General features: G+C 32.4%; 1 protein-coding gene across 1 annotated transcript; it reads left to right on the top strand.

The window, feature by feature from the left end:
• Positions 1-28,408: 28,408 nt before the first annotated feature.
• On the top strand, positions 28,409-42,665 carry LOC132753042 (uncharacterized; the record flags this gene model as incomplete). Its single annotated transcript, XM_060743452.1, has 2 exons — positions 28,409-28,520; positions 42,069-42,665. Coding segments are annotated over 2 exons (709 nt in total), but the record flags the coding sequence as incomplete, so codon positions are not given.
• Between the last annotated feature and the right edge of the window lie 13,325 nt (positions 42,666-55,990).

The following is a 55,990-nucleotide window of genomic DNA, read 5'->3' as shown; positions in this document are numbered from 1 at the left end:
CTTTTATACACCCAGACCACCGCACTACCATGTGTCGACTAGGCTCTATAACTTTGTACGGGTTTAAGCAAAAACTTGATTTTGATTGTCAGTTCCAAAGTCAAAGCAAGGCAAACCCATTAAATTGATTCATCAGAATTACACAAATAAATTGTCATTTAATATTTCAATGCACTTGATGGCATTTGAATTTTGGAGTAACTAACTCTTAAGTTTTTTTTCATTTTATGGTAAGAAATTTTAAAAATTAATTTCATTCATATTTCCAAGTCTCTGGAAAACATTTTTTAAACCCTGCTAAATTTTGAGAAATCCTGCTTTAAATGAAAAATATTTTTATTGCAATTTCAATCCCAATATTTTTTTTTGGTTTTAACTCCAAATTTAAGCTTTTTTGGGTCATTATACCAGTTTTCCTGGATAACTAACCAGAATTACATTTTTTCCAAAAGCAGCGCTGACTACAAAACTCGCTATTTTTTCTAAATCAGCGGTGAGAAACAAATTACCATTACACTCAGTGTCGGAGGTCACTTGTCAACTGAGAACTTTGCTTGCCGAGATCGGAACAGCAACCTCTGGATTGCAAGTCTGATACTCTCATTGTTGAGCTACAGGGTTATAGGAGCGATGAATCGTCATCCAAATAATATAGTTTGGCAGCTAAAGATAGCATCATTTTATCAGTTATAATTTTTTATAAGGTAAAAAATACCAACATTTTTCAATTATTAATATTATGTGCAAGTTTTAAAACTTTATAGTCCTTTCCAAGTCTCTTTAATTTACATTAAATATAAACATCATATTGAATGCATGAAGTGAAGAACTATTTGTTAACTGCTGAGAAATTTGCATTTTGTATTTTGATCCATCCAATTTGAATTCATTCTTTATTAAATGGGAATAAATGAGACAGAGTGTATAATCATTAAGTTTATGCTAAAACATATCAGGATTCTTATTCAGAATAAACATTTTCTATTTAAAGTGTGCAAGATCAATTTTTTATCCTTATTCAATAGCTTTTTGGTGACACCTGAGGAAGAAAGGTTTTTGAAGAGATTTTATTTTCATATAGAAAATCGGAGCTTTTAACCTTTATATGTTTTTGTTGTGTTTTCAACCTTCACTACTAGGGGTGGGTTGGAGGAGAGTATAGATTTACCCTTGTGAAGCTATCATTCTGTGAAAGATTGACAAAACATTGGAATGTGTGGGCCTTTATGTCCATAGTAATGGTTTTATCATGAAATGGGATTTGTCCTGCTGTTAAACATTTTTGTTTTTAATGGTCCTGTTGCATGTATGTCAACTTTCTGGGCATTAACAGACCAAAAAGTATACTCAGGCCGGCCTGTTACTTTCATGTTGTGCGTTAGTACACCTCACTAAAAACATTTGACTGTCCAGTTATTCTTTATAGACATGGAAATTTCCTGTTATGATAATAGAGTGAATGGAATGCACGTAATCAGACTCAAAACAGGAAGTGTCTATTTACCAATATTAGTTTTATATAAAACTAAACACTTGTATAAGTATTCCGCCGTAGCTCAATCCTATTATTTCATCCTTTAGTGATCAATTTTGTTTATGAAAACCTGTATGATAAGCAGTAACCCAAATAACAATGTTGAAACTTGTCACAATGTTTCAGTATTTGTATTTTAATATTAATAAGTAATAATTTTCATGAATAATAGCTAATTTAAAAGTACGTTGTATGCAGCTGTTACCAGGCCTGTAATCTATAATGATTTCTCATCCAATGAAAATTATTGGATATTATTGTTATTATTGAAACATTTGAACAAGTTTTATTCCATCATGAAATATTGTTATATTGGCTGAATTTCACCATTCATGGTTGTATTAGCTACTGATCGGTATGTGTTATGATAAATTTGTCAATATTTGCATACATTGAAAGTTACGAGGGGTGTGTAGAAAGTTGGAAAAAGAAATGAAATAGTTGATTTCTATATTTTCTTTGCCATCAGTAACTGCTGTAAGGAATTTGATCACTTATTTTATAGAAATTTCTATTTTATTTTGATAAAATGCCATTTTTTTGCCAAATTATTCTTAATGAACAAAAAACTTGGTTATTGCTACATTATACGAATATGGTTAAAACTGCTTTATGTTATCTTCTGTCTAATGATAGAAAGTATTTCAATTCTAAACTGATCATTTACGTTTGACTTAAACTTTCCATGTGTTGTTGTTCAAAACTTGAGTTAGGCATCTTTTACTGACAATTACAGAGATTCATTGTATCTTATGAAGAAAAGGTTTTAACTATTTACAGACTGGCCAGGTTAACTGATAAATGACTTGTATTTAGCAAATAAGTTGAAGTACAATATAAACTTTAGTTAAAAATTATTTTAAATATTTAAAGTTTGTAAGCTGTAAGATAAACTTGAAGGTCATGTGAAATCCATAAGGTGCATTTTCTGTTCCAGATATTACCCAATAAGTAATAGAAAGAGCACCGAAACATGAGGCTATCTGATTACTACGAGGGGGCATAGCCCCCTGAGCATAAATCAGATTGCCGAGTGTTTTGATGTTCTTTCTCTTTTGTATCATAGTCAAACAAAAAACACCATTCCCTGTTTGTCACAATAAGAAACCCCCAGAAAAAAATAACCAAGAACGAGCATCTGAAATATATGATATTTCTGTCGCTTGCCCCTTTTCTGCCGTCACAATAAGTAAAACCCCAACAAAAACGAGCCAAAATCAATGGGCATGCACTTGAGTGCAGGTTTAACTAATACCTGCCACTCCAGTTTAACCACTGTACAATTTAACTCTGACACATTTTCACAACAAAAAAGATCCCCAGAAGCTAGTATGATACAATATATATATACATGTACAATATAAATTACTATTATAAATGTAGCGCCAATTTATGATATTTAAATTTTAAGGACACAGTAGCAAAATAATCATTTTTCAACTTTTATAAGACAATGTTACAATTGTATATTGGGCTAATTCTTAAACATGGTAAAAATTATCCCTTTTTTGGTTTCTAATAGGTAATTTTCCCTTAAGTCATGTTATCAAGTTAAAATTTTTGGCTTAGAAAAAAACACAGGAAACAAAAGATTTTGGACTGTGAAATTTTAAATAAAGGTTTTTAAATTTGGGTTTTTCAAACAAAATCTTCAGCTTGTCATGAATCTTTTTTTATCATTATGTAAAAAGGTTTTCTCATTTTTAAGAAATTTTTGTTTCATTGTTTTTTAGATAAATGAATTAATTATTATTATTATTGTTTTGTTTAAATGCGGCATAAAAAAAACTGTCAAAATTCTGGGTTTTTTTTCTGTGAAATTTATAGACATCAAAAATACAAATGAAAAAATCTTTTTCTATCAGCTTTTTTACCATATAAAAAATTTGGGCTCGGTTTACTTTACCCATTTTACACATAACCCAACAAAAGTCTCTGGTTCATCAAGTTTTTACCAAGAACACACATTATGCTTAAGGGACTAGGAATTTATGGCTAATCCCATTTGATTAGTGATATAAAAAAGAAAAACCAGTAAATAATGTTGAGGAAATGAAAGTCACCAAACAATGAGAAGACTGCCAGGAGGATGTCCTTGCTAAGGATTAGCAAAGGCAATCCAGGGGCCATTTGCAATGGTCGAGCCCATATGGAGATCTCAAGGTCCTCAGCACCTTAACCCTATGGGTTCCAGGATCTTCAACAGCAATAATTAAAAGTCTCTGATTCTGAAGTGCTTAAACCTCTGTTCCAAATTGAAAAAAAGCTTATTCTTTCAAATAAAGGAACAATATACAGATCTGTGCTTCTACATAAATATGGAATTAATCTTTTTAAAAACAATATGCAGGTCTGGAAATGAAGCTTTCAATCCAAATTATTAGTAATTTGCCTCTACATTGCATGGGATATGAAACTTTTAAAATAATACAATTTTGTTTTACTCTAACATTACATGGACCATAAGCCTTTCAATAATAACAACTCAGTAGAGACATTTCCCCATGGTAAACATTTTCTTGTTGAATTCTAAAATTTTTGAATAACCTTCCACTCTCAATTACTTAATTTGATTAAGCTGCTATAAGTTTTAATTAGTAAAATAATTATTAAGTTATTCAGTTAAAAACATGTTACAAAGTTCACTAGCCTTTTGATAAGCCCTAATAGTTTATAATGTTGAGGAAAAATGTTAAAAGTTGGCCTATATTAAAAGACTAATGACAAGTTGGGGCCTTTGTTAATTTGCATGCGACTTGTCAATGGTTTTTCATGAAAACCACATGTACTTTCAAGTTGTGAAATCATGCACCTTTCTAATCATACTGTAATTGTAATTATACTTTCTAATGACACTAACATTCTCATGTTGGTTTGATAGTGAATACCATTACATCATGTTTAATTATTTTTATTTCATGTACAAACTTAATGAAAGGAAGCTAAGCTTGAATTTTAGATGAATTTTGTATCAGTTTTGAGTCAGATTTTTTCTGTAAAATCCTTATTGTTGCTTTATGTCCCTTATAAACTGTTTAAACTCTGATGGCTGATTATTAGAATAATGTAAGCCTTGATTACTGTGTTGAAACCAAGTGATAATAAATATGTAATAAATGTAATCTTCTCCAGAAGCTAAACACATTATTAATTATTAAACATAACATATCAAACACTTTTACTATTTTAAGTTCTGTTGACTTAATTTAACTAAATTCTCATTTAATCTTTTCTATGAATAGTTTATTACTAGATAAATCTGTAGCACAGATGACCACTATGTCCATTAGTCAGATGTCCAGTAGACTTCAGGTATAATATGTCTTCATTAATGTAACGATTTATTGACTTGTGAACATAATTAATGGGCAGTGAAACCAACCTTAGACTCAATCATATATCAACTATCTAATAACCTAAATATTTTGTCTATGACCTGAATTAGTGAACTAAGGCTGGATTTCATAGATCAAGTTGTCAAATATCTGTACATTCACTGTTAAAGTTGCTGAATTTCTGAAATGGCCTTGTCCAGTGTCCATTTTTGGGAAACTGTCCATTATCAATTTTGGGGATATCAACATGAAAATTTTGAAGTTGGTGAGAGTCTGCTTCTTTAATGGTAGCAAAGGCTTAAAAAATGATGTGACTAAATTTGATGGTGCAATCGCTGATTGAAGTTTACACACCATAATTGTGAAATTTAAGTAATGTCATAACTTCCATTTAGGTAAATAAATCCATTTACATATTTGAAACTACAAAAGGTGTTACACCATGTTATTACTGTGGAAGTTCACTGGTTCAAAGTTTATTTTATAGTATCATATATGTAATAGTAAATAAATACAGAAAAATAATTATGATAACTTTTTTTGTTTTGAAAGTTTAAAGAAATTGCAAAATCTATGGTCCATATCCTGAACCTTTTTTCCCCTAAATTTTATAGGTGTGTTAGGTTGTGTACTATATGATGAAATATACATGTATGTATGTACATTTAATGGTAATATATGCTACAATTAATGCGTATGTGATCTTATTTACTATAAGGGGCTGTTACATGACTGGAAGTCAGTGTGAAAGTGTTACTTTTTATGCAAGCTATGAAAGGAAGTGATTACTTGTAATACAATGACTGCATGAATACAGAGGCGAGAAAAAGAGTGGTTTTTAAGTATTTTAGATCTGACGATAAAAGTAATACATATTTACTTAGTTTGGTCCAAAAATGACATGCTTACAAAAACACTTGCCTGAATGTAAATGTTCTAACCTTGATTGTACTTGTTATTTTTTTCATCCCCTGGTACCATGTAGTTATAAAACTTAAAGTAAAGATCATAGGAGAGGACTCCAGGGGCATGCCCTCCACTCTGTTTGCAAGTCTTTTTAAAATTATAGCCCTTTATTAGTCCCTAAACGGTTTAAAACCGGAGGGGAACTTTAGGTTTTACCCTCCGTCCGTCTGTCTGTCCGTCCCTGTCAGTCAGTCCGTCCACAAAACTGGATCCCGCGATAACGCAAAAAGTACTGAATATTTTTTTGAAACTTTGATATATGGATAGATGGCAGTATGGAGATTATGCACGTCTTTTTTTTTTCTTCCTATGTTGAAATTCTGGTTGCTATGGCAACAAATAGTCCTGAAAAATATGGCAAATTTAACACATTTAAACTGGATCCAGTGATAACTCAAAAAGTACTAAAAATATATTTTTGAAACTTGAAATATGGGTAAGATGGCAGTCTTGGAGGTTATGCACATCTTTTTTCTTTCTTCTATAACTTAAAAATTAAATGGTTGCTATGGCAACAAATAGCCTGAATTTCAAGATTTCTGATTTAAATTTTTCAGAGCTTTTTTCAATATAAGTCTTTATTTCTTAAGGTGTTTACTTCAAACTTTAAATATAAGTTTTCTCTGGTCATCATACACCACATCATATGTGACAAGGTTACAACTCTAGCACAAAAATTATCAGTATTACCTCCCTTGAACTTAGAATTTTTATGAAAAAAAAATGTTGTCTTTTTAAATAACTTCTTTATTTCCTAATGTATCTACTTCAAACTTCATATATATGTTTTTTTATTATCACTCAACATTTTGAGAAGGTTAAAATACTCTTTAGCAAGACTATTTCCAGGATTATGTCCCCCTTGAACTTAGATTTTTTTCGAGAAATTGGGGTATTTTTCACTCAACTTCTTTATTTCCCTTATAGGATTTACTTAAAAATCCCATCAGTAATGAATTGCGAAGTTGTATAAACATTATTTCCTTAACTAGGCAGGGAACTTAACACATTACTGTGATATAGACAAGACTTAGAACTCAAAGATTTATGTTCATATCATGTCATTCATTCACTGGTAAAATTGAATGGCCAATGGCCCATCTGACTAAGAATGTTGCTTGGGATCTAACCGGTAGGGGACTTATGGATTACTTGCAATACTATGATAATTGCTTGTTGTTGATGTTATTATCTCTGTTATCATACAGCATACAGTATTAGTGTATTTTTAGATTAAGAATGAAGAGATCCTTAAATGATAACGACACAACTCAACTACTGAAGTAAATAGGAATTATGTTTTTCATGCAACCTTTAAATGGAAACTAGTGAAATTCGAACCTGTTTTTCTTTGCCTAACTTTTCAGACTTAAATAATGGGCAATGATATTTTCAGTTACTTTATAAACAAGGAATCTTTTTTTACTAAATCAATGCCAGTAGCTCAGCATGTAAATCAATCAACAACTAGAACAAAGTGGAAGTATAACATATAAAACAGGGTCATCTATTTGTATTGCTATCCTGAAACAATAGGTTTTTTTCTCTGTGGTGTTTTATTTTCTCATTGAATACTATGAAAGGCAATTGATTTTGGAGGGGAAAAGTTTTATATTGATTTTGTCTCTTGTTGTTATATCAATAATGGTGAATGGTGTATCTATCATTGTTTAATAACCATTCCTGCCACTTCATTGATGATGTAATACATACATATAGCCAAATCACTTTTTACTATGGGCAAATTACTGTAGACATTTTAGGTAATGGTTGTTCAAGGTTTGGCTATTACAGAAGCTGCCAGTGCAATTATTGTCATTTGAAATATACCAATGAGAAAGATTGCAGAAATAAAGCAAATAGATATTTTGTAGTATTCAGAAAAAACTTGGAAACTGGCAACAGTGCCTGACATTCCGGCTGAAAATAAATGGCCAAATGAAATAAACTGCCAGTTGACTTTTAAATGTTATATTCCATATCAAGTAGAAAAGTATGTGAGTTTATTGAGAGAAAATCGATTTTGAAATATCAGTATGGAGTCAACAATCAAAGGTTGCTTCTCATTGCATTTGCAGAACAAATGAGAGAAAAGTCCTATAATGGCTTGCCTTTTTTTGTAGTCTGCAGTGGTTCATACAATGGAATTCAATCGCTCTGCTAAACAATAAAAACAAAATGAATTTGCTGTTAGAATAAATGTCTTTAGATTTTTTAGGCAAATGAATTTTCCTCAGTATAATGTGTATTAGATTTAAAGACCAAACAAAAAGTTCAAAATACAGTTTGTATTATTATAGGCGTTATATTTTTTTGATATGAAATAAATGTTTATAATACTTTATGATATTTTAGTAAATAGACAAATTTGTTTGTAACGTAAATGAATGTTTTAGGTGTAACATAGATGTTTATTTGAGATATGTTGCTTTTTTATAGTTTCACCACATATTTTGTAAGAAAATTAATATCAACAAGGCGTTTATAGTTGATGTAAATGTGTACTTGCAACAGGCTTTAGATACAGAAATCAAAATGTTCTGTTCATTTAGCTGTGAGGAAATAATTATATGTAATCATGTAGGAAACTCACAGGTCTGGTAACAGCTTTTTCAAAGAACTTTATGACTCATTTCCTGAGATGAAGTTCAACCTTGGCATAAATATTTTCATATTATAGGAAAAATCTGCCAAGTTGAATTATATGTAATGCTCTGTTAATGCCCTCAAGAATCAGGGAATTCAGTTAATAAGCAAAAGCTTTAAAAACAATGATTTTTTTTTTCAAGTCGTTCAGGTGGTTGTAGTGGAAGTTTTCTTTCTGACATAACAATTATAAGTTTTTTTTTATTATATATTGTTATATTACAGTTATATTATTATTTCTTATTGCTATTTAATCATGTATTCTAAAATTTCACACCAGCAGGTATGACTTTCATACGTAAGGGGATCTTTTCGATAATGATATGTTTATGTTGATTGTAATCATGTTCATGAAAAAATCTGATTCTGCCAGGTACATATTGGCTTAAAAGTTGTATTTAGTTATTTAAGAATCTCAGCCTTAATGAAATGTATGTCTGATACAAATTTATCTATTTGTAAACCATTTAAAATTGCATGTTAAAAATGTTAATTTTTTTAGTTTACTATGAAATTAAAAAGAAAAAAGAAGCAGCCCAACAGAATAAGTTTGAATATAAAGTCAAAACTATTTTATTTTAAGTTTAAATTGAAGTCTATAATTTTACTCTTCATATAATTCTGTTTGTCATATTGCCACCCAGAAACAGAAACAATTTGATACTTTATAATAACAAAGTCACACTTTTATATTATATATTTACTTTATCAAGTACATGTAAGGTAGGTAAATGTTAGATATTACAATGTATAAAGTCAATTATTAAAGAAAATTTACATAAAATTTTATTTGCATTTAATGGGCATGTACATTGGTTTTAATAATTAATAGCAAACTGTAACCTTGAACAGATGGACAGTGGCCAAAATTCAGGTCACATTTAGTGTTTATGTGAAATATTTATCAAAGATGTCATGGTAAAAATTGTTTGTCACAGGAAAAATGTCTCCTTTGTTATTATGTAGTAGCTGGTATTTCTGTCCTAACACTGGAGACCATGAGATGACCTTAAAATCGTACACAGCAGATTACCAGATACCCAATGTTAATAACCTAATATAACATAATATAAACAAAGGTTTACTTGTAGCTCACAGATAGGGTACAAGTTTAATATTTGACTGGTTTGGTTTATACAATATTTAATTCTTCTTCCATATTTTCAAAAGCAACAAATTACAATACATAACTTACAACCAGGATTGACTAGGAAGCTCAAAGCTTATATGAAACTTTCTCTCTTGTTTGACTGGATTGACCATTTGACTTGTTTGACCACGGTGGTGCATGTGTTTGTAGTTTTCACTCCGGATCAAGGCAGTAAGCCACATTGAATTTACCAGAGAACAGTTCAGCCCCCGCATCCTTCCTAGGCAGGCTGTCGAGCAGTTTACCAGTACTAGTTGCCTTCACTTTCACAGTAGAAAGGATTCCATGATCAATCACAACGAAAGTGAATCGCGCCGTCCGGGAATCGAACCCGGATCGCCAGATTCACATTTACCTATTGAGCTAACCGGACGGCTTTGGTTTGACCATTTGACTGGTTTGACCTTTATAGTAAAGGTTTGTGTGGAAGTTATAGTTTTTATGTTGTTGACAGCAGACATAATTGTACAACTGTCATAATGATTAAAGTGTATTTGCTACCTGCAGTCTCCAACAATATTGTTTTAGTTTTGAAAAAGAATAAGTCCAAAATACCTGTATGAAAGAAATATGTGGTATTTTTTCTAAAAGAGCAAATGGCGCATGAACGAAAACAACAATATTTAACTTTTCTTAAATTTTATAGTAATACTTCATCAGAATTGTAGCTTTATACCCATGGTCAATAATTTCAAGCTAGCTGTTAATGTATATAGTAGTTCTAATAACCAGAATATTGTCATGAAAAAATACATTTATAGCATCTATAAGATGGCTGGAATTCAGAAATGTCCAGACATTATTTTAAATATTTCCTGGTTTGTCTTCAGAACAACACAAAAAGATCATGCAATATTCAGATTTGCTTAAGGTTTGTATAAGAGAATAAATTGGATTTATTCCTGCATGTTCTGGCATTTATCTTGTACTATATAAACATTATTTGATGTAAATATTGTTTCATTCTTAATTTAGCAAAAATTTCTGATACAATTCAGAAAAATAGTCTTTATTTGGCCGAAATTCAGACATAAAAATTACAGATATAACTTTATATTGTTAACTTTGCAAATATTCAGATCTAAATTTAAGCAGCCAGTGTTTATACATTATGTATTTGGCAGAATTTCCTATAAAATGAACAGAAAATCTTCCTGAATAACCCATGAATATTATTTTTGAATAATTCATTTCAAACAGGCAATTAATGGTCTTGAAATGGCCCGAACTTGCAGTCATGTGATTATTCTTGATAAGCTCATGAACAGGGCTTTTGGCATCCAAGAATTATTTTCCCAGAACTGTTCATGAACCTATCTTGAATTTTTGTTGGGTCATCCATTCCTTGAATAGTTCATGAACTTTGCTTTCATGCATAGATCAAGAACTGTTTTCAACAGATTTTTAATGTCTCATTTGGGCTTCATCTTCTACATAATCATTAATGGGATGGCTTGGTGTTCTACATAAGGGGGGATCAAGAGGTACTATTGAATTACCTTTCCCTATACGTTCATGAACTTGTTGAGGACTGATATTGATGATGATGATGATGATGATGATGATGATGATGATGATGATTATCTCAGACCTCTTCAGAAAGAACAGAGCTATAAACTATAAGAGCAATTCTAGCAAGATATTTTTGAATGCCAAAATTAACAGACTTTAAAATCAATCAGTCATTGAACATGTTAAAGTTTATATTCATCACACTGCATGCCACTCTATCTATTCTTATGAATAAAAGTGTTTGACTGTGCAATATTATAAGTGATTTTGATCAATACTTTTGATAAATACAGCATTTAGGATTTTTTTAATTATTTTAGTATATAATTAAGTAGTCAATTACATTCTTGAGCCTTTAGGTTAAGTAATGACATCTCCGTGCATGCATATTCAACATAGTTGAGGGCGTGGTAAAGTGGTCAGTAATGCTGATGTCATACACATAGATATCATTTGCAAACTGTAAGGATGACTGCAGTAACAGCTTACTAGATTCAGCTGGGCAAAGAAGTCGTAAAACATAAGTAATAAAATTTACCAAACAAAAACTGTAGAGAAAGGTTACTCAAGAAACAGTTACATGTAATATTTTTGCAAGTAATCATGGGAAATTTTAAGTCCAATTCATGTATAATAGACAATTCAATAAAAACATTTTAAAGAAAATTTAGAGGTGTTTTATTTGCTCCGGGCCATGAACAGTTTATGAATATTGTAGTGTTTAAGAACTGTGATCAATTGAAGAAGTTCATGAACTTACTTTTAGAACTGATAAGGCCTAGTATTTATGAATAATTCATAAGTTGAATCTTGAAATGTTTCATGACTTCATAAACTTCATTTTATAGGGGTTTAATCCTATTATCATATTAATTGAAGCATAATTAAGCAAACATTCAGGCATGTTACAGAACATTCAGGCATGTATTACATTGGAGTGTTGTTTTTTTTTCATTCCAATTCCAAATTGAAAAATTGTCTTAAATTCTTGCCAGATTGTTTTTTGGATGATAGCCATTTCTTTACATTGATTTTGCTCTCTGCATTCAATCTGCTTTACAGCATACTCCTTGAAGAGGGTGTCATTTTTGTAAAGACTGGGAATGAATAATATATTGCTCTGCAAAAACTTTTTTTTGAAGAAATTTACACTTATAATGTCTGTGAGAAGAGATTAGTCATTAAAGACATACCACTAACAACTTTTTCTCATATTATCAGTTAAATTAATGGATAGAAACTTCAGTATATGATAATTTATATATACATTACAGATACAAGATATGAAAAAAAGTTCTGAAAATGCTCTTCTTAATATGCATGGCAGTTTGTGATGTAGACTTCAAGTATTAACAATACGGATGGCAATGTGTATAACTTATATAATATGAACTGGCTCCACTATTATATTAGTTACCAAAATTGAAACTTTCAGTCGAAAGAAAGTATCACTTTATTTTTCCTTCCATAAAATGATTAAAGTAAAATAAAATACTTTAGAATTTATGAGATATCTCCCTTATAGAAACATTAAAACTATTTAATCAAATCATCAACAGTTTGACTCTTATAATACATGAGCCGCGTCACGACAAAATCAACATAGTGCGTTTGCGACCAGCATCGATCCAGACCAGCCTACGCATCTGCGCAGTCTCAGATCAGGATCCATGCTTTTCGCTTAGAGTAGAGAAAATAACAGCAAATGGACTATGTTGGTTTTGTCATGATGCGGCTCATATGTTGTTTTTTTTAGCTGATAATAACATTTAATTACAGAACGGTGTGTTTCCAAAACTTATCAACATAAACAGCTTAGAGCATAATATCAGATAAAGTAATTAATTTTACTGGGCAAATCAATGTTGTTGTTTTTTCCAAAGACTTACGGTACATATGTCATGTCTGTGTATCAACATAGAAAACAAAGTGGATAAGACTGTGAGGTGTCGCTTTGTACTGGGCAGACATGAAAGGTAGATAAATAGATAATGTAACCCTGAGTACTCAACAAGTATTAAAATAGTTACTTGTTGCAATCATCCCTATCATATTAACAATCATTTATCTGAGGTAAGATTATCAGATAGTTGCTATTTGTTTTATTATAAACATCAGCAGCAGCTCAGTTAATTCTTGCTCCTGATGATGCTTTATTAAGTCATTGTGATATTTGCTCAGTACACACATTGACCATGCAACAAGTCAAGATTTGATAGAATCCATGTGATCATAAGCAGTCAGTGTTATGGGAGACAGTGACTGTAATGTTCACAAGGAGAATTGTAGTGTTTATGAGGGGCAGTGACACTAACTGCAATATTCATGAGTAGTATAGTAAGTTTTTATGAGGGACAGTGACTGTAATATTGATAAGTAGTTCTGAAGTGTTTATGGGGGACAGTGACTGTAATATTGATAAGGAGTTCTGAAGTGTTTATGGGGGACAGTGACTGTAATATTGATAAGGAGTTCTGAAGTGTTTATGGGGGACAGTGACTGTAATATTGATAAGGAGTTCTGAAGTGTTTATGGGGGACAGTGACTGTAATATTGATAAGGAGTTCTGAAGTGTTTATGGGGACAGTGACTGTAATATTGATAAGTAGTTCTGAAGTGTTTTATGGGGGACAGTGACTGTAATATTGATAAGGAGTTCTGAAGTGTTTATGGGGGACAGTGACTGTAATATTGATAAGGAGTTCTGAAGTGTTTATGGGGGACAATGACTGTAATTTTGATAAGGAGTTCTGAAGTGTTTATGAGGACAGTGACTGTAATATTGATAAGGAGTTCTGAAGTGTTTATGGGGGACAGTGACTGTAATATTGATAAGGAGTTCTGAAGTGTTTTATGGGGGACAATGACTGTAATATTGATAAGGAGTTCTGAAGTGTTTATGGGAGACAGTGACTGTAATATTGATAAGGAGTTCTGAAGTGTTTATGGGGGACAGTGACTGTAATATTGATAAGGAGTTCTTAAGTGTTTATGAGGGACAGTGACTGTAATATTCACAAGGAGAACTGTAGTGTTTATATGGAGGATAGTGAATGTAAATATACAAAAAATGTGTTGGTGCCAAGTTTCAGAAGTTTTCCTCTTGGTACTGTATCACTGGTCTTTAAACATTTTACACACAAACACTTTAGAATATTTGTTGGTTTATTACAGGATATCTTCTATCCAATTTTGAACATAAGAACATTTTATGAAGTAAAATCCATTATGGAATAAGAAGCTGGAATGATATAGGCTTGTATGACATTAATTTTGATAAGCTTAGATTGGATATTTCCATATCCAGGCACTGAAAATGTCTTCATTTTATTCCAAGTTTGAATATTGTTTTGCTATAATGGTGGAATAAATTGACTATATTTTGTTTAATGTGAGCTTAAATATGTTTTGTTTTCATAAATGCATTTTTAGCTTTAGAGGTCAAGGCTTATAAGTGATAGCAACTTTGATTATTAACTTTTTATTATATTGATTTTTGCATCAATGACATAAAAAATTGTAAATAGTTGAAGGTGATTTCTTATTTGTCAATTCATTATTGACTAGATTCATAAATAACAAGATCTATGAAAGAATCATTGCATGCAAAAACACACAGTCAAGCCTTAAATATTTATTAAGACTTTAAGCTGATACCTGGAATATTTTGAAAAATTGCATGTCTTATATAGTACCTTGTATTGACAGTACTGTACTATAAGCATTATGAAATGTTTAGCATGGCACTTCTCATGTCATGCCTCAGCACATTATTACTGTATATGAGGCTGATCCTGTTAATAATAGTTTAATCAAAATTGTCCCAGTTTATACATTTGCATAAACATTATACTGTCCTACTATTGTAGTATATTCAAGATTCAGTGTTGTGGCAATTAAGCGTCACATTTTTGTTAATCTTTATATGTGCAAGTTGATTATCTCCAAAAACTACTGACTTGAATGAGTTGAAAATTAACAGCTAAATGTTCTCTTTGCTTATGTAACATGAAGGACTTAGGTCCCAAAATTCAGTTTCCTTTTCATAATATAAAGAGTTGTGCCCCTTTTCTTACAGTCAGCTACTGGGAATAGTTAAGTGCGCAGTCATAAGGACAGCTATTGTTTGTAATGTTATAGGCTTGGCCAGTTGTTTGCCAGTCTGCTATATCTGACATTCCAATATGATACTGTAATTTATTGTCTTTCTCTTGTGTACAAGTACATTGTAAAATCTTACATTATTAGATTTTTTCAGTCAATAAGTTGGTCTGCTTTCTCCCATTCTACAGATGAAAAAAATAATCCCCAGGACAGAATTTGTGTCATAAGATTGATTTTAAAGATCACCAGATCTATCATTCTTAGACTTGTTAGCTAGAAGGGTGCCATTAGAAAATTGTCAAGTTTTATACCCCAACAAAGAGAGGGATGGTTATCATTAATGTTACTTCACTGTAAAATTAAATTCTCCTCATGTGTGTATACAATAAATGTGGTGCCAAACTTCCTGAGCAGATCAGTGGAAGAAAATCATACTTTATTGAATTATAAATATGAATTTGAAAGAAAACCTCTTGCTGTAAAAATGATTGTATTTCAAGTTAAGATAAACTAAAATTATTATACCCCCGCACAACAAAGTTGTAAGGGGGGTATACTGGAATCAGCTTGTCCGTCCGTCCGGCTGTCCGGCCGTCGTCCGTCGTTTTTTTCTTGTCCGCCCAATAACTTAAGATTCCTTTGACCCTTAGTCTTCATATTTGGCATGGAGGTTAGTCATGTTTAGTAGATGACCCCTATTGATTTTGAGGTCACTAGGTCAAAGGTCAAGGTCACAGGGGCCTTGACTTCAAAAAGCTTGTCCGCCCAATAACTTAATATTCCTTTGACCTACAGTCTTCATATTTGGCATGGAGGTTAGTCATGATTAGTAGATGACCCCTATTGATTTTGATGTCACCAGATCAAAGGTCAAGGTCACAGGGGCCTTGACTTCAAAAAGCTTGTCTGCCCAATAACTTAAGATTCCTTTGACCTACAGTCGTCATATTTGGCATGGAGGTTAGTCATGATTAGTAGATGACCCCTATTGATTTTGAGGTCACCAGGTCAAAGGTCAAGGTCACAGGGGCCTTGACTTCAAAAAGCTTGTCCGCCCAATAACTTAAGATTCCTTTGACCCACAGTCTTCATATTTGGCATGGAGATAAATCATGATTAGTAGATGACCCCTATTGATTTTTAGGTCACCAGGTCAAAGGTCAAGGTCACAGGGGCCTTGACTTCAAAAAAGTTGTCTACCCAATGACTTAAGATTCCTTTGACCCACAGTCTTCATATTTGGCATGGAGGCTAGTCATGATAAGTAGATGACCCCTATTGATTTTGAGGTCATCAGGTCAAAGGTCAAGGTCACAGGGGCCTTGACTTCAAAAAGCTTGTCCGCCCAAAATCTTAAGATTCCTTTGACCCATAGTCTTCATATTTGGCATTGAGGTTAGTCATGATTAGTAGATGACCCCTATTGACTTTGAGGTCACCAGGTCAAAGGTCAAGATCACAGGGGCCTTGACTTCAAAAAGCTTGTCCGCCCTTTAACTTAAGATTCCTTTGACCCACAGTCTTCATATTTGGCATGGAGACTAGTCATGATTAGTAGATGACCCCTATTGTTTTTGAGGTCAAAGGTCAAGGCTACAGGGGCCTTGACTTCAAAAAGCTTGTCCGCCCAATAACTTAAGATTCCTTTAAACCACAGTCTTCATATTTGGAATGGAGGTTAGTCATGATTAGTAGATGATCCCTATTGATTTTGAGGTCACCAGGTCAAAGGTCAAGGTCACAGGGACTTTGACTTCAAAAAGTTTATCTGCCCAATAACTTTAGATTCCTTTGACCCACAGTCTTCATATTTGGCATGGATGTTGATCATGATTAGTAAATGACCCCTTTTGATTTTGAGGTCACTGGATCAAAGGTCAAGGTCATAGAGACTTTGACTTCAAAATGTTTGTCCACCCATTAACTTAAGATTCCTTTGACCCACAGTCTTCATATTTGGCATGGATGTTGATCATGACTATAAGGTGACCCCTATTGATTTTGAGGTCACTGGGTCAAAGGTCAAGGTCACAGGGACCTTGACAAAAAAAAGCTTTTCTTCTAAATTGCTAAAGAATGTCCTGTCCGCAATGTATTGATTTTGACATTTTCACATTTGAAGCATGTAGAATACATAACTTAGCAATGCACTGGCTTAGTAACCTCAGATTTGGCAGGGAGGTTGTCCTTGAGCTCTAAATGGCCACTGTTGATTCTGACAAAGTGGTATGCGGGGGTATTCACGCCATGATAGTGGCAGTTCTAGTTGTCATAATTAATTGCTTAGTCAATATATCATTGTAAACAATTGCTTTTAAAACTGGCAGCAAATTTTATACTAAAATGTAATGGTGATGGTGACACCTTTTAAAGATTCCTTATTTCCCAAATTTGGATGTGGCTGCAACATAGACATTGTATAATAAAGAATGTTACATGATTGAATTCATAGACGAATTTTGGACACTGTTTTGTCCATTTTAAAATGATCAACCAAAAATGTGGTGAAAATCAGCATGAAAACAGAAAAACAAAAAACTCCATAATTAAATTGTCAAGGAAGCTCTTGATGTGAATGCAAGTCTTTTTGCCATGCATGCAAACATATTTTTTAGATAGTTCATTAAACCTTGGTTGAAGATTAATGTTTTCTGTTTTAATGACAAATTTATAATTTGTTATCAGAGAAAACAAGATTATCTTCCTTTAAAATCAAATTATATGACTTGTAAAATTGATTTCTAAAACAAGACATACAACATCGTAGCAGGTTTAAGAACTCTGCAATATTATACTTTTATATTGCCCAGGGTACCGCCTCCGTGGTTGAGGGGTTAGAGTCGATGACTTCTAATCCAGTTACCTCTCTGGCGTGGGTTCGATCCCCGGGAGATGCTTTGGTAGTTTAGCGCGGAGGAAGGTAGTCAAGTACTGGTGTAACTCTCCAGGAACGATGGTTAGAAAACTACCCGCCTATATGACTGAAATACTGTTGGGAAAAGGCGTAAAATCAAACAAACAAATATTGCCCAGGGTAAATGGGCACAATTTCCGTGTGTTTTGAAGGATCTATGTAGAACTGTGAGGATGCGTTTATTTCAATGGCTGATTTTCCATAAGTAAATTATGAAGTATTACATACTGATACATTTCAGTATATGAATATGTAGATATATATAGATAAAGATAACGGCATTCCCAAAGCTACTAATAGACATTTTGCGGCTTATAATGAGGAACGGGGATTGACGATCGAGGACAAGTTATATAAAGGGATAATCTCAAAATAATCTAACACTTTATAATAAACGCGATTTCTAAGTAACGGATACCACCACCATTGTCAACGATAATTTGTGTTTGTATTACGTGATATTACCTTTGTCCTGAATAATATTTTTCCCATCAATAGCCCTGACAGCCATATGTACTCGCATTTGTTTAATAAGCACATCGTCTCAGTAAATCATTCTATGCATCTTTTTAGTTTCAAATAAAAACATGGAATTAAAGCCGGGATCCCGTCTTTCACTGACGAAACACTTATATCTTTTTCAAATAATGTTGATAAAGATTGATGCCAAAACTAAGTTCTGAACGATAGTGTTCCATGCCTTCTGGGATGTTTAATTTAAAGAATAATTAAATGTAAGTGTTTCGGGTGTCTCATAACGTAACTCAAAGAACTTGTATCTATGTGTGCATTTCTGCCACTTCAGTAAGAATCGTGGTGGGATTATAAGCAAGCAAAAATCCTACCGAAATAAATGAAACCGATATTAAATAAGCATGATTCGGAAAAACGATGAAACTACATAAGTTTAGATCATAAATCAGTTACCCTAAATCTGCATTAAATTCTTAATATATTTAGACATTGTGTAGAAAAATAGCTTTCAAACCCTGGGTAAATTGCAATAAAAGTCACCAATGTCTATCTTACTAACGCATTATGCTGTAGAATTATGCTGATGTATTTTTTATTATTCCATATATAATTTATATCATCCATAAGGCTTAAAGTACACCGTCTTCTCCGACTGAAGGAGGTTATTAGTTCAAGCCACGTGATCGATACAATACATGGAAAATGGTACATGTACTGACAGCTCCTGGCTTGGCGCTCAGCATTAAAACAGTTACTGTTACGAGTAGTGAATAATGTTTAATATATCGAAGGCAGCAATAGCCAATCTCTGTTTCATGTGGGAAACAAGATCGTACACTGGTAATAGAACCTGTTCCAGACCCTACAATAGACGGACTATCATTATATGACTGAAAACGTTTTGAAATATCAGGAAAAAGTGATCCCTCGGAAGCATTAAAAACAGCAAAAGAAATCATGAAAATTGCAGACTCGGTTTGATTGAGTCTGTGCTCAATTTCCCCAAAGGACCAGAAAAATGTAGCAACACTGAAGTGCAGTGCGGGGTACCTTTTTTACGGCTGTTACACGGCACTTGACACCTGTAGTTTTTATGTATAAATATTGCGTTAAACTCCGATATAGTAACTCGCTCCATTTCAATTTCTTTTTACAATATTTTCAAATTATTGCCAGCGCTTTAGGCCACACAGCGTTCTGAAATAAAGGATTTAGTGCCGAAAAAAAACAACAGTTAGGTGCAGTTCCTATGGCAAGGACCGGGCATCTAAACCAAGGGCAAGCTTACATAGGCATTTACATAGGGAACTAGGCATCAGTTCGTCTTGTACTAAAATGAAAATTAAGATGTAAGGAAAGAAACATATTAAAATATCCTGGCCTTTAAATATTCCAAGTGTTCATAATATGTGTTGAGATATGACCCCTCAATATTAGCGTAACAGTTCCTCGATAATCGTTCCCGACATTATGTCGCAAATGTCTAATATGAAACTGTAAGTGTTCCAATGACTGACTTCTGAGTGTACTGTCTTCAGCATCTTTGATCTTTTAAATCAACAATAATCCTCTGTGGCCGAATGGTTTGTGGCCGAGTAGATAACCCCTCACCGCTGTTATTCTTCCCGGGTGCTTGTTAATGCCTGAAATTATGCACAAAGGAGTTGGAGGACCAATAAAGCTTGAAAGTCTGCATAGGACCTTTACAATGTGTGACATAAGCCCCCACCCCCTACAAAAAGCCCAAAGCAAATATCAAATCAATTGACAGCTACAGATTCAAAGTTATACAAGTCCATTATACAAAGTCAGTAGGGAAATTAGAATTAAAGATTATTGATGTTGTATCTGCATGTTACTAAACACTGGTTGTATCAGTGTTAATGGAAGTTAAGCATACATCATTAATAATTGATCAGGTACTATGAGTAATGCATCTACTCATTCCACTGATGGTTATAATGTTTTTTAATCTTTTGATGCATTGAAGCTTTAAACTAAAAGAGTCTTGGGGCAATGCAGCCACTTATGTAAGTAAATGTCTGAATTTTTGAATACCCTTGAAACTGCCATATATTGACTGTAACACTCAGTTTTATGCTTAAGGGGTCATATTGTGTTATGCCCCTAGCTATTTGTCTGTTCTTTACACCATACTAGCACATGGATACCAACTATTGTTAATAATGATCACTTTGATAAAGAAAATCATAGGGAATTAAATGAAAATATTAATGGCAATTCTTTAAATAAAAGGCAGGAACATGACTGTGATAAAGGAAAAGTTCAAGTTGATAGTGACACTTTTATCAAATCCTTGTCCAATCAATATTTTGTTCTGGTTGTATTGTATAATTATATTGTCTCCCAAATTTTTTGGGAGACATATTAGTTTTTCCCTCGCCGTCTGTTCGTCTGTCCGTCGATCTGGTTGTCCGTCCATCTGCATTAAGCTTGTCTGGCTTTCACTGGTCAAACTACTGTTGGGATTTTAACCAAACTTTACAGTAATGATCAAAACCATCCCTAGTTGTGCACATCTCCGGCAAGATCCGCTTCACTGCACAAAATGGCATCCACAGCTAAAAATATAAAAATCTTGTTCAGCCTTAACAGGTCACACTACTGGTGGGATTTCAACCAAATTTTACAGGAGTGATCAATACCATCCTTAGTTGTGCACATTGCTAGCATGTTCAGCTTTGTTGCACAAAATGGCCGCCAAAGCTAAAAAACCGAAAAATCTTGTCCAACTTTCACAGGTCAAACTGCTGGTGGGATTTCACCGAGTGATCAGTACCATCCCTAGTTGTGCACATCACTGGCATGTTCCGCTTGGTTGCACAAAATGGCTGCCAGAGCTATAAATAGAAAAATCTTGTCCGACTTTCTTAGGTCAAGCTACTGGTGGGATTTCACCGAGTGATCAGTATCATCCCTAGTTGTACATATGGCCAGCATGTTCTGCTTCGCTGCAAAAAATGGCTGCCAGAGCTAAAGATAGAAAAATCCTTTTGTACTGCTGCAGGCTGGATATAGCTGATGACAGCACAACTTTGGGCATATTATGCTCTGACCTACTGGGCTTTTGTACTGCTGCAGGCTGGATATAGCTGTCAATCAGAGTGCCTTGTTGTTTTGGGTGTTGATTGTATTGCTGATGCAGTGCTCTGTTTATAAATTAAATAAATAACTTGAGACTTATTTATAAAATTGAAAAACTTATTTTTAGATGGTTTTTTTTGTTTGTTTTAATTTATATGTGAAATGGCCTTGGTAGAAAAGCACTTTTATAACCTTTGCTTATTTATCAGAAGAAGCATGCAGATTTTCACAAAAATTATTACATTAGATTTTGGTTATACATAAAAACTGCCAGTTTTTTTTATATCATTTTTAGCTCACCTGTCACAAAGTGACAGGGTGAGCTTTTGTGATCGCTTTTCGTCCGGCGTCCGTCCGTCCGGCGTCCGTCCGTAAACTTTTGCTTTAAATGACATCTCCTCATAAACCACTGAGCCAATTTCATCCAAACTTCACAGGAATGTTCCTTTGGTGGTCACCTTTTAAAATTGTTCAAAGAATTTAATTCCATGCAGAACTCTGGTTGCCATGGCAACCAAAAGAAAAAACTTTAAATATCTTCTTTTAAAAAACCATAAGAGCTAGAGCTTAGATATTTGGCATGAAACATCTTCTAGTGAGTGTCTACCAAGTTTGTTCAAATAAAAGCCCTGGGGTCAAAATTTGCCCCGCCCCTGGGGGTCATTGATTTTCCCTTTATGCATATAGTAAAAACTTAAAAAATCTTCTTTTAAAGAACCGTAAGAGATAGAGCTTAGATATTTAGCATGAAACATCTTCTAGTGAATGTCTACCAAGTTTGTTCAAATAAAAGCCCTGGGGTCAAAATTGGCCCCAACCCAGGGGGTCATTGATTTTCCCTATATGCATATAGTAAAACCTTAAAAAATCTTCTTTTAAAGAACCCAAAGAGCTAGAGCTAAGATATTAAGCATGAAACATCTTCTAGTGAATGTCTACCAAGTTTGTTCAAATTAAAGCCCTGGGGTCAAAATTGGCCTCGCCCCGGGGGTCATTGATTTTCCCTATATGCATATATAAAAACTTAAAAAATCTTCTTTTAAAGAACCATAAGAGCTAGAGCTTAGATATTTGGCATGAAACATTTTCTAGTGAATGTCTACCAAGTTTGTTCAAATAAAAGCCCTGGGGTCAAAATTGACCCTGCCCCAGGGGGTCATAGATTTTCCCTATATGCATATGGTAAAAACTTAAAAAATCTTCTTTTAAAGAACCCAAAAAGCTAGAGCTAAGATATTTAGCATGAAACATTTTCTAATGAGTGTCTACCAAGTTTGTTCAAATAAAAGCTCTGGGGTCAAAATTGGCCCCGCCCCAGGGGGTCATTGATTTTCCCTATATGCATATAGTAAAAACTTAAAAAATCTTCTTTTAAAGAACTCAAAGAGCTAGAGCTAAGATATTTAGCATGAAACATGTTCTAATGGGTGTCTACCAAGTATGTTCAAATAAAAGCCCTGGGGTCAAAACTGGCCCCGCCCCGGGGGGGTCATTGATTTTCCTTATATGTGTATAGCAAAAACTAAAAATCTTCTTTGGAAAAACCCAAATAGCTAGAGTTTAGATATTAAGCATGAAACATCTTTAAGTAAATATCTAGAAAGTTTGTTCAAATAAAAGCCCGGGGGTCAAAACTGGCCCTGCCCCAGGGGTGACATTGTTTTTAACTATATGTGTATAGTAAAAACTTTAAAAATCTTCTTTTAAGAATGCCAATGAGCTAGAACTTAGATGTTTAGCATGAAACATCTTCTTATGGGTGTCTACCAAGTCTGTTCAAATAAATAAATAAAAGCCCTGTTATTGGTTGAAGGGTGCACTTTGGGTGTAACATTCATAATCTTTTATCTGTTGTTTTCTCAATCTTAATTATTATATGTAATACTATGTTTCTTACTATATGTATTATATACATTGTTTTGATAATTGTATATACATTGTATTATAAACAAAATCACAATATGAGTCGTAATTGATCACAATCATGAAAAGTACTGAAAATGGAAATGAAAAAAGAAACCCATCATGCCAGAATATCAAACTGAAAATAAGTATTCTAGTCTTAAAATTTATACAGGACCAACACTTTGATGTTTTACTTTCTTTGCTCTGAAGCTTTGGTTAATTTTTTAAGTCATTTGCAAAAGTCACAGTAAAGGTATGTTAAAGAAAGACAACTACTTCAGCTAGAATTTAATGTTACTTTTCATAGTTGCCCCCCTTGAATATAAAAAATTTTGTTTATAGCCGAGTTTGACTTATTTTTCTGAGTGCTTTTTTTTTACTGTTAAATATTAGGTAAATGATGATCTCTAATTTGTATTGACGATGTTGTCATTATATTAGAGTGGTCATGAATAGCTGAAGGTATTGTTATTTAATTCATTATTATGCCTCCAGCTCCAGCATAAAGCCAGGCCAACTTGCTACTCTTATACTGTCTTGCCTGTTTATATGCATGTTCTGTTAATACCTGCAATTGACAATAAAATGCTTTAAAGAAGAACAAATCTTTTTCACAAAATCATCAAAGACTTAAAGATAGGTTAAGTTTTTTATACACTGCTTTGATCTGAGACTGTCGGTCAGACTGCTTTATTGATTCACGCAAAGACAATAACTATTAGTGATTAATTATTACTATTAATTATTGAGTATTCATTTTTTAGATGTATTATTTTCTAAAAGAAAAATTATAGACACATATAAAGTCATTTATTATATAGATATATATGCATGACCAACTAAATTTTTATCAAAATGTTTTCAAACAAGATTACCCGCCTTTCCCACAGGTGCTAGTGGCATTGATTTGACCTAAAATGTGTTTGACCTTGTTATTTATACAATAAAATATCAATATCAATATATTAAAAAAAAAAAAATTTTTTTTTTTCACTGTTATATTATTATAGACAAGGTATGCAACATTCAGGTACGAAAATTATGGGTACGCCGGTTATCTGTGTTTAAATTTTTCACCGGGCGGTAATATCGTCGGATTTTTGCATGGAATTAATGCACAATATATTTTTCTATTACAATTTACTATTTACAGATCCCCAATTAACCGCTAGTTAATGTTTTAAAGCCCGAAAGTAAGAAATCACCCAATTTTAACACAGATAACCGGCGTACCCATAATTTTCGTACCTGAATGTTGCATACCTTGTCTATAATAATAATATAACAGTGAAAAAAAAATTTTTTTTTTTTTTTTTTTTTTTTTTTTTAATATATTGATATTTTATTGTATAAATAACAAGGTCAAACACATTTTAGGTCAAATCAATGCCACTAGCACCTGTGGCCTTTCCCTTGACTCTGTCAGTTTTGTAAAAAAAGTTGCAGCAGTCTTAAAATAGGGGAGATCAATCTTGAATACTTCTTTCATTTTTCAAAGGGAAGCTACTGTCAAAAAACACTGCCTAGAGACAATATTTCTTAGAGAATATAGGTAATTGTAAGTTTTATGTTGTTGGTTGATCTCGGGTGTCCTCTGTGGTTTTCACCATTACTGGTCCAGTGTCTCCTATTTTAATCTTATATTTAAGGCCAGTGTATTAAAACCTGACATATAATATTTTGTTGTTGAATTACAAATCAATATTTGCTAATTACAATACTGATATTTATGGAAGATGTAACAAAAACATACTTTGTAGTGAAATTTCTTTAACACCAGTCCATAGAGATTTAGATAAATGTGTGGGTGAAATGGAGTTATAAAACTAGGAACAGTTTTAATCATACCCTTGACAATTTGTCATGAAGGCAATCTTGGCAATATCATAAAGTTTTGTATTACTTTTACTAAAGTCAGTAGATAAAAAAAGGAAGTTTTTCTCTTGGGAATATTGTTAAGTATTGGTTTAAACAAGAAATATGAATTAATGATTTGTTAAACGCAATTACAGAAAATGTCATGCAAATGAATACAGATATTGTAATCAGGCATGTTAGTGTAGACATTAATAAAAGCTCTTCAGGGATTGTTGTTGGAGGAACAAAACGTCTACCATTAATGCCAAAGTTGGCAATTAACCCAAAGCATACAAATTTAGAAGGTTGTTATGCTTGAAGTTCACATCACAAAATGTTTCATAGAACATATTTATGTTGTCTCAGTCTTAAGTCTTAAGTTGCAAGGACTAGTTAAAGGAATTTTGATTCATAAGGCTTACATTATTAGAAACCATCTTTAAGCCAACCTTATATACAGTCATTGTAATTTAGTATTTAATAAAACCCAACTACTTAATTTAATGAGGCTTACACATTCAGTTTCCCAATCTTTCATGTGGGCTTCAGCATAAATACCTACAATGATACATTATTATAGAGAGAAATCATTTAAACAGCATCAAACAACATATTAATATGAATGAACTGGAAAATGAGATTATGTGCAGTTGTGCATTCTACATTATAAAAATTCTCTATTATTCAGTTGGTCATTAGTTGATGCACTTTCATGTTTGCTTGTGTTTTAAACACCCAAGACTTATAAAGGAAGAAGAATGTTGAAAGGTTAGTAGATCAAACCATAATTGCCATGTCCCACTTGGACCTCTGGAACTGCATATAATATAGTCTGTGAAGAAATCTAAATGTCAGAGCCTGTAATCAAGTTTCTAAAGAAATTGATTACAAGATTACAAGAGAGAAAGATGTATCAAGTCTAGATTTGCTTTTCATTGGTATGCTTTACAGAGATCATTTGGTCCTCTTTTTATAGAAAAGAAACCCCCCGAATGTCTTTCTGGAAGCAGATTTTACTATTTTACTTAAACTCATACCCTGCTTGTTGCAACAGATTCTAACTATACAACTAGTGCAGACCAAGATAATTCAATGGCTCTTCCCTTTATGGTATATTTTGATTTTTTCTTTAAAAATGGTCTTGTCCAAATTGAAAGATTTTAATTAAAATATTTAGCTTGGTACTGGTTAATCTTCACAATAATATGAAGAATGAGTAGCTCAGTAGACTTTTTCCTGCTTACTTTTTGACAGGTTAATTAAGAAGCTTAAGAAAAGCTGTAACAAGGTTGCAAGTAATGTTGTGGTATCAACAAAATTCTTATGTTATAATATTTTCTGTAAAACAGATGACTTCAAGCATAATAATGAACTACTTTATTCCCTAAAGTTATCTTATAATTGATGATCCTACTTAATGTAAGGCTGAGAGAAGAAATGCTATAGACAAAAGTTGTTTTAAGTGGTGCTTACTTATTTTATGTTACATAAATCCATATGCTTAGCTGTATCACATAATATTGTAAAAGGGTTATTATAGATTACTTTGTGTGTCTGAGGAAATTATGTAGGAAGTCACTGGCACTGGCGACAAAAGCCCCCCCCCCCCCCCCCCCCGTCTAAAAATGACAAGGTGGACAAAAGCCCCCCTACCCCCATGAAATTTACACATAGGACAAAAGCCCCCCCCCCCCCATAAAAAAGTAAAGGTAGTACAAAAGCCGCCCCCCCCATGGTCAATCAAATTTACATAATTATAGTGTATTAAAGTTGTGTTTTTTATGTGTTTTAAAGATATGTATGGACATCACATGTAGGAAACATAGTGCTAAGGATATTAATTTGATCCCTTTACAAAAGTGATTAAACATTACTACTCTTCTGACCAATAATTGTTGTGTATATGAAAATATGATAAGCTATGAATTCAGTATCGCATGCATGCATTATTTTATCTGTTATCATATACTTTGTTATCACTTCAATATATATATTATAAATAAACATTATAACAAATTCTTTTCATTTTTATTTAAACGTTTGTGTGAAATTTGATGAAATTGAGCACTGAAAAAAGATTGGGGGGGGGGGGGGGGCTTTTGTCCTTTCTGTATTTTTGATGGGGGGGGGGGGGTTTGTCCTATGTGTAATTTCATGGGGGGCTTTTGTCCACCTTGTCATTTTTAGATGGGGGGGCTTTCGTCTGTGGGGGGGGGAGCGGCGCAGGGGGTTGTCCTATACTTGACAAGCCTGTATAAGCATATTTCTGAACAGTTTAAAGATTTTTTTTCATTTCATTTAAATTTCATTATTTTCGTATTAAGAATTGGAATAATAAGACGTAATCGAAAATGATGGTGCATATTCAGTTAGCTTATACATTATGAAGTACAAATGTATAATAACATTTTTAGTTGAGTCATTTAGGTAAAAGCCAAATATACACTTGTATATTTCATAAACTTGCTTCTCATTGGTGTTTGTTTGAATCCCACCAGACTATGGATTCTTTCATATGAAGAAGCAATCCAGGTAGCTTATCAGACATTGATGGTTCTACTCATGTGCCTGAAATAAAGCAATAAGAGGCACCTCTGACATATTCCTTCACCAGGAAAACAGGAAATTTGCCATATGTCCTTTACAGTGTTGGTCATTCTCTTCCCAACCCCCACCCCTAAAAAAATTAATTAATTAAAATAATAATAATTACAATTTGACAAAGTGCAGTTTGTTAATGTCTAATATTGCATTGCCAAGTAAGACTTTTCCTAAAAATGTACTCATCTGCTATTCTCAGCTATATTATAGCTCAGGTTGCCCATTTGACTTTGTTCTGTGACCAGTAATTGACTTGTAACTGAATTTCCATCCCTAATTTATGTATATATTTATCTCTATATCAGGTTGTTGACAAGATCAGATTTGGTAGATCAATATAACATTGTGGACCCATGTGTTATAGAGCGACTTCAGAAAGCAATACGCAGAGCAAAGGAAGCTGACACAGATGATGAGGTAGGTCACATGATCAAATCACATGATGAGGTCACGAAAGAATTTCGGACATATGTTATTCACCCTGGCACATGATGAGGTCACATGATTTATTTTCAAATTTTACAATTTCAGGCTTTTTGTGATACGTGCATGTATAGGTGTAGTTGGCAGTTTTGGCAGTTTTAACAGAAATTCTGATTGAATTTATTTAATTAATGATACTTATTTGTTCTGGATATACAAGTAATATGATATATTTATAGTATCAGCTTTAGTAATATTGATGATGAATTTCCAAGTAGTCAGTAAACTCAGAACAAAGCTAGACTAATATTGTTCAGGATTTATTTTTATCCACAAGGTTAAGCTAGTAGATCTTTTAACTGTCCTAGTTCAAGGTCAGTGTCAATGACTGGTCTCTTGGTTTCTTTAATTAATTGCCCGCTGAGAAATAACTCTTAAATTCAGGAATGTTAAGAGCAATTAATGCTGCCTTAGGGTATATTAAAAAGATAGACATAAAAATGGATGAATTAGATAAAATAGTCTGCAATGTTTGGACAGGATCCCAGGATTTTGTCATTTGCTTTCTTTTTAGAATCATCACAATGTGCTCATTTTATGTCCATTGAAGGGGAAGCAATATACTACTGTGTTGGTGCAATGTAAAACCCAACAACAACAAAATTGGAGGCATAGAGTGAATGCACTAGCTGTACTTTCATCTGTCCAGTACAATCTTTTTTGTCATCATCTCAACCACTTGTCTGATTTGAATGAAATCTTCACTTTGTGATTTTCATAAAGCTTAGGTGTCCATTGCAAAAAATGTATTGACTTAAACATCAAAAGTCTCATACAATCTTGTCCATGCTTCATCTCCTCAACCACCCTTGTCTAAGATTTGTAGGTTGAAACCTTCACTGAGTTGTTGTCATTAAAATGTATAGAAAGCAAGTATTTGGTAAAATACTTATGCCAAACAACATTTAATGTGTATATAATAAAATCTCTTGGGCATAATTTCATATGTAAATAGAAAAATTTTCTCCCATGGAATATTGTATCAATATTTTTATGTACAAAATCTTTAACATTATGACACTAATCTTTTTCATTGCTTAATATGTTTTGTCCAGAGCATTTATACTCTATCTTTGTGGGTAAAGTCTTCAAATAAAGAAAAATATCAAGGAAGGAATCATAACCTTAATTATTGTGGTATCCCGTCGATTCTTGCTCTGTTTTACTAACTGCCTGTCAATTAAAATGTTGCCTTATCCAATTCTAAGCTACTGTTCAGGGGCAGTGACAGCTCTTGTTACTTATTTTTATGGTTTCAGTAAAACTTTAGCATTCAGTGTGTCAAGTTTGATAGAAAACAAATCAACAGTTTTATTTTACATTTTAGCTCAACTTTTTCAGAGGAAAACAAATCAAACTATAATTTTTCAGAGACACTTTCAGTGTTTCACACCTAACTAGAGGTGTACTGGTATGAAGTTCAGTTAATCCTCACATGTATCAAGTGCTATACACTGGGCATGTAAAAGAACCAAGGGGTCTTTTCAACAAGAGCTAGGGACTGGTTCCCGGATTCCCATGTATCTCATTGCTATCTCTGAAGTGACAAGTCTAAAGTCATGTCTACCAAATCGGCCTAAGAAGCTCAGCTTAGCATCCTTGATGATGTTTTGGCCTGAATACTACATTACATAATGAATACAGTCTTGGTGTTTTTGCTCTCTAAAAACTTTGTCATTGAGTCATTGATAGCATCATATTTTTTTTTATTTCTTAATGGATTGTCTTCATAGTTGGTATCAACAAACCCTTGGGACAAGGCTTTCAAGTAGACTAGACTGAAGTTCACTGATGTAAGACATTGTCCTTGAGGTTAAGTTATTGTATTGCATTTATACAAGGATTGCTAGAACTTGCTATTTCATTGTTTGTAATGAATGTATTGTCTTTATACTTGGTCGCAATAACATTTAAAACAAGACCTTCATTTAGACTAGAAATAAATTTACCTTTACTCATAATAAAACTTTACCTTTAGGGTCAAATTATTGTATATTGATTGTTTTGTTGTAATTGGTTATAACTTAGGAATTGTATTTATACTTGGACATTAATATAAACAACACTTGGACAAGTTTTCTAGCCATTTTGATTTTGTGATAGAACTATGTTTAGCCAATGGCAACCAATTGAGCCATCTGTTACAGAAAGGTATTTGACAAAATCATCATCATATCATATGTTATGTCAAACAAGTAATTGATTTTGTGTAACAGAATAAACACTTACATAGATAATCAGTGTGTTGTTTCACATTTGATTCTGTCAGTTTTGGTATTTTAAGCATTGATTAAAATTAATTTACCTGTATAAAACATGGATGGGGCTATTTTTGTTCAACAAAAATATATTGAAATAAAGTAATCTTCTAATATTTGCTTTCTTAATGGTTAAAATAAAAACAGTAGCTTTCTGTTTCCTTAAATGGTTAGAAATAGAAACTGACATTAAAGCATATCTTTGATTGGTTGTTAGAAATGTTAGGAGAAGTTGACCTGCTATTGGTACTCATCAGATCCAAAAGTTTCCTTATTTTGTATTTTTTTAAGGGGTTTATTTATACCTGGACAAGCGAAAATGTTGAATTATTCATATAAGATCTTGAACCCTCAAGGTGAAGTTATTGAATTTTTCTTAAATTGTCATAACTTTGTGATTTTACAGATATGATTTATACAAATATGGACAAAGCAACACTTAAGACAACACTGACACATAGAATTATTCAAGTGTGACCTTGACCTATAAAAATTCATTGACTGTCAAGGTCAAGTTCTTGAACTTTGCATAAATTGGCAAAACTTTATTATTTACAGAGGGATTTCATTCTTACTAAGACAGAATAACACTTGTGTCAAAACAGGCATATTGAATAATAATCTTGTCAAGTATGATTGAGACCTTTAAATGATATTGACTGTCAAGGTCAAATTATTCAATTTTTTTATACTATGCCATAACTTTGTTATTAATAGACAGATTTTATTACACAGCTGACAAAGTGACAATATAATAACACCTACTTGTTGAATAACTATAGTATGACCTGTACCTTTAATTGACCTTTATTGTCAAGGTCACAATGAAATTTTGTGGTAAGTTCTTCACAAGAGAATGATGTTTCTGAAAATCCTTTACCACCATGTGGTTTTTCTGATGTTTTTGCCTTCAGAAATAGTAGAGCGTGGCACCACTTTCACTGGCTCTTGTTAGAAATTTTATACAGAAAATTGAATTTATATGTAGACTATTATTCAGTCTTCTCAAACTGTTAGATGAAATTATCAATTTGTCAATAATGGGCTATGTTTGTTACTGAACAGAATTCTAATTTTTGACATATGATGTGATAATTATGTTCAGAATGTTTTTGTTGAAATTCAGTGAAAATGACATTATGTCCCAAATTAGTGTTTGATTACATCATATTCATGTGTATAAAAATAACCAAACTTTTCTTGTAAATGTTGGTTTAAAGTTTATGTTTAGCCAATTATTTCGCATTAGCAAAGGAAAACTTTAGGTTGATGGTGCAGCAGAGGAGTTGATTGGTGGGATGCAAACAATCAGCTTGTCAGTGGGCTTTTGTACTTTGAAATGTTCTACTTATTTTGAATGAACTCAGTTTTTATTCAAGAGTAATGCAAGTTCTATGTTTTATAAAAGACATTAGAAATGCATTAAACTTGATTTTCTTGGAAATGTGGAACTCTCAAAGACGTCACATTGTCTGGAAAAATTGTCTTTCAAATTGGAGTGTTATTCCCTCTTTAGTTTTTATTTTGAAAGAATTTGTTTAGAAAGGTTTTTCTGTTCTCACTGTTCACACTTTGCATTTCTAAATGATGTAAATGATACAAAAATCTACATAAAAAGACTTTTTCATTGTTGTTTGGAGTCCTGGAACTAACTAAATTAAATGTATCTAGAGTACTGCATTGTGATGTCATATGACTTGTATTAATTTACTGATATATTTGACATTATTAAGTCATAATTTGACTTTAAAAAATGACATCACCTTGCAGAAATATATATCTTTTTCAACTTTAAATTTGCATTTAACTCTTAACCAGCTGTCAACAGAAATAATTTAGGCTTTTGCAACAAGACCAGCTTGCACCTCCATGCTACCTGTAGAGTGCTGTTAATGCTTTTGTACCAGACAGATAAGTTTGAATATCAGAATACCAGCAAAGTGATTTAACATGATACAACAACATGTTTTCTCTGGCAGCATGCATTAAAATTACCTGCAGCTAATGAATAAAATATTTCAGATTGATGTTATTTTTTACTCTTACTAAATTCAATGTCATTATTTAGTTTTTTTAGCATTGATTTTAATTGAGAATTATTTCTTTTTTTCAATGATTGAGGTAATTTTGCAAAGATAAATTGACTTTTAAGATGTTAAAACCATTGGTGAAAAATTACAAAAGAAAGAATTAAGATATTTAGAGACAGAAATCTTTCTGAAAACATTTTAATTCTTGGGATAAAATTCCATGCAGTTTTGAAAACTTCGGGAAACGGACAAAAGCCCTCCCGGACAAAAGCCCTCTCGTCCAAAAATGACCAGGCGGACAAAAGCCCTCCCGTAAAAATGACAGGGCGGACAAAAACCCTTCCATGAAAATGACTTGGTGGACAAAAGCCCTCCTGTGAAATTTCTATTTATATTTTATTTAATTTGCTTAAAATCATTGTATAATAAACTGTTTGTCTAAAAGTGTAAATAATCTTTATGTGCTATCTCTTTATCAAATGCCAAGTTACTTCACAGAAATAACAGGGCTCAAGCTAGGCTCAAAATTTAGGGAGAAGTCACTTCTCCCTCCAGCTGCTTTAGGGAGAAGTGGGGAGACTTTAGGGAGAAGTGAGGAGATTCATTTATCGATGTTTGTTGTATGTTATCGCAATTATGTTGACTCACTGTACATATCTTATTAAATGAATTGGATTTGTGTTACAACAGAATATTCAATTTTAATTTAAAAGTAGTTTGAAACAAGTAATAAGAATGGGTATCATGTAATGCAACCATTGCATTAAATGAAGATAAAAAAGCCATAGTTGATTCCTATCATGGATCATATCATGGGTGGATTAACAGTTATTCCCTTCTGATTTACTATTAAAAAGCTTGCGCCGGACATTATATTCATATTCACTTATGTTGTAAAGAAAATGAAAGTAGATGACGAAAGAAACGATCTTTAATTTAACTTCATTTGTAATAAATACAGTGTAATACGCCCTCAATTTTATCAAATTTAACTCGTCGACAAAAAAGTTTATCATAATTTTCATTTAAAATTACCGTTACAGTTATGTCGAGCGGTCCTCTTAATTCTGACAATCATTCGAAAGTGAATTTTAATTGACGTTTGATCCGTCCATCATAAATAATTGTTACGGGTAGTTGTATGTTAGCGATTTAATGATTGGTTTAATAATGTCGCCTCGATTAAAACGTGAATTACGATTGGTTTCTCGCACGTATCGGTAATCTCGCCGTGGGCGGAGTCTAATTGTTCCTCGAGTGTCTGTTAATTAGACTTTTATGACATGTTGGTAAACAAACGGATTAATGACATTTCGCGTTGATTGAGATGCATGACAGTCCCTTTTTTCCGGCGGCGAGGGTAAACAAAGCAAACACACACAACATGTTATTCACAGTTATTGTTATTGTCGGTAATTTTCAATAATGGATCAATAAAATCGGGCGAGTTCGTCTTCACTTTCATGTAGGATGTCAGCGAAGTCAGACGGAATTCGGCGACTATTTCGCCCGAATCGCCCACTAGCTCGAGCCCTGAATAATGCATGGGTGGTACTCTACAAAACAGTTCACTGAACAAGGTAACTACAGGTTTCGCCTTGTTATTTTTGGATGGGAGGGCTTTTGTCCGGGAGGGCTTTTGTCCTTCACTCGAAAACTTCACATCCTTTCTTCTTGAATATAAAAAAAATGAAAGTATTAAATTTGGATGTTTAATTATAAAAAATTGAATCACATCAAAAAAGAAAGAATCATTGATTACTGTGAAATTATTCTTTCATGAAATTAGGCATTGGATGAGTTTTTTGTTAGTTCGTCATTACAGTCTCACATTTTAAAGAAACATTTGAAGAAATCCTTTATAAAATTGACAGGTTTAACTAAAGAAATCTAAAAAAATAATTGTTTCAATCACAAATTATATTTGCAGGATTGGTTTTATTGTCTGTATTTAATTGAGTGTTATTTTTGTGGAGAGAAAAATAACATGAATAATATTAAATGCTATTATACTTGGGTATTGAGGCTATATGTTTAAGAATTAAGGTCACATGACCACATTATGCCTCAATAGCTTATGCTGACTTAATTGTGAACACAGTCTTTGTCATCTGTTAGGGTGATAATTTGATGAAATAGGAAATAAAACTCATTTAGTGTACAGATATAGCTAAAGCTTTTCACATTTGCTCCATTTATATTTGATATAATTAGCTTAAAATCATTGTATAATATCCTGTTTGTCTAAAAGTGTAAATAATCTTTATGTGCTATCTCTTTATCAAATGCCAAGTTACTTCACAGAAATAATGCATGGGTCACAGGTACTCTACAAAACAGTTCACTGAACAAGGTAACTACAGGTTTACTAGAGTGGTTGTACTCTCACAAGAAGGGATAGGTTTGTTAAGGAACATCTTAGATGTCAAGTTTACACAAAGTTTGTATGACTATATTAGGTTCTTCATGACACTCATGCAACTTGTCCTTTGGCAAGGAATTAACATGATGTTGCTTTTGTGGTGACATTGCTGAGTGGTTAACAGATTTGACTAATAATCTAAGGATTGCAGGTCTGGTTGGTTCAAACCCATCAGGGGCAATCCATTGTTTCACTGAGCAAGAAACTACATTCATTGCTTAGTACCAGTTCGTCTGTTCCAAGAACGGGTTTGAGAGTGTTTCAATAAACTTATAGCTTTTCACACATTTAAACTAAAATAAATTTGTATTAACTTATGTTGCATTTAACTATATATATATTGCTAACATAGTGTAGATAGAACAAAATTCCTGCATGACCCAAAAAGCCACAGTACAAATCTTGAGTAACTTCTCATATTATCATGTAAAATTTGAAATGAAAATCATGTTTGATTGCATGAAAAGATACATTTATGTTTCTATAACTTATAATGATCATGTCTCCTTTAACTGTGATGTCTTTGAAGCTTCAATCAATATTATCAGGATAGGTGCCGGATACCTGTTGGTGCATCACTGAATGCGATGTTGCATGTTAAAACATCTGATGATAATGTGTCATAACATTCTGATTTGTCCCCATAAAAAGGTGACACTGAAATTTAATGTAACTTGATGTAAATTGATGGTCTGTTGATTTGAATTGGAAGTGATACTACATAGCTATTACAAATTTATCTTTCATGTATATGATTAATTTGTTATAGGAAAATATATATAATAATATTACCTGTGAAATTTACTTGTTATAATATTTATGCTCACTATTTAAAACATTCAGGTTTGATACAAGTACTTAAAGATGATTCTATAATGCATGTTGTTTTTTTTTTGGTAGAACATTTGATGAAAGATGAATGTTTCTTAGTTAATATATCTCTCATCAAGTCTGAACAGATATTATCTTGCTTGTTTAATATCATGGTCTCATCTGAATATGTTAATTCCCAGTAAACTGTTGTAATATATTGTTGCCAAATCAAAGAGAGAAAAATTTGATTATTTGGCAAGACCTGTGCTTTCTAGTTGATTATTTGGCACTGTCCTTTCCCTTTCAAAAGATATATCTAAATGGTCAGTGTTATAAGTAACATAATGTGATGTGACTTTATAGATTTTGGTTCCAGGAGTGCTGTGTCCAAAGGTTAATTAGTTTCTCCACCCATATATAAAATCTATATATATATATATATATATATATATATATAATATATATGAGCCGTGTCATGACAAAACCAACATAGTGCGTTTGGCGACCAGCATGGATCCAGACCAGCCTGCGCATCCGCACAGTCTGATCAGGATCCATGCTGTTCACATAAGTTTCCCTACTTGTTATAGGGTTTATAAGCGAACAGCATGGATCCTGATCAGACTGCGCGTATGCACAGACTGGTCTGGATCCATGCTGGTCGCAAACCCATTATGTTGGTTTTGTCATGACACGGCTCAATTATGGTTATGCAGACTGAAATGCCCAGAAACTGAAATTGTAGTAACTATCAATTCTTGGTTGAAATGATGGTCAGTTGTATAATACATATAAGCTAATTTATAACTCAAACATTATAGATAGTTGACCTTGAACTTGTGTAATCTAAATTACATTGTATTGATATCTTGAATTTTGGTTGTCATCCAGTATCCTTTTGTTAACCTGTTCAACACATGTTTTAGAAGTTTTGCTTAGCATAAAATGTTGGCAGTCTGGCACCTGTTGGCAAGCATGATGATTGGATAACAACAACACTGGATGAATTATTGCACAAAAACCTCAAGTGTAATGTTATTATCCACACCATGCAGGTGCGTAGCTTGAACGAAACCCATGTGTAGGCACTTGTGTTAGGGGGGTCCGGGGGCATACTCCCCCGAAAACTTTTGAAAATCTACATTGTCCTAGATGCATTCTGGGGTATGTTCAGGCTTTTCTGAAGGAAGAGTATTCATAATTTTGCTGAATTTTGGTTACATTTTTTTCCATCAATTTAAAGATGACCATACTTATACCACTAACTCAACGCAAAGCTACTGTGACATTTTGGCAAAAAGAGCTTTTATCCGTATATAGTTTTGGGGTAATAATAAATGAATCCAGAACTATACATTTAAAAAGAACAAATTTATGCAAATTTTTGAGCAATCATCAAAATTTAAAAATTCAAAATAAGGTTGTCTAAATATATACTTAGAAAATAATGAAAACAAAGATCAACAAGATCGAACGCCATTAACTAAATGCATCCGTACTAACACCTAGCTACATACCAATGATGATGATGAAATATCTAATGTGACACAAACAGCGTCTCAATACGATTTTATGCTCCCATAATTCATGTATGAAAGCCTTAGTGAAACATATATAGAACATAGAACAGCCTGTTTACGTGAAATTAAACATATAAAGAAAGTAAAGACAAAGCAAACTTATACCTCTAATACGTTACCTACAGTAATGTAAGAAAAAGAATTCCGAAGACTTTTATTATAAAACATTTTTGTAATTTGAATGAACTATTTTGCGCGAAGTAGTGTCAGAATGTTCAAAAATCTCTTTCACAATTGTAAGAATTACTATCAGTGTGAATGAACTTGGCATGTCAAAACGCTCATATTCATTTACATGTACATGTTTATTTTAAGAAAAGTTACTAAAAACCGGATATTTTCAATCATGTGTTTCCTTACATTCTTCCTTTCCATATGTTACTTAGGTCTCTCTATAGTGATAATTCAACAATCAATTATTCTCTTATTTTTTGTTGTACATTCAAAGAGCTTACATTTATCCGCAACATTTTGTATCTTTATTTTGAAAATTACTTTAGCTGGAGAGGTATTGTTTTACAAATGATATTTTCCAATCCAATCTGAATAACATTGTTGTGAAATATTTGTAAATGTTACTTTATGTGCAATTTAATGAATAAATAGTTTCATTAAAGTATAAATTACAAAAAAAAGAGAATTGCATTGCTAGCTTTTGAAGCAAACTCTCCGCCAGTACGCTAATTAATGCAGATTTTGATGTGTATTCAATATTCAAACATATTACTTGTAAATATTATATATAATTAAAATACATTTAAAACAAGAGCTGTCGGTAGGACAGCAACGCTCGACTATTCTAAGTGCTTGATAGTAAAAAAAAATGCTTGATACAGTTACCTCCTCCTGTTTACAGGTTGGGGTAATGATGGTGAACAAGTGTGCAAAGTTTCAAAGCCATATGTCAATGAACTTTGAAAATATTTGAGGTATTACAAAAGCTTTAACATAAATTCTAAGTCGAAAAAGGGACATAATTCTGTCAAAATGCTTGACAGATTTACCTCCTCCTGTCTACAAGTTGGGGTCATGATGGTGAACAAGTGTGCAAAGTTTCAAAGCCATATGTCAATGGACTTGGAAAATATTTAAGGTATTACAAAAACTTTAACATAAATTCTAAGTCGAAAAAGGGGCATAATTCTGTCAAAATGCTTGATACAGTTACCTCCTCCTGTCTACAAGTTGGGGTTATGATGGTGAACAAGTGTGCAAAGTTTCAAAGCCATATGTCAATGGACTTGGAAAATATTTAAGGTATTACAAAAACTTTAACATAAATTCTAAGTCGACAAAGGAGCATAATTCTGTCAAAATGCTTGATACAGTTACCTCCTCCTGTCTACAGGTTGGGGTTATCATGGTGAACAAGTGTGCAAAGTTTCAAAGCCATATGTCAATGGACTTTGAAAATATTTGAGGTATTACAAAAACTTTAACGTAAATTCTAAGTCGAAAAAGCGGCATAATTCTGTCAAAATGCTTGATAGAGTTACCCCCTCCTGTCTACAGGTTGGGGTCATGATGGTGAACTAGTGTGCAAAGTTTCAAAGCCATATGTCAATGGACTTTGAAAATATTTGAACTATTACAAAAACTTTAACATAAGTGGTTACGCCGACGCCGACGCCGACGCTCGGGTGACTGCAATAGCTCTACTTATTCTTATCGAATAGTCGAGCTAAAAATATGTTATTACACAGATTATGTTTCACGTTTACTTCAAATCGACTTTATGAACTTGCCAGGTTTTATTTGTGCTCAAGATTTGACGGAAATGCAGTTTGAACATAATAACGTACAAATAATTAAATCATGAACACCTTAAGAAGGGAAGATAATATAAAAGACAAGATGTCAAGCCTTCATTCGAAATATATATCGCTTAGCTTCCTCATACATTGTATGAAGCTAGCACTACTGATATCTGGATATTGTCGATCATTGTCGTGCATAATTGTAATATTTATATTTTGAATCGAAGCGCTCAAAAACTTTAATATTGTCAAAAACTCCATCCGTCTCTGATAGGTTTTACCACAAAACAACTTTATAACACGGCAACACTTTCGTTATGAGATAAAACTTGATATAAAGAGTATAAAACTCGTTTCAAATAAGCAAGATTACAGGTCATTTTCTAATATTAGGACCTACACAACTACTGCCCTTACCCTTAAATTTTTATTGCATTTTTGTAATAATTTAATTTTTCATTTTTGAGGAAAAAGTGTAGGCACGTGCCTACAGTGCCTATAGGAAGCTACGCCACTGCCATGTGTTTTCATTCTGTCATACTTATACCCCCCCCCCCCCCCCCCCCCCCCGGCTTTCCGTCGGTTCTTTTTTGTCCGCCCAATAACTTAAGATTCCTTTGACCCACAGTCTTCATATTTGGCATGGAGGTTAGTCATGATTAGTAGATGACCCCTATCGATTTTGAGGTCACCGGGTCAAAGGTCAAGGTCACAGGGGCCTTGGCTTCAAAAAGCTTGTCCGTCCAATATCTTAAGATTCCTTTGACCCACAGCCTTCATATTTGGCATGGAGGTTAGTCATGATTAGTAGATGACCGCTATTGATTTTGAGGTCACTGGGTCAAAGGTCAAGGTCACAGGGGCCTTGACTTCAAAATGCTTGTCTGCCCAATAACTAAAGATTCCTTTGACCCACAGTCTTCATATTTGGCATGGAGGTTAGTCATGATTAGTAGATGATCGCTATTGATTTTGAGGTCACCGGGTCTAAGGTCAAGGTCACAGGGGCCTTGACTTTAAAAAGCTTGTCCGCCCAATAACTAAAGATTCCTTTGACCCGCAGTCTTCATATTTGGCATGGAGGTTAGTCATGATTAGTAGATGACCCCTATTGATTTTGAGGTCAAAGGTCAAAGTCACAGGGGCCTTGACTAAAATAAAAAGTTTGTCCGCCCATTAACTTAAGATTCCTTTGACCCACAGTCTTCATATTTGGCATGGAGGTTGATCATGACCATAAGGTGACCCCTATTGATTTTTAGGTCACTGGGTCAAAGGTCACAGGGACCTTGACAAAAAAATAAGTTTTTCCCCTCAATTGCTTAAGAGTGCCTGTCCGCAGTGTATTGATTTTGACATTTTCACATTTGAAGCATGTAGAATACATAACTTAGCAATGCACTGGCTTAGTAACCTCAGATTTGGCAGGGAAGTTGTCCTTGAGCTCTAAATGGCCACTGTTGATACTGACAAAGTGGTATGCGCGGAGGTATTCACGCCATGACAGTGGCAGTTCTAGTTTCTATTAGATATTGTTGAGTAAGTACTACTATAAATGAAAATGTAGACAGTAGTTAACAAGTCAATTCTTATAAAGCCTTTAATCGCATCCATGGCCATAATAACACTGTTTCTAAATGTTTTGAACTATTCAGATTTTTTTTTCTCTCTCATAAATAAAGTTATTATTAATTTTGCAGTCATTCAAATCTCATATGGTTTTATGAAAATATATAGTATATATTAGATTTAAACTGTATGAGTAAGTCTATAAATGTTATATAATCCTCAAGTTTGCGTCTAAGGTCTCAAATTGTGATGTATATGGGGTGTTGATATATAGCTCTCACATCTCGAGAACTTATTGTTGACAACAGTTTAAATTACCCCACCCACATACCTATACATGTAATGATATTATTTTGTTAAAGTTCAATCAGTATACATCTTCTTAAATGACAGAAGTTAATTTTAAATCAATTAAGCAGGAAAAAATATGTTGTAAAATATATCTGGTTATGTGTAAAATATATGATATAAAGTGTGAAAGAAAAATATCTGTATTCAATGCTGTTTACCATGTTTAGGTATATTATAGTATATATAGCTGTGAAAATGAATCAGGTAGCAGTACCTAATTAAATCAATGTTATTAGTGATTCTACATATCTGTCATCTTGGTAATTTAACTGAACAACATGATTTTGAGTTTGTTTTGGTGTCTCAGTGAAACAGAGATTGCATGTCACAGTTTGGAATTTAAGCTAATTGAGGCTGTCATAACAGTTTTATACTTGACTGATCAACAGGTCGAATAAATTAAAGAGCAGATTAAAAGGCTGTGGATGCTTTCCACACCATTGCCAATGACGTCCTTGATCATCCTAATTACTTGTTCTTTTCTGACACAGTAAACAAACCTTATAATAGAGACATAACATTTTTTGCGGGGAGCCTGAAGACTGTTATAATGAGGTTTAGAACATTATAACTGGGTGACAGTATATTCATCAGGATGGCAAGGTATTCAACGGGGTGGCAGTGTATTTAACAGGGTAGTAGTGTATTAAACCAGGTGGCTGTGTATTAAACTGGGTGGTAGGGTATTCAACTGGGTGGCAGTGTATTCATCTGGGTGGCAGTGTATTCATCTGGGTGGCAGTGTATTCAACTGGGTGGCATGGTATTCAACTGGGTGGCAGTGTATTAAACTGGGTGGCAGGGTATTCAACTGGGTGGCAGGGTATTCAACTGGGTGGCAGTGTATTCAACTGGGTGGCAGTGTATTCAACTTGGTGGCATGGTATTCAACTGGGTGGCATAGTATTCAACAAGGTGGCAGGGTGTTCATCTGGGTGGCATGGTATTCAACTAGATGGCAGTGTATTCATCTGGGTGGCATGGTATTCAACTGGGTGGCAGTGTATTAAACTGGGTGGCAGGGTATTTAACAGGGTGGCATGGTATTCAACTGGGTGGCAGTGTATTCATCTGGGTGGCATGGTATTCAACTGGGTGGCAGTGTATTCAGCTGGGTGGCAGCATATTCATCTGGGTGGCAATGTATTCAACTGGGTGGAAGGGTATTCAACTGGGTGGCATGGTATTCAACTGGGTGGCATGGTATTCAACAAGGTGGCAGGGTATTCAGCTGGGTGGCATGTTATTCAACTGGATGGCATGTTATTTAACAGGGTGGCAGTGTATTCAACTGGGTAGCAGTGTAGCAGCATTATCAACAGTGTAGACAAGACCTTGTTTAAAGGTCATTAAGGTTATAGCTGGAAATATTAATTTGTATTCATTTAGAAATTCATTCTTACTTTATAAGTTTGACATGACAGGATATATCATTTGTCTCCTTTTTACAAATCTTGTTATTTCAAAATAGGAAAAGTATTTCTCAGGTTACTATTAATGATAGCTTTTCTTGTTATGCCAAAGAAATTAACTTATAAATAATAGTCAGTTAGCAAATCTGTATAAAAAATTTCGCTTTTTTTCTATGACGCAGATGTATATCTATTTTTTCCCTGTAGAATTATCGATGATACATATTCCTAATGAGGTGGAAATTAAAGTAAGAATCTTTTTTTCTCATATTCAAATGACGTATATATGTATATTTTTGTTGTTTGTTTCTCGGAGATGGTTATTAAGATGCTTAGAATTTATCAATGAACTTTTAACTGTCTACATTGATTTACAAGTTTCTTAATTTAGCATTTACGCATTTACTCCTCTATTCAAAATCTCTATTTTCAGGTCTAAACACCTATTAAAATGAGAATTTTCATGGAAATTTTCTTTGTTTAAATCTAGTAAAATAGTGTATCAGACATAATGTGACTCCATCACATTATAATTGCCGTCTGATCGTAGTCAATTGCCGTCTGATCATAGTCAATTGCCGTCTGATCGTAGTCAATTGCCGTCTGATCGTAGTCAATTGCCGTCCCATGTAGTCAATTGTCGTCTGACATCTGATTTAGACAATTGCCTTCTGATCTAGTCAGCACTGTTCACTATTCATTCAGTACATATTTTGAAGTTTTATACATGTCCCTCACCACGGTGACTGTTTGTTGAAATCCTGCCAAGGACTTTTGATTCTAAGTTGAAGACTTAGGGAGGAAGGCATTCAGCTAAGTCAGGGGTTCGTTCATGCCTGAAACAATCTAGGAGGGGCATGAGGTCTTCCTCCACCAGTACAGATGAAAAGTATGCTATAATTATGACCTTTACAATCTAGATGCAACATAAAACCCAACCAAAAGAAAAAAAAAGATGATTTTAAAGGAGTTGATATCAACAGTTTTGATTATTGTTTCCAATTTTCCTGGCATTGTTTATATCTAGAAAGAGAAAGGAAGACTTGAACAAGAAAATATTCCGACCCAATAGAATGTAAAATCTCTCATGCCTCCAACACCAACTAAAGAAGCTCTAAAAGATACTGGAATTATCTATGATCCCAAAGGAACATAATTGCAGAGATGCAGTACAAGGATTTAAGTGGGTAATAAGCTATATAATACTTGGCATGTACAAATAGAGATAGCATTGTTTCAGTATTATTAATGATTTGAACAGCAGCTAGCAGCAGATCTGATAGACCTACCACAGATTACTGTTATATAGGTTTTCTAATTACCCATGAACCTTCAGACACTTGTTATTTTCAGCTCTATTGCCAAGATTTTCATCTTGTAGTTCTTTTAATTCTTTTGGTTCTTTCAGTGGAATAAGAATTTATTGCGATTATTGGCACCATTGCCACTGGGTAAATTTGAAAATTGATTTTAGATGCAACTGAATCATTGCAGGCTATTCTGGGTCTCAAATAATTGGTGTAATATCACAATTTATAGACCTCCATGAATTAATCTTCTTAGCTATTGAATTAGAGTAACAATAGAATGGATTACCCCAGCCCCCATTATAAAAAAGGTATTTGTTAAACTGCTGCATAATTTTAATTAAATTTTTATTTAATTAAAAAAAACAACATGATCTATTTTTTCTTTAATTTTATGTACTTTAAGAAAATAATGTTCTTTTGTGAAAAAGCACAATTCAGTTCATTGACTGTTTCTAATTTCCTGAACTTTTCTTTATTTTTCATTTAAAGGGATCAGATATCATTGTTGGAATTAGTGTGTCAGGGAAAGAAGAAATTCAGAGAAAGATAGGACATTTTAGACTGTTTGTAGCAATTTATAGTGGGTTTTTTAAATTGATACAACTCCATCATTGTTACAGTTATTTATTGAGACAGCAAGGCTAGGTTTAGGAAAACACAGAACTTTACTGACAGAGGAAAAACTGTTACCAGACATCTCAGTGTGGGTGTATATGTTATTAATTCTGCTCTTTAAAAGTTTTCATGTAGAATCTTATAGAAAAGCACTCCCAGATTTGCATACTTTTCTTGGCTAATATAAAGTTGATACAGGATGAATTGTGGTTGATATTGAAATTGTTACATACATGTATAATGTCTACATGATGTGCACTACACTCATATACACATTTCTCAAAAACGTTCTTATTGATAATCATTCTTGATAATTATATTGGATCACTGGCAATGTCTTTTTAGCTCAACTATTCCAAAAATAGTACAGCTATTCTTCTTACTGTGGCATTGGTGTTCATGGTGTCACTAACACTTGGGTTAAAATTTTGCTTGCATCATCAGAATTGTGTCCTTTTTAAGCTTAGATAATTCTACATTATCCAGACTATTGTTTCATGTAAGCACTAAGAACAGTCAATTGCGCTTTCCCACCGACCACTCTGAGCTAGATGGAGTACAATACTTATTAAATGTAGATAATTTGAACTCTAGAAATGAATTCAAGGCTATACCAGGTACAATATGCATTTGATATGCATTTTTTGGACTCTGGGAATAAAAACAAGCTGAATTAATGATTGGATCCAATTATAATTTCTATTGGAACATCTTGTGAGGTTCATTGGTTACATTTATAAAATGTGAAATGAAAATGAAAATTATGATTGTATCAACATATCCTATACATGTGAATATATGGTCTTATCACCCTCCAGTGTGCATGATGTACAATACAATCACAATGTTATGTTTGCATGTTGTAGAAGTTCAAGGTATGGGTATAATATATATATACTATATTGAAGTTCTAAGAAAAAGCAAAAAGCATAGATTTGTTTCAGTAAAATATACTATAAGCTATTGGTATGATAGGTGTATACAGAATTAGTCATCAACATACCTATAGTATTGTGGTATATTGGAATTCCAGGATTATAGCAACACTGTTTGAACACTTGTGTTGCTACCTGCCTCAGTTGTATTATTTACTCTTTTCTCTGTGTGTTTTCTGGAGAATTTTGCTGCAAATATGTATTATTTCTTTCATAATTTGTGGAATATAATTTAAAAGGATGCATAAAAATAAAGTGTTGAAATTAGCTGCTGCAAAATGGGAGAAAAATAATATTTTAAATAAGATGTATTGTGAAATAATTCCATAAATTGGTATTGATTGATGATGGGATCATCATCAAGCATTGGAATTTTTATGGAAGGTTTTTAAGTTAATTCTTTGCAGATGTTAATTTTCTGTATCTTTTGGCTAATTCCTTGTGAAGGTTTATTTTAGTGACAAGGTCTTTAGGTGTATAATTAAGAAAATTAGGGAGTTTAATTAAGCCAGCCTTGGGTTACTTATTAAAATTTCCAAAATATTAATACATTATTGATGGATAAATGAATGATTGTGTTCCTGGATTTTAATTAAGGTTGCTGCGACTGTCAGTTTGAGGGTCGACTGTCAGTTTGAGAGAATCTTTATGTAACAGATATAGATTATTATTAAAATGATAGATTTACTTAAATGTTAAAACTGACATTTAATGATGTGATAAATGTTCCTTGTTCTGCAATTCTTTGGATTAATAATTTAGTGAGAGTCTTAATTCACTTAATTAAAATAATTATTCCATCCTGTTTTGATCATTTAAAAGAACTAAATTAACACACCCATTAAATTCTTTAAAAGTTTTTTAAGGAAAAAAATGGAAGTTATTTAAATTTCTCACATTGTTAAATGTTTTAGAATGTCATTTAAACGGAAATTAATCTGTTTAGGAGTTCCCAATAAACTCCGATGGTGATATTGATTTGATCATAGAACAGTTTTTATGTAGCCAAAAAATTGTTTCCATTTATTTACGGAGTTTGTAACAGACTGTATTTATACGTTTCTCGAGATTAAAACTTTCACATTCAGTTATTTGAGAGAAGTTGTTACAAACTTTAAGTTATATTTTATAAGCCTGGATATGTGAAATATAATAAGGATTTAATATGCTTTATTGGGATTAATAAGCATGTCTGCAAACAACAGCAAAATTCTTATGTGGACAGCATATTTCTCTACTTTTGTTTTCAATGTGTTAATTGACATTTAGGAAAAGAATATTAATTTCAGATAGTTATACTGGCAGTGTTTCTCAGTTCATCACTATAAGAATTTGATATTTTGAGATGCTTTTTACTTTGAGATGTACTCTTACGATTGTCTTGTTAACGATCGTCTTGAATATGTATGGGTAAGAGTTCGTATTAAGACGACCGTAGGGAGTCTTATCGAACTCTTACCCATATAACTGCAAATCGGCTCTTACAACTCGATATCAGATAAAAATATAGAAAGTGTCACCTCTTTAATTAAGCATAACATTGTTTTTCCCCAGCAGTCACGTACAAACAAGGATGGGGTCCAATTACTTAATCTGGCATGTAAAACAATGAGTTTTCAACAATATCTAGGATTGTTAATGCAATTCATTCCTGTCATATGAAACAAAATGATGTTTTGCTTACTTTTTCTAGAAAATATAAAACAGTCAGCAATTAATAATTAACCTTTTCATAGAGTTTAAAGGATATCAAAATGTTACTGTGTTCACATTTGTCTCTGCGAGCTGAGCTCCACGTGCATTATCTATGTAATAAATTTGAATGTATCCTCACATTACTACAGTGTTATCAGCCTTTTTAGAAACACCTGACCTGGCTAATTAAAATATGCCAATCACAATTTTCAATATCAGCACTGGTTTCTTCATGAAATAGCGGCTACACTAATTACTGCCGAGTAAGAGCCGATTTGCAGTTATATTTTCTTAACTCTTCATTTCCTTTATAATAGAAAACAAATATATTGAAGAAATATATCTTTCTATAGAAAGTTGTTGTCAAAATAGAAATTAATCTTTTTAATTGTAAATATTTCTAAAAGACCACCTGAGTGAAATTAGTGATTTAATCAGTATTGGATATACTGTGATCATTTTATTTTAGGATATTTTAGTATTGGCCGAGGAAACTCTGCTAGTATAACTATCCGTATATATATTGATGAAAGTTTGTGCAGATAATGAAGATTCTCAGAGTTACAAAGGTTTCTATTGATAAACATGTAATAAGCAGATGATGTGATCGGGCTGTAGTTAAAGTCGTGTTTTCTTGTTAAACAATCTGCATGGATATACATGATAGTGATGAATATATATAAATAATTAATTGTGATTGAAGTGCTCATAAATTGTGATTTAAACAATTTTAACATTTTTTTTCAAGGACTTCATTTTTTTAAATTTTTTTTTTAATTTGTGGATATAAGTCACCAAAGAGGGAGAAATTATAGTGCATTCTATAATTAATATTTTTTATGTATTGTGTGTGTATAATAATGTGCAATACAGATTAATGTAAAAGTTGTGAACAGAATTATTGCCCTTTCTAGAAAAGTGAATTACTTTTACAGGTTATGGAGGCATTATAAATTTGTTGTTATTCAACATATTCAGTTAATCATTATCATGAGGTGGCTATGGAGGTTGTGTTACCGAAAGGGACAGTATTAAATGGGTTTGTAAGTTAAGAGAGAGAGTAAGAGTTAAAAAGCTTGTTGTGTTTCAACCTTAGGGGATCAATGTAAGTGGGGGCGGCATGGTTCTGATATAATGTCTTATGAGGTCAGCCAATGAATGTAAATAGTTATCATTCATGTATCCAAATATCTTATTTACAAAACAAGTCCGTACATCGTTCTGCACATATAAACAATGTTCAAATGATTATCCTATTTTATTTAATTTTGATTTATTTATTTAATGAACAAAAATACACTTGTTTTTCATTATTGTTGTTTTTGTCTGCTCAGATAAAGTACTTTCCTGCTAGTCACTTGCTATAATGTTTCTGTGTGAAAATAAAAACTGGAATTACATACCAGAAAGTGTTTAATTAATCAAGACAAGGGTGGGAGGGGGAGCACTAAGGTATCAATAAGATAAAATGTATTTAATCATTTTATACCTAGTTTAGAATGCATCTATATTTGATGGAGAAATTAATTACTCTATAATGCTATTAAATGACTCAAAAAGGATGTGTAAGATTTCTATTATAAAGGGGTATCATGTTGCATGTATTACTGATAGGCTGCAGACAGACAGGGAAGTATAATGTAAAATTAATTGATGATTTTAAGTTGACATTTTGTTAGATTATTTGTCTGAAGTTATAGTTCCTGTATTTTATTAATTGTCTGTAAAAGTAGCCTTCGTCTGTCTGTGTGAGTAACAAAATTTGACATTACTACAAATTAGCTTTTCTGTTATTCAGGAAATTCCTGTTGAAAATTTGTTTAGCCAGAACTTTAGGGCCATCATGATAGGTAAAAGGATATTAAAGAAAATAAAAGAAAAAAAGGAAAAGCATCATTTATCATTGTTAAGATGAAATAGATTCTACATATCATTATGCTTTGAATATTTTCTGGGTGAAATTGTTTGTCAATATTGACCTGAGGCATGTGAATATTCAATGACTTTTTTGGTAATTATGGAATTCTGAAGTAAACCATACAGATTTTAATGTATAGTACAACAGTATAATTGTTAACTTAAAATAACCAGCATGCATATCACCTGCCTTACTAGCCATGGTGACACAGTGTTAAACTTTCAGTTAGTTTAAAATTGAAGATTGCAGGTTCAATTAAATAAAATGAAATTTTGTATATTTTCTTGTATGAATTCTATTAAATTTTTTTTGCAAAATTTTACCATAATGTGTTATGTATACAAATCTCTATGTTAAGTTTAATGAAATGAAAAAAAAAATGTATTTATAAAATTATGGAAGTATAAGAAAAATGCTAGACATGAAAAACACTATTACTCATGTTTCAAATAATTTAAAGAAATAAAGAAATCAGTTTAAAAGGTTTAACTAATTCACCCAGCAATATTTATTGATTTATTATCGAGATCTATACTAGAACTAAAATCATTAGGGTAAATCATAAAATCAAATCACAGATGGCACTGAATTTGTTTGGGTCTCAGAATGTCAGAAAGGTGAAGGTTGTGAGATTATAAATAAATTTGTTTTTGTATAGTGCCACCAATGCTGTTTCCAGTGTTGTAACTGCAGTAAATTGGCTATAAGATTAATTTGCAATGTTTATTTGGCTTAAACAATTTGCAAAAAAAACCAAAAAACGTGAGTTGCCTTAACTGGGATTTGAACTCCAGACCTCTTGCTTCCTAAGCGGGTTAATCCCTCGATCGCGGGGAAGTTATAAGATAACAGCCTGAAAAAAAAACACATTATTCTAAATTAGGGTGTGTAACCCTTACTAATTTCGAGATATTTTGTTCATGGTAAACCTGTTGTTTAACACTCAGTCAGAGCCTAATATAAGCATGTATATCTGTAAAGAATTGCACAATATTAGAAATCTTTGACCAATTGGGAACTATTTTTTCTTTCCCGTGATTTAGGCTTGAAAATTAATGCGCCTGTCATTTGACAATCTTTACGCATTGATCTCCCCTTAGTTTTTTGGCGTCAGTGTAGATATAAAAGGAAGTAACCGCTTCGAGGAGTTCAGACTACTTTTGGTATATGCAAATAAGCGTATCAGGGTCTGAAATTTCGCTACCATTATTTGTTTGGTCTGCCGACAAAAAACAGAAATTAATGAAAACTCTCCCGAAAATTAACGAGTCTCGGGTCAATATTGCTAAACAATACTTTATTGCCCTTTCCTACATTTTCACCCTCTGTTTAACAATTTAAGATACTTCAAAGTAACATTGGTGTTGCAAGATAAAATTGATCACAGTTAACTGATTATAGCTGTACAATTATGAGAAATAAATTTCAAATGCTGTATAATTATGGGTGATTATATATGATGGTATTGGTTATTTCTGCATTCTAGGCAATCCTCTCTTTGCGTTTCTATTTATTTATCTCGGAGGTGTCATTTACGTCATAACAGTAATATGGAGACATTAGAGTTTATTTCAGAGAAAATTTTCACCCCATTTGTTGTTAGTAGAGCAGTTTTTGTTTAAGTAAACTTTGGTATTGATTTTTATAATGACTAATTGTAGATTTTTATATTTTCTTTAAAGAATTTGAAAGTATGCTTGTTTGTCCAAACAGTTAACCTTTTTTTAGCAAGTTAGATGTATTTTATATCTAATCAATGTCTCCATATTATAATGCACTTTTTTATTAGACTACAAAGCTCCACAGTTACCTCCCTTAATGTACTTAGAAAATTGATATGGTTTGATTTTACTTAATTTCCATTTTATGGAGACCATGACTTTATCACAGGAAATGTACCCTTTCTTGAATACAAAATTTTATCACAGTCACTATAAAACCTGTTCATGACTTACTAATGTGATTCAAAATCACTGCAACTATATAGTAATATAATGCCAGTTAATATTTAATCATGGCAAATATGCCTGTTCTTAAAACACTAATTATCATTCAATTACTGATATAATTCAATTAAAATTAACGAGCCTCTTCATAAACATTTTACATAGGAACATCAAACACAAATCATTTTGTGTACATAATTTTCTGTCATAAATTTTGAAATTATTTGCAATTTCAAATAATGATTATAATGTTTTTGTGACAGTAAATAAGATCATAGAATAGTAAAATATAAGCTGATTTAAGGTAAATTATTGTTGCGATTTTGAATTTCATTTCCAAGCATCAATTCATTAAATTTCCCCAAGGGCAATAAATTACAGCTTAGTATAAGATTATAATTCTTATTTAATTACTATCAGGGGACGATTAAAACTGATGTAATTGGATGAGTTAGTGCAGAAAAAGCATTATAATGTTGGTTAGAATAATTGATACAGTATAACTTCGGTAAGTCGAAGTTGAAGGGACTTGCGTAAAAACTTCGACACATCGGGACTTCGACTCATGAATCGCTCTCAATTCCATGACAAAATTTCGACCCGTGACTAGTCCTAATTATAAGATGTATAACGAAACCATTTTCATGCTTTTCCATCATTAATCTGATATTTACATCTTACAATGATAAATATAGCATGTTAAATAATGTTTTCCCGGCTAATTATTTGGACTACCAGTTGACGTATACAACAGAGTTACAAAAGGCGTAACAATACGAAAGGGCCATAACTAAACTGGCTTATAGTAAATATTTCGCTTGATATTCTCACGCGACACCGGGTCAAGGATGTTTTCAAATGAAAGTAGTTCTTACTGTTTACTTTCAAATACCACTACGGCAATTAAAATAGAAACGATTTTAAGTAAAGTATTTTATCACACATTTTATCCCAAACAAAGGCTGTTTGTACACACGACTGTGTGATCAACACCTGTCACACAAGTTGATTGGAAATCGTCTTCGCAGCCAGATAAGGTGTGAAAAATGTCTCGAGATCAAAGGTGTCAAAATGATTGAACGACTTCGACTTATTTGTGGTAAATTGCACTAGATTTACTTTATACGGACCACGAAAAAACTTCGACACATCGAAAAATTCGACACATAAAATCTCGACTCATAAATAGGTTTTTATAAGGAAAATATAGCGGGAAAAGTCGGGACTTTCATTTTTCTTCGACACATTGAGAAAATCGACTAATCGAAGTTCGACTCATAGAAGTTCTACTGTATATAAAGGATATGAAAACTGAATCTTGCATAATTTTGTCATGATATTTGAACAATTATTGTTCCCATAAAAAGAACAAATTTCAATTAGCTTGAAAGTACAATCCATAATTCATATAACAATGCTTTAAATGTTGCTATTATAATTCAACCAACATTGTCACACTGTCTGTTTGACTTTCCATGAAACATTTTTATTAAGTTTGGTATAGTGATGATCGACAATGTTGATTTTATTTAGCCTCTAAGAAATGACCAAATCATGAATATCTAATAATTTGATATAAACTGACCTTTAAATACTATTATAGCATAAAATCGGCTATTTTTCCCCCTTTTGCCCATGTTATAACGGGACCAAAACCAGGTGTTAACATAGTCACACGCTCTTGTTATAGCCCGGTTTTACCTTTGCACACTACATACAGGGCCAAGTAAACAAACAAAATCAAAGTGCTGAAAGCACTGAATGCGACGGACATGCAACTGGGGAGACATTATGGCTATTGAGGAAAAACTAAAAGATATAACAGTCAATGCCTTTTAGTTTAATTATATTTTTACAGAACCATTTTCTATTGAAAAAGAACATATTGGCATTACTGGCTGAGTGATTTTTGGAATTAAATGAATCATTCAGTTTTGGTATCATGCATGTTTTGTAATGATTTATGTCATAATTTGCAGTGTTTTCCAGGTGTTCACTTAATAACAGTGTGCTCAATTCATCATTATTCTGACTTTACCCATGTCATTCTAAAATGTATCATCCTGGGGCCTTTGTGAGTTGAATACTAAGAATTACACTATTGTGCCTCCTATGAATTGCTGCTGATTTTTCATATTTACACATGAAGAAATGATATGGGCCAAGGGGTGTTAATAGCGTTCAGGAATGTTATTTTAGCAGCATATGAAAACGAAACCATAGTGAAAATGGAGTGTACAGAAACCAAACAATAAATGAAGGAAATAAACATGTTTATTGGTGATAAAATATATAAACAAAAGCTGTCAAAGACAGAGCATCAAGAAAACATACGGTAGTTTAACTCTGACTAGAACATAATGGTTGAGATCATAAAATCATGATAAGTTGAAAGAAATTCTATTGAACAGAGGTTTACTTTTGCTTGTCTATATGGAAACTTACTTAAAAGTCCCTACAAATATCACAGTACTTTAATATTATGCATAGGTTAAAATGTCAGTTGCAAGCTCCTTTTAGTATTAAGAATTCATACAAGGTACACCTGACTGTATGATAATGTAAATAATGATTGAAAGACGACAATTTAGAGATCTGGCATTTTACAAGCATAATAACATTTATCAATGAGCAGTGATCTATGAACATGAGCAATTAAATACAGAAAAGTGAATGCTAAAGAAAAAATAAAACAATGCAAAAACAACTATATAAACTAGAACAAATAACAATTATAATAGAAAACAAGATTTACAGTATTTACACCATGAATGATTGGATGAGCAATTAATTTAACAGTTGTATTATTAAGACTACTTCAATTTCAATTTAAACATAAAGCTGAAAATTATAAGAGATGTCTGAGAAAAACAATTTGTATGAATTCTTAAAACAAAAAAAGTTGAAAGATAATTTTCTACCATTTATTGTGTGTGTTTTTGCAAAATATGTGTTCTGATCCATTGTGAAATGTTGTGCTGCTTTTGTAATATTAAGTGGGTACAAATTCAAAAAAATAACTACTGAAAAATGACAACTCAGAAACAAGCATTCTATACCTAATGATTTAGCATTGTTAAGTAGTAGTTTAAGTATATTTTCAATATGATATAAATGGTGTCTAGAATGCTAAAGAAGAAATCAAGAATATAGAGAAGTAGTTGAATAAAGTCGAACAGTGTTAAAAACAACAACAAAAAGCAGTTACAAAATTAATAATGTATTAATGTACACACAAATAAGGAAGTGTGATATTTGAGATATTAACATAACATTTAACAAAATAGATCAAGATAAATAATTGTGTGATTAAAGCAATTCTCCCTTGTAACATAGCTGTCAAATGTCATCAATAAACACTGATGAAAAGAGTTAACAAAAAATATGAAAAGGTTTTGAAGATAATTAAATATAATGATTGTTTATTTTGTTTCTTAAGTGTTTGTCATTTGAAATAATTAAATATTTAATGAAGACATATATATCAAATCTCAAATAACTATTTAATCTCTTTCACAAATGTACGATATTTTTTTTCATTTAACATATAAACAATGTTATTAATTAAAATAGAGATGAATGAATAATATTAACACCAAATAAGTGGAAATGTATACAAACATAAGCTGTCCATGACAGAGCACTGAGAACACAGAGTAAAACTTTGACTAGAGCATAATAGAAGAGATCAACATATTCATAACTTTTATAAAAACATTAAGATAATGGTTTTTAAATGTGATTTGGCAATGAAAATCACAGTACTTAAATATTATGCACAAGTAAGAATAATTTCAAAGAGCTGCAGAAATAATGTAATATCATTATTTAAACATATAATATTTGTTATCTAAGATGTAGCACTATTACAGTTTGAATACAGTTTGCTTGTCAGTTATAACATGGTCTTTCAAATAGAATGTTCTGGAAACACTATGTAAACAATTCTTGCTACAATTGAACATGTCTCGGTGTAACTCTGTATAGTTTGCAATATGCTTATTATGTATGTGTTCAGGAAAGGATGAGAGTAGAAATGAAAGGTTTAACAACATAATGTCCTTGAAAACTCTTTTAACTTGTATAATATATGTAAATATTTTATAAAATAATGTTTTTAAGCCATAATCTGTTAAAAAATATAGATTGCTTGTTCAGAATATTTGCCTCAATTGGCACAATTTTGAAAATGCACCAAAAATTCAAATTTCTGAAAATAACATTGTGAAGTTTTATGAAATCTTTACATGATACAATTCAATTACTAATTTTCTCTGTAAAATCAATTTCTATTTTGTCATTGAACGATGCATAAAATTTAACAAAAATATGAAACTCAGTACTGTTGTCAAATATGAGCAGTAGATTTTTAACTTGACACTGGAAATGATAAATTTCGTACTACAAATCAATGCAATTGTTACTTTCAAATTAAAAATTAGTTTTCAGTGATTTTTTTATTGATTTCACAAAGATTAGTTTATAAATAGATTTTTATACGGTGATGTACTGTGCCAGATCAGTCAGTAGATAACCTAATCACATGACTCAGATGAGACATTTTTATTCTAAAAATTGATCCAACTCCAGACCATTCTTTTTGAAAGACACTGGTTGTAAGGAGACCACAGTTGCAATCTCATTTTATAATCATACCAGTTACACTTGACTGTATGATAATGTAAATAATGATTGAAAAATGACAGTTCAGGAATCTGGCATTTTACAAGCATAATTAGAAGTGAACTATGAACATGAGCAATTAAAATACAGAAAAGTGAATTCTATAGAAA

Source organism: Ruditapes philippinarum, unplaced genomic scaffold (assembly GCF_026571515.1).
Source record: "Ruditapes philippinarum isolate M1 unplaced genomic scaffold, ASM2657151v2 ctg11930_1_1_1_1, whole genome shotgun sequence".
NCBI classification, from domain to species: domain Eukaryota; kingdom Metazoa; phylum Mollusca; class Bivalvia; order Venerida; family Veneridae; genus Ruditapes; species Ruditapes philippinarum.
This window is presented reverse-complemented; position numbering and strand designations above follow the sequence as displayed.